At 35.4% G+C, this 72,089-nt stretch overlaps 1 long non-coding RNA gene across 1 annotated transcript; it reads left to right on the forward strand.

Moving 5' to 3' along the window:
• Window positions 1–6,019: 6,019 nt before the first annotated feature.
• LOC127169113 (uncharacterized) lies at window positions 6,020–55,271 on the forward strand. The gene is made up of 3 exons (XR_007828198.1): window positions 6,020–6,131; window positions 10,679–10,959; window positions 54,487–55,271. It is a non-coding gene; the product is annotated as an uncharacterized LOC127169113 (long non-coding RNA).
• Window positions 55,272–72,089: the final 16,818 nt, after the last annotated feature.

Raw genomic sequence — 72,089 nt, forward strand, 5'->3', positions numbered from 1 at the left:
CTCTAGTGGACATTTCTGCTGGAAACTGCAGTGATATGTACCTATTGGTAAGTATTTCGCGTCTCACGAAAACGTTCCCACTGGTACGTTTTCATCATGAGATTAGGTAGAATTTAGTTGCAGTTACTTCTAATGTAGTTGCATAAAATATTGTACAGACTTTAGAACAATTCTTTATAAAACATTTTTTTACATCAAAACTTAACATATAAGGTGAAATCTATTTTAAAGGGAACCCCAGGTATTAAGACTTTTATTGCTTAATATAACATAAATGTTGGTGCTTACTGAAAAATTTAGTAGAAAACCCTTGAAATTATTTTAAAAATCCACATCATTTTATACATATTTTGGACTATGGGGGCTCCATTATTTCGATGATGTGAAATGGTTGCTACTCCGTGAGTTACTGAAGCTACCTGTTGCAACTTGGAAAATAAAATACTGATACGATGAGCACAGCTACTGAAAGAGCTTACAGATGGTGATGGATATAAGCGTAGACTTAAACCAAATGCCATACCATTGATTTCCCCCACATGGAGTCTAAACGCTCCTGGATATCGAGTGAAATCCACGCTGATAAACTCCTTTAGTAGCTGCAGTGTCACAACAAGAGTTGGCATGTTTACATCCTGCCAGAATGGCATCTAGTGTTTCTTGTCTCTGCCATTTGTAAGCTCTTTCAGTAGCTGTGGTCTACTAAAAGCCTCAAAGGCATCAGGGCTAAAGCGAAGAGAACAAAGACGTGGGTCTTTAGGAAGTTTAATTCGTCCACAGGCATTCTTTTCTCCTCTTCTTATCGTTAGGAAAGCATTTGCATCGCTTCTGTTGTTGCCCTTCGACTAAAAATTACAACCGAAAGCCGCACAATGCGGTATCGTATCAGTATTTTATTTTCCAAATTGTGTTGCGGTAAAAATGGCAACAGCTAGCTCCAGTAGTCCACCATTTGTAGCGCAAGTGGTCCAACCATTTCATGTGTGTAAAACGATGCAGATTTTTTAAATAGCGTAAATCTTTCATGCGTTTTCTTCTACATATTTCAGTAAGAGACATAAAAATCTTAATACCTGGGGTTCCTTTTTATGTAACCGTCAGTTCAACAATAATTTATTATTTTTTTATTATTTATTAGAAAGAATTAAAAGAGCAGTTTCATGTCTGTTCTTGTATTGTTTAACTGGTTGAGGGCGATACATAATTTAGAAAGTAACTAATGCAATGTTTTAGAGAGAGTAATTAGTATAGTAATCTAATTACATTGTTAAAGATGCAATTATTAGGTAGTAAGTAATTACTTTTTTTAGAGTAACTTACCCGACACTGATTAAAAGTTACCTAAAATATTTTTTTGCTGCAGTATAATCCATCAGAAGTTATTCCTAATTATAGTTTAGAAAAAGACTTAATTGGATCAACTGATTTATTCATAGTTTTATTTCTGTACATACCTACTTTCCCATCAGGAAAAACAACCAAAAACATACTTCACACAGTTAAAATATGAGACAAACATTTGCAGACATCTTTTTTACACAAATGATAAAATATTTTGATCCCTCCGGGTGATAAATGAGAGATTTCCCCATATTTGCTGGAAAAAATATATAAAATTTTGAAAAAAACAACTGGCAATAATTGAATCCTGGAGATGTAGTGCAGGTAGTGCAGCTTGTTGACTGTTCACTGTCCACTCAAATGTTCATCTATCACACAGGAGCAAACTGCGGAAATGCATAATATTTTTAAAATGTTGATTAGTGAACCTCGTGCCGCAGTTTATCAAGGTAATACATCACCAGTGATGAGATATTAATCTCAGGATGAGCCATAACCGTTTCTTCCCCTCTGACAGGTCTAGAGCTCACAGGACTTTAATATGACAACGGAGCTCCGAGAGCCATCTCGGAAAATTAATTAAAAACCGAATCAAACCTGGTAGAAAACACAACCAACACTTAATGAGGACTCGACGCCATGAATCAGCCAGCCACTGCAACAGGGGCTTTATATCCATGGCCACACTTTTAGATGTGCAGTGATGTATTAGCCCTGCATGTCATGTACAGATGTGCTCCGTGAGTTTTAATGTATTGATTATGCGTGCCAAAAAAAAAAAAAAAAAAAAGAAATGCACCTGGTCAAGTAAAACAATGAAAACAGCTGAAGACGACTCTTTATGTCTAAGTAAATGCAAAAAAATGAAACAATAGAGTGACACAAAGCAAATTTAGATTAGATGGGCCAGTAAGTCTCGGTGTTTGTGCCACTAATCATGTTAATTGATCTTTCTTTTGTGGCACAGGAGCCGGGCTCAGATTGCATTAGGCATAATGAGGATTTAATGTGGGGTCAAGAGCAGGCCGGGGTCCTACCTTGTCAGGACATTGAGGGAGACTGTGTTTGTTTACACCCCGCTAGGCTCACCGTTCCACACAACAACTGCACCAGGGGACGGCAAGGGGAGGGGCCCACATAGGGTAAATGCTCTTGCAAATATACTTGTATTTTTTAAAAAAAAAAACAAAGACAGTTTTTTGTTTTTATTATTATTTAATAATTATTTAATTGATTTACTTTTTTGGATATCTTTGGTTAAAAAACAACAACAAAAACAGTTTTTTATTTTAAAAATGTATTTAAGTTTAAGAAGATTTAATATATTAAATGCATATAGCAGAACAGGAGAAATACTCAAATGTATTTAAATGTCTTTATTTAACTACATTTTTAAATACATTTTGTGGATGAACAACTACAAACCTTACAAAAAAATACTTTAAATTTATATTTATTTAAAAAATCATTTTAATTGGTTCTAGAGCAGACCAGGAAACCATTTATTTATTTATTTATTTACTCATTGATTGACTGACTGATATATATATATTTATATATTTATATATATTTATTTTTTTCAACCATTAATGCAGCAAATTACATGAATAAATAAATAAATAAAAAATTTTTTTTTTTTTTTTTTTTACATTATATGTTTTATATTTTCTGGGGTCAAACATTTTTTTTTAAAAAAAGGTAATATGTTAAATACATATATAAATACATAAAAATGTAAAATTTTAATTAGTTCTATAGCAGAACCGAAAACCAAAAGCAATCAAATTTATATATTTTTTTTTTTTTTTTTATTTCTTAAAAAAATATTTATTTATTATTAAAAAACTATCTATCTATCTATCTATCTATCTATCTATATATCTGTCTGTCTATCTAATCTTTTGTGGCTCAGCAGCTAAATACCTTTTATTTTTCATGAATAATTTTCACAATATGAAATATTTTGAATTAACATTTTATATGATTTACTGCAGAGCAGAACACCAAGAACAGTCAGATGTTAAAATGTATTGTGATTTTAGGAAAACAAAACAAAACAAAACAAACAAACAAAAACGATTTATTCCTGTGTTTGTGTGTGTTTTTATGTGCACACAACTCCTGAGGTCATGCCACACTTTTCATGACAAAGGGCATAGTGAACCCGGCTTTCCCGTCTGGCGAACAATCCCAGCCCTGTCTGTCTTTCCTCTGCAGATCAGCCCACACAAAAGACCAGATTCAGCTGTTTATGAACCCCTCTGCCTCTCTATTCATCTAGTGCTGCCATTATTCCAAGGTCATGCCAAAGAGCTGGATTTAGAAAGCCCTAACTGAAGTCCAATTAGATTCACAGTCCTTTCCACACAGCCCAACACTAGCAGCTAACTCTTTTTTTTTTCCTCGCTGGACAGGTGACCTCTATCTAAGAGATACCCAGATGTGTAGTATTCTCTAGGAAGAGATGCATTGAAATGAAATGAAACTTATACAATAAAAGGAAAGAAGATCAGATTAGTTTCCCTTTCATGCTGTTTTTGTTTTTGCTTTAGACTAGGACAGAAAAGATTGCGAGTGCATTCGGAAATGAATTAGATATAGTTTTCTATCACAACCAGATCTCTCAGTTTGAAGTTAAGAGATTTGAAAGGGAAGAATAAAAATACTAAGTGATACTCCAGCTAACAAGGAATGTTCTCAGAACGTTCCTGCAAGGTTCTACTAAAATTCTTTCAGTAATATTAATAGAATGTTTAAAGTTATCTGATCTTTAAAAATGTTCTAAAAGCGTAAGAAAAAAAAAAAAAAAATTACTTGTACATTGTTAATGGAACTTTTTACGTTTTTAGTTGACCCTTCCAAACAAATCAGACAGGAGTGTATATTAACTTTGCGAAGGGTCAATGGACCTTTATCTCACTTCCTATATCCGGTAAGCGAAGCAGTGTATCCCCACTTCCGGTCCCATTGCAACGCAATGAAAACTAATGCGAGGATCCTCTCTTTCCTTTCTTTTGCCAGTGTACCTGGCTGCTTTTATTCTAAACAATGACACACTGCCTCAGTTTTCACGATTTCCTGACACAGCACGGATAAGATGCGTGGGATGAATTAAGGTCCTTCTAAGATATTACGCAGGAGCACGTTCACGTGGAGGATGCATTTCGAAACTGAGGATGTTTACGCCTACTCATATCACCTGCTGAAATGTTGCTATTAATATATTTCTCTTCCAAATGTGCATTCTGAATAATAAATAAATTTAACCTGCTGCAGGCAATTTTGTCTTAACAATGTTTTTCTCATCATATTTTATACCTGTTTACATTAAAATACATTTTGGATTTACTATAGTAAATGTAGTAACTATGTTATATTTTATTTTTTCCGCGGACTGATTTCCATTTGTATTGCCATAGTTTTACAACACATACCATGTTTATTTTCGTAAGAGCGGTATTAAAATAGATTAATGAATACACGGGCGTTGCCTTAAAGAAATAACAATGTTGAACATTTTAGCTAATTAATCTTAGACAGTATAATGTGCTGACAATGTGATTTGAGTATTAATTAAGAATTTTGGCATAAACGTGAATTACATACAGTGCAATGACTGTGAATAAAAATGACAGAATAAAGACTAAAATTTCATACAAATTAATAAATTTGTTGATTCTGATCTTATTCATCAGGTCTCACACACACTGCAGCATTGATGCGTGTGGTGAAATCACGCATGTTTATGAGCCATGGGTTTCTCAGATCGGTACGTTGGATTAAAACTACAAGTTCCGTTGCGTTTGGAAAATTCTGTGCACAGCAGTCATCAGAATATTTCTTCGCCTGTCTCTGAAAATGTCCGGATTTTGAAATTATCCTGCAGATGCTCTTTTTAACAGGTTTTTATTCAACCAGTGATTACAGCATATTGAAAAATATACATAACCGGAAGAATCGATACACTGCTTCGACAAGCGCTTCCGATGTTCAATTCCAGTGCGATAAAGGTCCATTGGATGTTCATTTTTTAAATGCTACTTGTTTCAGAATGTTCAGAGAACGATCAAACGTAACATTTTCATAATGTCTGAAAAATGAGAAAATAGAATGTTTTCTTAACATTCACGTAACTGGGGCCCTATGAAATTTGTTTTATGAAGTTTTCTTTTTCTGTTTCAGTTTTTCTGGTTTCTGTTTTTTTCTGTTTACATTTTTTTTACACAATTTAACAGATATTTATTAAAAGTTTAACAAAAATTACGTTCTTGATGCCCTATGAAATATGTTTTATTTTTTCCTGCTCAGATTCAGTTTTATTTATTTATTTATTTTACCAAATTCTGTTTTCCATTAATTTTCTGGGTTTAATTTTAATGATTCTATGAAATCGTAATTATTGAAAGCATATCTACTTTTTTCAGAATTGCTTGTGTATTTGCATTTTCCTGCTAAATACATTCTGATAAATATTTTTCTATTTATCTGTTTATTTGCTATTTATTTATCTGGTGAATATATCTTAAAAATAATGTTTAATAATAACTTAATTAGTAGTAGTAGGCCTAATACTATCATTACATTATGTTTGTCACAGTTCCAAGTTAAACCGAACTTTTATTTTGACGGGTTGCTGTGAAGACCTTTAAGTTTCTGTTTGTGCATGATATGACAGTTTCTTCTCACAAGAAATGGTAAAATGCTCATGAAGTGAATTTCATTTCTAAAGATTGGTTGTGTGTTCGTGTGCGACAGAGGCTGAAAACACCGCAAGCATCACGCGTGCTTCAGTATGTGGTTTGTAAACAAAACGTCTGCGCCAGTTACTCACACAGAGACACGTTGAACATGCAGGATTCATATTTAAATACGTTAGTGTTTTGCGGCTTAATAATCACAGACACTAGTCCATATCGCGTTTTGATTTAACTATATTTACCTGCTTTTGATTTATCCATCGAAAATTTAGCAAATTCTGTGACATTCTGCGTTATACTGTAAAATCTGTTTTTATGTCTGGATTTCGTGATTCCGTCCGCGTTTTCCGCATCGCGGAAATTATAGGGCCCTACATAACCAAAAAACAAGGCTACGTTTACACTAGTGCGTTTTCGTTTTAAAACGCATAACTTTTGATACGGTTACCCTGCAGAAACCGTTTTGAAAACTCTGGTGTTGTATTTTAGTGTAAATGGACCAAAATGGCGACTTTTGAAAAAGATGATGTGGCAGCCCACATTGGCTCTGCGTATCTTTGACGACCGTGTAAACAATAGGTGTGTTCGACTTGAAGGAGAAGTCCACTTCCAAAACAAAGATTCACATATAATGTACTCACCCCCTTGTCATCCAAAATCTCTCTTTGTTCAGTCGTAAAGAAATTGTTTTTTTTGAGGAAAACATTTCAGCATTTTTCTCCATATAATGGACTGATACGGTGCCACGATTTTGAACTTCCAACATGCAGTTTAAATGCAGCTTCAAACGATCCCCAGTGCGGTTGTAAAAGATCACCATTTACACTAAAGCTATGTTTACACTAGTGCGTGTTTAGTTTTAAAATGCATAACTTTTGCTACTTTTACTATCGTTTACACTGCTGCATTTTCGACCCGCGAAAACAGAGATTTTCAAAAACGCTGCAGACTCCTTTTTAGTTTGAAAACTCTGGGGTTGCTCTTCAGTGTAAACGGACTAAAATGGAGACTTTGGAAAACGATGGCATGGCTGCCCACATTGGCTCTGCATATCCTTGATGATTGTGTTAACATCATGTTCATTGTTGTACCCGTAGATATGTATAGACCATTTCGCTAGATGTAAACATACTGGTCCCGATACACTTCCTGTTTCTTTTTTTTTTTTACTTTACACAAACATTACAACAAAAAATTCCAACATAACATTTGACTGGATAAAAATGTTACATTAGCACCTTTAAGATGTATTTGTATATGTGAAATAAAAAAAAAAAAAAAAAACAGTTAGCGCTTCTGGACCAGTGTTGTTTACATCTAGCGAAATGGTCTATAGGTAGATTCCCCATTCAACCACTTCAGGCACGTAGACGTGTCCACCATCTAAATAAAAGAGCATCTACCTATAGACCATTTCGCTAGATGTAAACAACACTGGTCCAGAAGCTCTAACTGTTTTTTTTTTCACATATACAGATACATCTTAAAGGTGCTAAGGTAACATTTTCATTCAGTCAAATGTTATGTTGTATTTTTTTGTAATGTTTGTGTAAAGTAAAAAAAAAAAAGAAACAGGAAGTGTATCGGGACCAGTATGTTTACATGTAGCGAAATGGTCTATAGACCAATTTCGAGTAGACGTCACAGTGACGTCATTTGCAGCTGCGCGTGCATAGTGGTTGCAGAAAAACACTGGTAGCAAGTGGAGGTAAATGGGTAAACTCCATGGAATAAGAGAAATTGTTTTTTTTTTGTGCCTTTTGATGTCAAAATCAGAATGCAAATAATTTTTATACAATACTGCAGTCAAAGACGCCATTTGAAGCTAAACGCAGATGCTTAAACGGACATACTATGGATGAAAACTGCTATGATTACTCTACTTTTAAAGCATAAATTTGATTTAAACAATAGGTCTACATAATATTCACATATGCTGTTCATAGGGGATGTACTGTATTAGCCCTAAAGAGAGAATGACGAGTTGTTTCATGGGATATAATCTCGGAATTGCGAAAACAAAGTCAGAATTTTGAAACAGAAAATCAAATTTACCTTTTTTATTCTTTTATTCCATGGCTCCATAGACTGCCACTTGAACCACCCATAAAAAAACATCATCCCTGTTTCGGGTCTGTAAGACTATCCCACTATCTAACGTCAATTTCGTTGAATAACATTGCTTATTGCTGGGTGACAAGCTGTTGTAATATGCGAATAACATTTTGAAAATGACATCTGATCAATATAATCTATACTCTTTTTAAATCTAAATATTTTGTGCCGTATCCTTGTAATTCTCTAGTTGTAAAGGCGATCTCTCCGGGTTTTCTGCAACCATGCTGCCCGTGCATCCCGAATGTTTACAAACAGATAATTGGTCTATACATATCTATGATTGCATGAATGAATGGTCATGTGACATGTGTTTTCGGTTGTGTAATGTAGATGGAGATTGTTTCTGAAAAGCAGTAAAAACGCTAGTGTAGACGAGGATGAGGACAGGACCTAACTAAACTAAACTAAACTAAACCGGAATCTGCAGTGTTTTCGAAAGTCTCCATTTTCAAGGGTCGAAAACACTGGAGTAATGTAAATGACAGGCGTAACTGTAGGAAAAGTTATGTGTTTTAAAATGAAAATGCACTAAACAGGGCGTTAGCTGAACATTCTTATTTTTGTTAGCTGGGTTCATAACGACAATTTCATTTTGATATCACTGATGGAGAAATGTTTGAAATATATAATAAAGCTGTCATCCAATGAAGGGCAAAAACTCAGGGCAATGTTTACCCTTTTAGAAACGGTTCTCAAAATGTCAGGAGAGCCTTTGCCATCTTTGGCACTAACAGAGGAAAGGCCTCGGTCCCCAAGGGCATTTTCAACAAAGTGCATTGAAAGCACCTCTTTTCAAATATAACGGTAAAGACAGTCAGTTATAAGGTGAAACTAAATACATTTTGGCTTCAAGACTGAGCGGTTAAATCGAACACAGAATCTTAACACAGTTACCCTTTACTCGGGTTTAGCTGTGTAGCAAGTGATAGAGTAAAGCCAATCCTAATGTTTACTCATTAACTCAGAGGACAGACGGTAGACAGGGACTTGCAACTCCAAAGGGGACAGATCCTCTAACTGTGTCTCCTTGATAAGTTTGCATTTCAAAAGACCTTGGTCTAATCCATTAGGGGGGGCTAGGAAAACAAGATGTTCCTCTCCAGTTTGGCTAATTAGCTTTTTTTTTTCTCCTCGTCAGAGCAGTCCATATTCTTAAAGTGCTGTTGGGATCCAGATGTGTAACTAGGCTAATGACTGACTGACTAACAAAGAAAAATGGATGCCCATTCTTGAGCAGCGATGGAAGTCTCTGCTAGTCAGTGCCCATTTTAGGCCCACAGAGTTAATCACCCTGAGCGCTTTGCCAAATGCATCTTTACATCCATTTAGTGACATTTAGGTCTGGTAAGTCAGACAGATGTTTGTTTTAGTGGTGGTGTGGTAAGTATTGGACAACACGTATTTGTCTAGCCCTGATTTTGACTCATTGTAATCTGTTTAAAGAAGTCATTTGTAACTGAGTTACAAAAGAAAGAAAGAACAATCCAGCATGCCATTTAGGAAGTCAAGCAACATTATGTATTGCTCACCTGTTATTGACATCAATGTACCATTTTAAGATATTACTTAGCAGATTTTCCTATTCTTATGGATGGCGAGAATTTTATTGTAGTCCATTCAAAATGATTTCAAAGATGCAACATGTTTAAAGACAGTAAGATTTAAGACAATAAGATATAAGAGACAATAAGAAAAAAATCTTATGTTTACCAATGCTGCATTTATTTTATCACAAATATGCCTTACAGAAATATGTATGTAATTATGTATGTAATTTAATTTATTCCATTGTTGATTTGGTGCTTTATTATTATTATATTATATTATATTATATATGAATTAATAATAATAAAAATAATAACAGTTTTCTTCAGCACCAAATATATATTTAAATATATTAAATGTCTTAAATAAAAAAGTATCTTCATATGCTAATCAGCACATACTTTCAAGACCAAATGTAATATTTTCAAACAGTGAAGAAGCAGTGCATCAAATTATAGAAACAAAATGGCCTGTGCGTATTTGTGATTATTATGATCTCACGAAACATTGTATTGTACATACTTGTCAATTTTGAAGTAGCTTTATGAAATGTGGCAGTAATGAAGCTATATATAACAATGTGGTGCTAGAGTTTATTTTTAATGCTGCATGTTTGTTGTGATTGTTATCAAGTTATGTTAGGTCACCAGGTTATCTGTTCACTATAAACTCTAAAAGATAATGTGAAATTATTTGTGCATCACCCTAATTAATATTCATGAGGTAAGCTGTCATAATTATTGTGAGGTCACACCTAGCCAATCAATCACCTGAATCTAAACTCACTTATTTTTGGGCCACTTCATCCTTATAAACTAACAGATGTTGATTCAGATGGAATATTAACTACATTTAGAGGAAATTAATCTATGTGTTTAATGATTAAATGTATTTTACACTCTTTGAGTGTAAGAACATTATGCTAATGAACCTCTTTTCTGTGACACCATCTAAGTCCAGTCTCCGTGTGTTTGCAGGGATATCCCATGCCTAGCGTCGCCCACGGGGTGAGGGCAGGGAGATGGGTGGCTGACGCAGGCCGCAGCGACTGTGCTACCTATCTTACTTTTGAAGCAAAGCGGAGCTGACAGAGGCCACCTCAGGAGACGGCTCACTCTCCATCACAGCGCTGAGAGGAAGAGGCAGGGTCTGTCAGGGGTCCTCTAGCACTGCAGAGAGCTGCGTACCCCCATCCTGCTGCTGTCTCCACTGAACCCAGTCACTTCACGCACCATCCATACAATGAGGAAACATACAGGTACAGTACAGTCAGCAATATCCAAAGTTTCTTGCGAGTATAGGGTAGACCGGGGCGAGTTGTCACATGAAAAGTATTTAGTTTTTTGGGGCAGTTGTCCACCGTGCTAAAATGTGATCCTGCACATTAAGTAGCATGGGTATATGTGTAGCAATAGGCAACAATATTACATTGTATGGGTCAAAATGATTGATTTTTCTTTCATGCTAAAAATCATTAGGATATTGAGTAAAGACATGTTCCATGAAGACATTTTGTAAATTTACCGTAAATATATCAAAACGTAATTTTTGATTAGTTACATGGATTGCTAAGAACTTCATTTGGACAACTTTAAAGGTGATTTTCTGAATGTTTTGATTTTTTTGCACCCTCAGATTCCAGATTTTCAAATAGGTGTATCTCAGCCAAATATTGTCCTATCCTAACAAACCATACATCAGTGGAGAGCTTGTTTATCAGCTTTCAGATGATGTATGAATATACATCATCTGAATATATATATTAGGGATATATATATGTATATATATTAAGGATGTGACGAGATCTGATGTGTCTCGCGAGGTCTCATGACGATATCCTCGCAAAACATTTTGCAGTGTTTACATTAAAGCTGCACGATTAATCCTTAAATTATCGAGATCTCGATTCAAACACCCACGCGATCTTATTCATAAATGACAACGATTTAGTTATGTCTATTAGGACTGTTTCACATCGCGAGTGTCAGTGAGAAACACGTTTTGTCGCTGCTCATGTTAATGAATCAGAGGGTCGGGGTAAATGTGAACGCAGAAAAAGCAACACAAACAGTCTTTTCAACCACATCATAATCATTATTTCTGTGTTATAGACGTTTAAATAATTGAAGTATTGGGATAAAAGTTTAAAGTTTGTGTATAAACACTTATTGTCTACAGTAGCGATTAAAACAAAAGTATGTTAACACTTGTTTGTATAGTAACGCTTATCCTCTTCCGCCAGGAAGTGGCGACAACTGCCCTTTAAAAAAAAGTATGTCATTGAATCATTCATTCAGGAGATTTCAATAGTCAAACACGTCTTAATGAAGTAAGACACTGACTCCTTTACTGAATGTTTTTATTTTATTTTATTATTTTGTTTAAATGAATATGTATTTTTAAAAGACTTAAGCAATGAACAGTTTGTCAGAACCACTAGTAAATTGCGTTATTTTGTTTAGTTTTCGAATCTTTTGTCTTCGGAATCGTGAGAGAATCATGGTCTCCAATTTATTAATAAAATAACTTGGATTCTCAATTTATCCAGAATTGTGAAGCTCTTGTTTAAATGTTGTTTATTACTGCATATAATTCATTAAAATGGAATTTTAATTTCATAAAGTTAATAAAGTAATAATAATACAATAAAATAAAAATATATAAATAAATATATATATTTGTAAGATGCCTGTAATATTTTCTTATTTTATTTTATTTTATTTTATTTTATATTTTTAGGCTGTAAAGCCTTTAATAGCATGTTCCATTGTATCACCTTGGGGCACGCTGTCACAACAGCACAACATTGTTCAAATATTTTTTATTTTATTTTATTTTATTTTAATTTTATACTCTAGGTGTTAATATCTAAATGTCCAGTAGTTTTTTTGTAGCCAAGACTTTAAGGTATGTTACTTTACAAATAAACTTCTACTTTAAAAATAAACCAAGAAATATTTACTTGGGCAAAAAGTAATGTGACATCTTTCCTCTTAAAACTAAACCAAGAAATATTTACTTGGGCAAAAAATAATGTGACATCTTTCCCCAGTCTCCCCTACAGTACACAAGTTTTAGGCATGATAATTAATTCAATTTTTTTTCAATGAATCATTGCAACTTATAAGTACCTGTCTGAAGAAAGAAATGAGACTCGATCAGGAAAAATAAATAAATAAAAATACACTTGATATAAGTTTAGATTCGGTCAAATACATAAGATACGTCAATATATTGACAATAAATAAATAAAAAAAAATAACCATACCGCTTGCTGAAATCCTCCAACCATTACTGTATGTCAAATTGCACTCTGTACCATCGCAAACTGAGAGCTTGTCACCTATACCCTTTCATCCAGCGCCATCAGTTTTAAATCTGCGAACTTTCTTCTTCTGTCAAAATTGGTGTGGAAGAAGAGAAACGAGTAGAAAGAAAAAGGAGACAAAGGGAGAGCACCCTTCTAACTTTTATCTGTGCAGCAAAATGCTGTTATCCTCGAGTGGTGTCAAGAACTCTATCTCTCGTACGCTTTCCCCCCCCCTCTACCAGGTGACAAGCACAAGACGAGAGAGAGATAAGATTGGAAAAGAATCCCACTCCACTGAGTAAATAAATAATCAATACTCATCTAAATGTAAATGAGAAAGTAGCCCTCTTTGATAGCATCGTTTTTATCAACCAACCAATTTTCCTCAGACACTCACTGGGCCTCAACCAAATCACCATCATTCAGCGTCCGAGTAATGGAGAAGAAAAAAGAACTGTGAAAAAGAGAGAGAGGAGGGGGGAGTAAAGCAAGTGTGAATGGGTCACCTGAAACCTGAAGTTCAGTCAACCTTCACCAACACCATTTCACCAGAAATGGCATTTCGTTTCGTCGCACTCTTATTTTTTTCCATTGTGTTTCTGATACTCTTGTCAATTACCGTTTGCGCTGCGCTTTCAGCATATCAGTGTCTATATCAATTCTCTCCGCCAAATCGTCTTTTGTCCCTGCTTTGAGTCACTTTTTATCTTCATAACTTCTGCATGTCAGTCTGAGGTAGTAATTTTGAGTCATACTCACGTATCAGTGCCTTTTTAAAATACAAACCGTATTGATTTCACCTTCCCGGGTTTCGTGAGGGCAGGTTGCATGAGAGGGTTTTTCACTTCACTTGTCAGTGGCTGTCAAACTGCAGTGCGAAAGATAAAAATGTGTTGGCTTAGTGAAATAAAAAATAAGGGCAGGTTTTAAAATATAAATTACAGCAGGAGAATAGATTAGGGCTTGGGACATGCTGTTTGAAAAGTGTTAACAGAAGCTCCTTGACCCGGCCGAACACTTGCTGGTTTTGTGGAGAACATACGCATACAAAAAAAGACAGCGATGACAGCTCTACTGTAACTACACAACCGTAAAATCCTAGAAAAGAGATACACAACCACAAAATGAAACTTTTGACATCATTTACTTCACCGCAAGCTTGTTTTAAACCTGGAGATGTCCAAGCTTTTTGTCCATAGTTGTTTACATGAGCAAAAACCAATGTTGGTTGGTGTCAGCAATGTCAAACCTGCAATAGTGTGTCTAATTTGATATTTTTAATTACAATTTTAAAGTATATTATTTACATTTTGTAAACTCAAGTGAGAATGGCATTAAAGCAGTGGCGGGCAGGAAGATTTTTGGTGAATTATGGCTTAATATTCATTTTATAGAAGTATAAATCATAGCATTAATGAATTAATAAATTATAAATCAGGAAGAATAAATGATAGATGTGTTTTTGGCATGTAATATTCCTTTTTAGGGCCATATTTAGGCTAAAAAGAAAATCTTTTTATCCATGCTACCTTTTAAAGGTTTACTGTCAAACTTTTTTGAAAGAAAGTAATACTTTTTTTCAGCAAGGATGCTTTAAATTCCTCAGTCATTGTAGTTAGGGATGTGCACAATAGTATCCATATTCGGAAAGGCAAGGAAAACGAATAATGTGTTCGTCTGAGCCACTTAAGGGGCATGGTTAGCTGTTTGCTAGTGGTATCTTGTTACATTACAGTACATAAAATTTAATTTACTGCATAAACAGAGTAAAGTATGGAAGCCCGTTTCCACACTGGATAAAAAATAAAAAAGGTAATTGCGAATTTTATCTCACAATTCTAACTTTTTCCTTAGAATTGTGAGTTTATATCATTTTTATAATTTATAACATGCAACTGCGAGTTAAGTCAGAATTGTGAGAGATAAACATGCAATTCTGATCAGAATTCTGACTTTATTTTTCACAATTGTGAGTTTATATCATGCAGTTCTGAGAAAAAAGTCTGAACTGTGAGTTTATATCACGCAATTCTGACTTTATAACACAAATGCAAGTTCATATCTCACAATTTAGAGAACAAAAAAAGTCAGAATTGTGAGATATAAACTCGCAGTTCTGAGAACACCTCAGTCTTTTTCCCCCTCAAAACTTTATAACTCACAGTTGTGAGTTTATATCTTACAATTCTGAGGGAAAAAAGTCAGAATTACGAGATTAAAACTTGCAGCTGCAAGGAAAAAAAGTCAGAATTTCAAGGTTTTAATCTCACAATTCTGACATTTTCTCACATTTCCTAGTTTATATCTTTTTACAATTGTGAGTTTATATCACACAGTTCTGAGGGAAAAAAAGCCAAAATTGCGAGTTTAATTCACACAGTTCTAACTTTGTAACTTGCAATTATGAGTTTATATCTCATGATTCTGATTTAAAAAAAAACTAAATTGTGATGTCAGTCTTTTCCCCCCTCAAAATTAGACTCACAGTTGTGAGTTTATATCTCACAATTCAGAGGGAAAAAAGTCAGAATTGCAAGATATAAACTAGGAATTGCGAAAAATTTGCAAATGCGAATTGTGAGTTTTTATCTCACAATTCTGAGAAAAAAGCTAGAATTGCGAGTTCATACCACACAGTTCTGACTTTGTAACTTGCAATTTTGAGTTTATATCTCACAATTCTGAGAAAAAAGTCTGAATTGTGAGATATAAACTTGCAATTATGAGAAAAAAGTCAGAATTACGAGATAAAAACTTTATCTTGCAATTCTGCAAGTTTTTTGCAAGTTTTTATCTTGCAATTCTGACTTTATTTTTCGCAATTGTGTTCATATCACGTAATTCTAAGAAAAAGGTCAGAATTGCGCGTTTATATCACGCAATTCTGACTTTGTAACTCGCAATTTCGAGTTATCTCCCATTATGAGGAAAAAAGAATTGCGAGTTTGTATTTTTTTGTAAAATAAAAAAGTTGCAATAATGCTTTTTTTTTATTCAGTGGCGGAAATGGGCTTCCATATTAAGGATGACTAATAGGACAGTGGCAAATCATTTGCGGAACCTGAGCAAATTGTGGATCTTGTAAATTGTGTGGTAAGTACTGCCGCTTCGTAGTATGCACAGAGTATGTGCAATCGTGAATATGGAAATTGAAAAATGAGCGCACATTTAAAACTGATTTCAATGGCCTGCATATTAATAACGGCTCCCTGATGCCTGCAGTTTATATATAGTATAATTACCCAATGATATAATTGTGAGAGAAAGCATTTAAATATATTTTTTCCTCCCATCTCATATTTATTCCACATGTAATTTCCATTCTGAACACTGTTTTTGGATTTGGGCACATCAACACTAAAATATTACCATTTTTCCTGTATCGTTGATCAAATAAATGTAGCCTTGCTGAGCAAAAAAAAAACCCACCCACTCAAATCCTACCCACCTCAAACTTTTGAAAAATGAATTGACATGCGTGCATTTCTAAACGCTTGCATTTGACCCTCACCCGTTCCCTGACTGATCTAGTGGGAAGAGTTGAAAGTGGTTCTCTCCATCTTAACTCTGTCACACGCAGAGGTGCTAAACATGGCTGACAGGTCGAGGAGAGCGGGGAGCACGAGTCCCCTCTTACTCCGCCCTGATCCGAGACCTGTAAGGGCCATGTCCAGAGCGAGGGCAGGGGCCTAAACTCGCCCTGACAGCTCCTCGACAGATCTCACAGCCTTACTGACATCTGGACGTGCGCTGTAAAATCGGAGGAGTTCAAACCAATTTGGCAATGGAGCCCAGGTGACATGGGGGGACGGCTCGGTGGGATTAAGGAGGTCGGAGATACCTGTCCACTTGCAATTTGCAATCTCTGTGGAAGGGAAAGAAAGGAAATTCTGTATTAAAAGAGCTTGGAGCAATTCCCAGCCTAAGTTTAATCTTGATGCATGAAATCATCTGTCTGATTTAATTAAGTTCTGACTTGGCATTCACCGCCATGATTTTTCAACACAAATGCAAGGTACGTCATGTCAGAAATGAAATTATGTAAGAGGAAATGTGATTTTTAGAACACAAACGGCTGTTGCAAAGATCTGTAAATAAATAACCCGTATAAATGAATGAAAGTGAGGTCCGCGTATTCCTCAGAGTAACTAGGCTTTAGGTTTGTAAGATGAGGACGTGCCGTAGATGCTCAGTGGGCTTGCTGGAAAATGTCAACAAAGCTGCAAACATCTGCCAGGGACCTGTCAGTTAGATCAGATGGCCCTCTCTGATTCTCCTGTCGCGGCTCCTCGCCGATACCGTGCTCCAGAGGGGGGTGCGAGGGGGGAAAACAGGCGGGAGAGGGCTGAAACTGAAAAGGGAGGCCCTGAAAACCAAAACTGAGCCAACATCTGCCTGATTTGAGCTGTGGAGAAAAAAAGCATCGTTTTTTTTTTTTTTTTTTTGTGCCTTCGGTAGTGAGGAATCAGGGATGCATGTGGTAGAATAAGGAGACACCTGTTATTGCAGACAAAGCTGTCAAAAGCCTGAAACAGTGTGGAAAAGGAGTCAGGCTTTGTGTGAGATATGCAGAACACAATATGCCAGGTTGCTTGGCTGAGACGATTACAGGAATTGTAAAACAACAAGGCGATTATCGGGGTTAGTATGACTATGAGAGTCATGTGACATACTACCCAGTATATCTAGATACGTTCACACACAAAGTGTAAATATAACACTGGCTTATAACATACCACATGTGAAAGCCTGTTATGGATAATTTAGTGTCACTTAAATTCACACGGTGCAGAAAAAAAAATAATGGGTGGGTTAGACTACTTAGTATCTTAGTGAGATATAATGAAATTATGAGGAAAAAAGTCACAATTTCAACATATATAAATACATCTATTTATCTATCTACAAAATAATTTTGACTGAAAATACCCATACCCAATATTTTTTAAAGCTATTTTTGTGTTAAATAAGAAAGTATCAAGTAATATACACATAAACATTTAGGCTGCAATGACCTAACGTAAACTATGGAACATAAAAGAAGATCATTTGAGAAACATCTCAGTATTTTTTGTTTATGTAATGAAAGTCATGGTAACCAAAACAGCTTTGTTACAGTCTTCAAAATACGTTCTTTTGTGTTTCACAAAAGAAAGGTTTTAAACAACATGAGGATGAGTAAATGATGACAGAATTATTATTTTTTGGGGGGGTGAACTATCCTTTATTTTTTATTTTTTTTATGAAATGATACTCTAAATAGGTGGTGGAAAATGTCTTTATGAGTCATTCACTCGTTTGATTTGATTCGTTTAAATGGCTGATTCATTCAGGAATGAAGTAAATGGCTCTCTTTATGAATGGGCCTTTGAATCATTGATTCACACGATTCGTTCAAAACACAGATTCATTCAGAAACTAAACACTGCTGTGTTGCTCAGAGATGCGCAACCGTTCTGCTATGGCTTCAAACATGTTCTCTGCAAAATTAAGCAAAAACACAAAATACAATGTTTAAAATATAACACAATATCAACTTCTTATTTACTGAACTATTGTATAAAATCACATTTAAGCTCATGATAGATCGGGACAAAATCAGCACTAACAAAGTCATAACTGTGAGATATAACTCCAACTACAAGATATAAAGTCTAAATTTGAGAAAAAAAGTTACAAATGAAAGAAGTAAGGTATGTTCTGCTATAAAACATTAGTGGGAAATGAGAAACAAAGCCATATTTAAGATTTAAATTCTCATTTTAAGATATAAATATATGAAGTTCTTACATATTGAGATGTGAAGTTGCAATTATAAGACACAAAATCACAATCATAAGATATAAAGTCGAAATAATGAGGAAAAATAATCACAGTTGCAAGATGTATAAAAAAGTACATTTGATATATAAAATTGAAATTATGAGAAACAAAGTCCAAATTGTAAAATATGGTCACATTTTGATGAATTTGCAATTTTGAGAAAGTCACAGTTCACACTGCAGTGTATTTACAGACACATTTTGAGATATAAAGTTGCAAGTATGTCATATTGTGAGATATATAGATACGTTTTGAGATTTATAGACAAGTTTTAGATATAAAGTTGCAATTACACGAAGGTTAATATGACTGTGAGAAAGATTTGACCCTGAAAGTTTCAATTGCGAGATATGAAGTCACATTTTTATAAAGTTACATTTTTATAAAGTTGCATTTCTGAGAAATGAAGTCTTAACTGTGAGATATTGAATCTTTTATGAGAAGTAAAGTTGCAGCTAAAGTTTAACGTATACATTGGAAACAGGCTTTCCTTAAGGTCTGGCTTAAAGAAAAAGATTCAGCAAATAGCCCCAAAACATCTGCAGTCTTTGTGCTGTTACTGAGAATGACAGTGCAAAGGATTCCATGTGCACCATACCTTCCATTAACTTCATGCTTGCCCTCTGAGATGACCCTCTCGTCCCGTGGGAAGCCTTCCCATCTAGCTCAGCGTTCAACCAGACGGTCCGGCTGTGAGATGCTGGCCTGCTAGACAGGTTTGAAAACACTAAGGCAAATCACTGGTGAGAAAAGGCCAACATCCCATTTCATGATCACAACTCCCGATGAGTGTGAAACGTCAACCAGCTGTCCCCTGACTCCAACAGAAACAACGACTCGCACTCACGAAATATGGAACCCGTCAGCAAACGATATGTTTGCGTTTTCCACTAAACGATCAATTATGAGCATTATGTTAAATTGAGTAATTTCAAACACGTGGAGCTGGCACAGAAAGAGGACAGGAGAAGAAAGGAATAGGAGAGATGAAAAAAGCAGTGCGTTTTAAAGGTTTAAAATAATATTTATTCCTCTGACGCTCTCATATCTAAGCAATTTAGCCGTGGTTGGAAATTGTCTGGCTAAGTTCTTCCAGTCCCACAGTTTAATCCGCTCAAGGGAGATTTGCAGACGATTCCCAAAACCATTTTCAACTTAAACTTCTCACAACCCGGGGGAGCTAGGGAAAAAAAAAGCTGGAAAAAATAAGCAGAGAAATGTGAAATCTTGACAGGACGAAGCCAGCCTTAATGCTATTCGAGCACAGCTGTTTTCATTTAAATACAAGGTATTCGGCCTTCTTAAAAGCCTAGCATCATCCCTGTTTCCCTCCATAATCTCTCCCGCTCAAAACATTCAGGGAAAACACTGTATCAGAGTGTGCAGGCAATAGCGCTGGCAGTCTGCTTTGATAAATTCAAATTGTTTTTCACCACAAAATACACTGAAAGAAAAAAAACCTTATACGCAACCTAAAGAGCTCAAATACAACGCAGAACTTTTTCCTTTTGTATTAGTGGGTGACCTTAAAGGATATTAGAGAATATTATATTTTATATAATAGTTTAACATTTACTATACTAGCATATATAGAATAGATTACTTACAGACTGTAGTCTGTTGGTTACAGATTTCACATTACCTTTGGATTATGTTTTATCAAACTTGTTTTTAACTTAAATGTACCGCACAAACATTAAAAAAATCAACAATTACTCGTGGTCTCTGGATATAAGGAAGACAAGGTGTTTCACAGCTATACATCACCAGTGTTTTGTAATTATTTATCTCATACATGGTCTAATTGCTAGAGAGGTGCTATTTCCCCTCATATTCAGAGGCATATTTAAATATAGGCCATTCTACAGAATTGGTGCAAACTGCTGTACCACAACCAAAAAACACATTTAAAAAGCATTTAAGTATTCAAATCTTAGAGATGTACTAAGATCCTTCTATTATCTATTGAAGCCCACAATAATACTTAAAATATTAGTAAGCTTAATATATATAAAATCATCATTTATTGGGTACTTTCAATTGGAAAGTGGGCCTTTCCAGTAAGTAGGACCCACCCTAATCTTATGAAAATTATATTGAACAACAATATTTCCATTGTTGTTTTTAAAAGTACCTTTTTGATTCTTTTAACAAGTGAAGTTAAAAAAAAACAAAACGATGTTTTGTTTGTAAATTATGGAACTTTATTTAAAAAAAAAAAAAAAAAAAAATATATATATATATATATATATATCAAAATGTCCTGCATTTTCATGTCACAGTGTGTTTTAGTCCATGGCTGAGACTAATACGCCCCTACATTTATGATCAGGAAATATTCATGTCACTCTTTCTACTTTGTGAGTAGATACAGTGTAGATACAATAAATGTGTTCAAAAGTCTGAAAAATCTGTGTGTAACTTTAACGTCACTACCAAAAACTTTTTTTCTGCATTTAAGCGCACTTTTTTGAGAGTTATTCCATAACATTTAGTTTTTATATGTACCACTGTTACAGTCCCAGTGCCAGGACACACGACCTGGGGGGGCTTGTATGATTCTCAGTGGAGGCTAACAGGGGTTATCGGGGTATTATATGAGAATAAATATGTCGTCAGATTTTAATTGAAAGGATTATTGCTGCTTTCCTTACACACCAGTGCATTAACAAACTCACAAACAGCAATGTGTATTTAACAAATGTATTTTTTGCTAGTAATTAATTTAAATGTCTGAAACATTATTTTTATGTGGTCGAAAACACTGATTCGTTGTTATATAGGCTAAAAGCACTGAGCACGTCTGTTTGGCTCAGCGTCAGACAAGGCGCAAAAGCACGTTGGAATTTAGCAGTCAAAGTTTAAATACACCTGTGATTGTCCGCATCGAATGGTTAAAATCAATAAGTTTTGGGGGGTTGGAGTGGGTCAAATAGAATCTGAGGTGGTACAAATCAGATTAGAGCGGTACCCCGCTATTTAAAAATCGCATTCGTTTTAGCTTTTTGCATTTAAAATCATATCCCCCCCCCACCCCCAAACAAACAAACAAAAAAAAAAAAACGATCAAAACATGTCATCATTGTTTCGGTAGTGACAAAAGGGAACACATAATCCTCATATTTGGGGGAAATAAACAAAATTTTAGTACAATTGTGCAAATGTGTAGCATTTTAGTGTATTTAAAAATTTGTGATGTGATGTGGTTTGCTACCAAAGCATTACTGTCACCACCGAAACATGGATTTTTATTTATTTATTTTTTTAAATGTAGTATATGGAAATTATCAGATAAGATTTTATCATAGTTTTTGGTTCAATGTATATTCAAACTAATGAATCCTCAACTTTGAAATCAGTATGATCAACCTTTTGCTTTTCACAAAGAAAATTTGGATTCAAATATAACAAATCTTATAAATTACACATGAAATACTGTTAAAAATGTAATTGTTATTGATTTATCGCTGAAAAATCGTAATGAAATAGTAAAAACTATATTTAGAATTTAGATGTAAGCAGAATCTTAATAGATCAATATAACTCTTCTAATTAAATTATATATTACTATGTTTTAGTAGTGACAAATTTGGGGAGAGGACAAATATTCCAAAACTTTATGAAAAAAACAATATGAAACTTAACTGCTACAGATGTGTTCCTTAGATGTAGAATCTGTAGAATGGCCCATATACAACATTTGTGAATATAGTCAAAGCTAAGTGGTATGACACAGTAGGAAAGTGGAAAGGAAAATTTTAAATATTATAAATCAACAAAAGATTATTAATATACAGCCATTGTGTAAATATGTAATCATGTAATCCATAAATATATGTAACTCTAATCTGATTATGAGCATTTTCAAATGTACCAATTACTTTTCATAATTTACATGTTATCAGTTACTACAATTTTTGATTGTTTTGATGTTGATGATAACTATTAATATTACAAATATTTGGGTAACACTTTACAATAAGTTCTCATTATTTATTTATTTATTTAATTAGTTAACTACTTTACTTAACATAAACTAAGAATGAAAAATACTTCTACAACATTTATTAATCTTAGTTCATATTAATTTCAGCATTATTAAAATCAATTAATTAATGCGCTGTGAATTAACATGAACTAAAGTGAACAAAGATGAATAAATACTGTAATAAATGTATTGTTAACATTAACTAATGGAATCTATTGTAAAGTGTTACCATAAAATTCAATTTGTAATTGTTTGTGTTAGTTCAAAGTGCATTAAATAATATTAATAGATAATAATATTAATAGATACAATTTTAGTGTATTAGTAAATGTAGAAATGAACATTAACTGTAGAAAATGTGGTCATTGTTAGTTCAAGTTAACTAATGTAGTTAACTAATCTTAACAAATTATTATTGTAGTGTTACCATTATAATAATATACCATTATTATATTATTCTTACTTTTAATAGCATTATTAGTAGAAGTAGTCTCTTGTATTATTATTATTAGGGGCCAAGCACCGAAGGTGCGGTGGCACCTATTGTATCCGTTAGCGTATTCTTCTTCTTCCGCCGCAAGTCTATGGCAGCCCATAGAACCGCTTGCGGGAAAGTTGTATAATTTTGCACACTGATAGAGGACAGTCCCAACATTAACCATAGCAAGTTTGGAGTCTCTAACTCAAACTCTCTAGCGCCACCACCTGTCCAAACTTTCAAAAGATTTATGCTAATAACGTTTGAACCGTAAGCCACACAACAAAAATTCTTTTTTCCTCTGATTCCTTGGCTTATGCCGAGTCGAATGGACACCAAAATTCAAAAATCGTAAGGTTTAGTTTTTTCGCTATTCTCAATTGTTCGTAAAACCTACTTTTTCGAACTCGTCCTAGGCCGTTGCACCGATTGTCACAAAAATTGATCCAGATCATCTTCAGACCACGCTGGCAAAAAGTTATGGAATTCAAGTCGATTCGTCCAGCCGTTCACGAATAACATGCGAAAGAATTCTACGAAAAGCTAGCAAAAATCAATGTGAGGCTATATCTCCGTAACAGTTTGGCATATTGACACCAAACTTGGTGTGTGTTATAACAAGCATGACCTGAGGCTGACTGCAGTGTTTCGGTGCAGTGCCCCCCTAGTGGTCAGGAGATACGAAAAATGGCTATTTTTCTTTATAACGTCTGAATGATTTGTCCAAAAATCACAAAACTGGTCTCTTTAGATTCGGTGTGTCATACCGAGTCGAACCATATCCAATTTTCCCATGTCAGCCATTTTGGGTGTCGGCCATTTTGAATTTAGCTTTAAAATGCTGTATCTTGAGAACAGATTAGCGTATCGTTTCGACATTAATTACAAAAATGTTCGGCACCATGCCCTGAATGTACATAAAAATTTTTGGGCCAGCGCCACCTTGTGGTCAAAAGTTATAAAGAAATTTACATAAATGCTAATAACTTCAGCTTACATTAGCCTGTTGTAATGAAAGTGATCTCAATAGATTCCTTGGGTCAAGCCAAAAACATTGATACCCATTATTACAATATTGGCCAAACATCCTGTCCGCCATTTTAATTAATATTGAAAACCTACTTTTTCGAACTCCTCCTAGACCGTTAGTCCGATTTTCACCAAATTTGACTCAGATCATCTTCAGACCTTGCTGACAAAAAGTTATGGATTTCGTGTCGATATACGAAACGGTTTTCGTTAAGCACATCAACGAATTTGCTGGAAAGATGCCAAACTACTTCTGAGGCTGTATCTCTGCAAATCTTTGAATTATTGACACCAAATTTTATATGTGCCATTGTCACATCACACTGACCACGCCACATCAATTTGGTAACAGTACCACCTATTGGTCAGAAGTAATACATTCATTAAACATTAACAATAAAAATTTCCAAAAATGCTAATAATTTCTGTTTGCATTAGCCTATAGTAATAAAACTGGTCTCAAAATATTCCTTGTGACATGCCGACAACATACATATCAATTATACCACACTTCGCTTAGCTTTCTTTTCCGCCATTTTGATTAATGTACAAAACCTACTTTTTCGAACTCCTCCTAGACTGTTAGTCCGATCTTCACCAAATTTGACTCAGATCATCTTCAGACTATGCGGGCAAAAAGATATGAATTTCGTGTCGATACACAAAACGGTTTTCGTTTAGCGCATCAACGAATTTGCTGGAAAGATGCCAAACTACATCTGAGGCTGTATCTCTGCAAAGCCTTGACATATTGACACCAAAATTTTATATGTGCTATTGTCACCACACCCTGACCACGCCACAGCAATTCGGTAACAGCGCCACCTGCTGGTCAGAAGTAATAAACCATTCATTAAACATTAACAATGAAATTTTCAAAAATGCTAATAAGTTGTGATTGCATTAGCCTACTGTATTAAAACTGGTCTCAAAATATTCCTTGGGTCATGCTGACAAAATAGATACCAATTATATCACACTTCGTTGAACTTTCTTTTCCGCCATTTTGATTAATGTACAAAACATACTTTTTCAAACTCCTCCTAGACCGTTGGTCTGATTTTCACCAAATTTGATTCAAATCATCTTCAGACTGTGCTTACTAAAAGTTATGGATTTCGTGTCGATAGACAAAACCATTTTCGTACAGCGCCACTACAGATTTTAGGCTTGATGCCAAGATGATTCTGAGGCTGTATCTCTGTAAAGCTTTGGCATAATGACACCAAAATTTGTTTGTGTGTCATTGTCACCTCACACAGAACGCATCACATCAATTTGAAAACAGCACCACCTATTGGTCAAAAGTGATAAGCCATTCAATTATATTATTGGTTGTATTTATGATTTTTCAGCCATTTCAACTGATATCATCCTAAAATGACTTTAGTTACTCATTGTTACAGTCGGTCTGTTGCTCCTTGCCGTGCTTAACTCCTCATTCTGCCTCTTTTGTGCTTGGCCCCGCAATTGCTGCTTGCAGCTATATTTATTATTATTATTATTATTATTGGTTACACTTTATTTGAAGATGTCCTTGTTACAGTCAAATTATACATTTAAGTACTGAGTAATAAAAATACATGTATTTACTATATGGTTAGGATTTGGGTTTGGTTTAGGGTTACGTGCTTGTAATTATGCATAATGAAATGTTATTATAATAGTGAAGACATGTAACGTGTAACAAGGACACCTTAAAATAAAGTGTTACCTTATTATTTTATTACAGAAACCCCTTCTATTAGTAATAATGTTGGTATTATTATTATAGTATTATAGTAGTATTATTAGTATTATATTAAAAATATTTATTTTGTGTTCCACACAAGAAAGAAAGTCACACAGGTTAGGAACAACACGCAGGTGGGCAAATGATGACAGAGTTTTCATTTTTCTGTAAACTGTCCCTTTAACATTTATCTCTGAGCCACCACCGATCTCCAGTGTCCCTGTTGTTTTCATTCTTTTTCTTTTTTTGTGTGCGTATTACAGCGGGCAAAATTGAGCTTTGCCTTTCTGACCTTACTCTCCCCACATCTGAAAAGAGATGAAGGACAGCTCATAGATGCTGTATCTCTCAACATGTATATTCACCCCTATTCCCACTTGGTCATGGTTCTGCCGCTCAGATCGGCCAACTCTGAATTGCATTGCTCAACAACTGGGCCGCAAACCATTTAAAGACCAATTTCCAGCGACCATAACGCCTTTATCGCTGGTGTTGTCAACTCAATTTTCGAATTTTGCCATACACCCTGGCTCCCCCCTATTGAAGTGTCATCTGATTTGCTGTGATTCTGACAAGGCTCCAGTCATCACCGTAATCTCTACGCTGCTCTCCCACTTTTCCTTCTCCGGTAACAACCTTCCATGCCTATCTTACGTCAGAATACCAGATAACGTGGTTTGCTGTGGCATGCTGGATGTTTATATTGGAAGTCGGACCTCTTTGCTTGTCCTAGTAAAAATGATCTCCCGTCTTTTCGGTTGTCTGTCTGTGGTGACTTGGTCAGACGTTTGGTCACTACAGACTGCGTGGGACTGTAAAGAGAAGGTCATCCATTGCAGCAATGACAGGTTTTATTGAGATTAGAGAGCAGTAAATAAACTTTACAGTCATTGGAACTCTTAGCATTCGCTTGCTGTAAAAGACGCTCCTCCGATTGTTTGTGGCAAACTCACCTTCTCAGCTGAATTAGGTGGAGTGAAAAGGGTAACTCCTAAAACTTTTAGTGATCCCTCACTTGAAATGAAGGTCTGTTTCACGCCGCCTTCAGACAAAAGAGTATTTTGGGTGTTATAAATACAGTGCTGTTTTATATATTATTATAGTATTTATTAATATTTTGAATCTACATTTATTTTATATTGTCAGGTTTCAGTGTAATTAAGTAAAATAATATTATATTATATTTATTTATTTATTTATTGCTTTTGTAATTGTTAAAAATTATTTCTATTTTTCTATTTCTACTCTAAGTTTTAGTTTAAGTACAGTACTTTAACTTATTTTGCTTTATTTTGCAAAGACATTTCACACATTTTTAAAAAAAAAAATGTTTTTTTATTTTTCAGTTTATTTATTGTATTTATTAATATTTTGAAGTAGCTTTTATTTTTACATTTTCATTTTTCAATTTAATTGAAGTTTCATTCATTTTAGTTTTTTTAATATTTCTATTTAGCTTTAATTTATTTTTATTTTAGACTTATTTTATTTCGGTTGGTAGCATTTTCTGTTGTAGGTTTAAATTATAGTATTTTAAATTAGCTTTTATTTTTATGTTTTCAGTTTTCGTTTTATTTCAAATTGTAGTATTTTTTGTGTTTGTTTGTCTTTTTATTAGTATTTTAATATTTTATATAGCTTTTTCTTTAACTTCAGATGTTTTTTGTTTCAGCTTTAATTTGAATTAAGTTTATGACTCATATTCAACTTGTTTTATTTTAGTTAGGTGCCAAGCCAACATTTCTAATTTTTGTTTCTTTTTATTTCCGTTATAGTATTTATTATTATTTTGAACTCACTTTTATTTTTATATTTTCATTTGTCATTTTAATTAAAAAAAAAATAATAATTTTGTTTTGTGATTTTGTTCATTTTTTAAATATTTCTATATAGTATTTAGTATTAGCTTTTATTTTTATATTTTTAGTATTTTAATATTTTATATAGCTTTTTGTTAACTTTAGCTGTTTTTATTTCAGGTTTAGTTTTAATAAATGTTATGTTTAATAAATGTAAACTTATTTTATTTTAGTTAGTTGCAAAGACATTTCTAATTTTTCAAATTTTTGTTTCTTTTTATTTCTGTTATAGTTTTTAATAATATTTTGAATAGCTTTTATTTTTATATTTTCATTTTTCAATTTACTTGAAGTTTTACTCTTTTTTTTGTGATTTTATTAGTTTTTTTATATTTCTATTTAGCTTTAATTTATTTTTTTAGACTTCAACTTCAAATTTATTTTATTTCAGTATTTTTGTTTTATTTAACTATTTTAATAGTTTCCGTATTTTAAGTTTAGCTGGTTTTTTTTTTTTTTTCAGTTTTAGTTTTAATAAATTTTACTACTTTAACTTATTTTATTAATTGTAATAATTAATTTAGTTGCCTTTTTTATAGGTTTTTAAGTTATGTTATAGTATTTTGAATTTGCTTTTATTTGTATATTTTCAGTTTTCCTTTTAGTTTATTTATAGTATATTTTTACTTTTATATTTAGTTATATATACAGGGTGGGCCATTTATATGGATACACTTTAATAAAATGGCAATGGTTGGTGATATTAACGTCCTGTTTGTGGCACATTATAAGTGGTCAGAAACTTGTAAATAACTCATGAAAGAATAAAGTTACGTTAAAACCAAGCACACCATTGTTTTTCTTGTGAAATTCCCAATAAGTTTGATGTGTGATGTAACCATATAAATGGCCCACCCTGTATATATATATATATATATATATATAATAGTTTTATATTTAACTTTAGCTGATTTTTCTTTAATCTTTTTGAATTTTACTACTTCAACTTGCATTTTTGAGTTATTTTTTTTAAGTATAAGATTTGTGTTCAATATTTAGATTTCATTTCAAATTATTTCAAAACAACAAAAATGATTCTTAGTAGTTGTAGTTTTAGTTAATAGCAAAATGATAGCACTGTATAATTAAATATAGATTACCCACCCATATAGATTACCCCTCTTTTTCTTGTTTAGGGCTTAAAAATCCAGAAATTATACAAACCATAAATTTAATTTCAGTTGAATTATATTGCTAGCTTCTGTCTGAATAGTTCAGCAAAATTAAGCCCCATAAAAGCAAGTCCTGTTTTTTTCTTCCTTCCATCTGTAAATTCCCCCCCAAAAATCTTAATATATCATAGACATCATAAACTGAGCAACTATCTCCAATAAAAGGCCACAAATAACTGCACTCATCCCCCACTAAGTTGTCCTCACACAAAGTCAGTGGCAGAGTGCTGCTTGTGTTTTGAAGAAATTGAAAACACTGCCTGGGGCACTATCACATTACTGGTCATGAGGGAGCCATGGTAAGATCACTTTATGGAATAAGCCCCAAAAATAGGCCGGCTGTCTCCTCGTATTCTCTAACGCTGGATGGGCACGTAGCCAACCTGACTTTAGGTGCTCCATTCGAAAGTGTGACTGCTGATGGGTGATGATCGCAGTGATGCTTATCACGATGGTGTCATTATTTCTGAACCATAACCTCGACAGCCATATGTTTTGGCAGTAGATCTGGTTCAATTAGTTCTTTTGTAGAAAAATCTAGCTTTCTAGTTCAGACACTCTATGTAATGAGACTCATGGCTTAGAGAAAGGGCAAATGTATACTAACAAAATACAAAAATATGTTCTAAGAACTATAAAAATGTCGTTTCTGAATGTTCTTTAAATATACAGAATATCCACCTACATGTGAAAATACTAAATATTGAATATTAAATTAATGTCATATATAGGCTATAAAATCTTCAGTACATTTATGCATACAAAGAATAAGTACTTGAAATATATTTAATTAGTTAACGACATATAACGTAGCCTATGTTTGCTGAGGTCACTTCAGTTTTGTGAAAGAAAAAAAAACTCAAATGGCAGAAAGCGACATCCTATTTGTTTTTTGTTTAAGTTGATTTTGCTGGTATGAGGAAAGTTGAAGTAATCGCACCAGTGCACGCAAACACAAAACATATCAGTTCCAAGCTTCTGGAATTGCTAACTTGACAGTGCAGTTGGTACTTTATCAAAATAAAACACAGTGAACCAAACATCAGCGCGCCTTCCTCTGTTAGAACGTGAACTACAAAGTCTATAATTTACATAATAAATAATAGTTTAGCATTTGGATGCATTGCTAATATGGAAATATTATGGAATATTTGGATTTGTACTGAATGAGAGAGGTAGGATACACGAGCACAAAGCTCCATTTTGCAGACAGTTGAGTGTGCAAGCATTTAAAGTAACATTATACTCCTTTGTCAGTGAGAGACGCGTTCAGAATCAGCACATGGTCACTGTCTAGTGGTCTTTGTTTTCAAGTGCACAACTCCTGGCATTCACTGTTCTTCTGCCAGCGGTTATCAAACAGAGTTGCATTACTGCAGGTGCCCCCTTCTGGATTGAGAGTGAATTGCCTGTATTTGTTGTAAGGCCTCATGCACCGAACCAAGATGCCCGTACCGGGATGGTTCGGTACGAATACATGTATCGTTACACCCCTACTCAGTACATATCAAATGATCTGTAAAAGCAGACAACGCAATAGTGAGCACGTAATAAAAACAGTTACTCACACTTGTGTGGTGCAACTTTACTGTCGGATCTTTTGGTGTTAAAATAGCACTATCAGGGGTTACTAAAAAAATAAGGTGCTTGACCTTATTGAATATGCATTTGTAGGTGTTTCCCTTTCAAATGCAAAATGATGGGAGAGTATTAAAATAAATCACGTAACGCAGTTTACTACCGTTTGCGCTCGTCAAATTGTATTTGCACCATTGTTTAACACCCCAAAAAATGCCTGTCTTAAAGCAGGCGGTAATTTGCGCTGGTCATTATGGAAATGTTCTTTGGATGGATTCTTGGATTCTTTAATGTGAGCATTGCCAATAAATCACACACAGGATTTTCTCCTCCCATCGGCACTTTTATGGAATTGTGCTCTAACGCTAATTTACCCTGTTTAGTAAATCTGGCCCATAGTCAGTACAGCATCAGCTTTTAGTTTCAGTCTTTCTGAAAATCCTGTGTCGAATTGTTCCTTGTTTGTAAACTAATTAAAATTAAGTAAACAAAGGCCGAGTTCTTACTGACGTGGTCTGGTTCTACATTAAAAATAAAGTTCATCCATTCTTTCCTAATATTGGGATCAGAAGGAGGGCAATTCAGAAACTGTATATTTCCACAGCTTGACACTAAACAGCATCTTGTTGTCTTCTGAGCCATTTTTATTGTTTGATTTCTGCGTAGACCTGCATTGGCCTCTCTCATTATTTATGCTACATGTGTGAATCAGTGGGCGGGGCTAAACAGGCAGCGATGTAGAAGTAGGCGTCGCTCTTCTTCTGCGGAGGCAGTGCTTATCCACACTATTACATCATAAAGTGGCAAATTCCACAACCCGTTGTTTTGGCAGATTGGCTTTAATATAAGCTGTTTATAGACTAACAAGAAAGTTTTGAGCTGAAACTTACAGAATGTTTTTATAGCACAACAACCTCTTATATGACAAAAAAATAAGGGAATTTTGATTTCTCAGTTCATGACCCCTTTAAGGGAACATTCCATTTTATCATTTTGTAAACATTATATAGTAGGAATGTTACTATCCACCTGTTTCCGAGGGGCGTTACTGTAGAAAAGAACTTCCGGTGAGGCGGCAGTAGTATACCAATGCTATTTTGTGTGCTAATTAGCGAGAGACTAAGTGTTTTTCGGATCATTGTTTACTTTGTAAAGTTGCAAACCTTTATGAGAGATGTCATTACGGTGCTCAGGGACAACATGTGTTGTTCGAAGCTGTGCTCCCACAACGTTAGCAAGTTTGGATCGTTAAATCATGAATGACTGTTAACTAGTGATGTGACATTTGAACCGAGGCATCGGAGCTTGTGTTAAGGGGTGTGCCAGATGAAGCCTCGATTCAAGGCTTGTGTTGTTAACGTAGAAATCACTAAACCAGTGACAAACAAAGCCTCGCTTTCTCTCCAGTCCTGTGCGAGATTCACTGTGTGTCGGTTCTAACTCCCAGATCTTACTTATTCATTTATATTTTTAAATACCCAGTCATACAAGTAAAATGAAAAATACAAATTATTTCAGGAAAATTTAATATTTGCCATATGCACTTCATGTGTACATTATTCTTCTATTACATCATATTCGTACTAGGATTTAATGCCACAGTTTAATGGGTAAATGAATTGATCTGAGACAGAAATTTAACAAACTAACACACACACACACTGTTAGACTAATATTGGCAACATAACATGAGTCGATCTCTGGAATGTGTAGTGAATGTTTCGTCTGACTGTGTTTCTTTCACAGGCTTCTGGCTGCTTTATTTTTTAACCAGCAGATCATGCTGTTTTCGACACACTAGAAGCTTTAAATCTTTTCCCGAAACAGTCAGATGAAATGTCAGTGCATGAGGCTTCATTTGCCCATCACTACTGTCAGCTGTTGAATGAATGAGTGTTACGTCCCACTTGTTTACTTCGAACCGGAAGATGCTCCCACTTTTGACACAAGGTCTCATAGGGCGTAGGAAACTTGTGGATATAGTAGGAACATTACATTTGAATGTGAATCTGAACATTCTGAAACAAGTAACTTAGTAACATGTAAAAATGTTATGGACAAATGTCCAACTAAAACATTTCAGGAAAAAAAGGTCACATGACTGATGCATAACTAATGTTTTTGTCCTGAGAACATTTTTAAAGAGTGGATAACTTTAATGGCTATTCTGTTAAAGGGGTCATCGGATGCAAAGTTCACTTTTACATGTTGTTTGAACATTATTGTGTGTTGGCAGTGTATGTACAAATCTACCCTATAATGATAAAAATCCATGCAGTGGTTTTTAATTAATCTGTAAAAATAATATCCACTTTTTCAAATCAAGCCATTCTCAGATGCCTGTCTTGATCCAGATTCACCTACAGCAGAAGTGAGTATAATGGTTTTTTATGAATCTCTGCAATCACCTTTCCTAATAGATAAAGAATCATATCAACTTGTGGAAAATGGGCATCCGGTGACCCCTTTAACATTACTGGAAGAACATTTGTTCATAACTTTGAAAAAACCTTTTCAGAATGTTAGCTAAAATTCTGAGAATAATCCTCGTTCGCTGGGAAAGACCACCAGTTAAATAACCATTAGTAACTGATAACGTGACCCAATTAAAATTAAATTACATATTACAAAATTATATAGCAAAATAGCAAATATTTCATAATTTTACCTTGCATCCATCTATCTATCTGTCTATCTATCTGAAACTTTCTGATTATTTCCAGATGTACGTTTTATTTTTATTTTTTTTTTTAATTTAATGTCTTTTCAGACTCTTGGACCCCACTGTAAGTAGCTACTTTTCAGTTATTTAAACAACTTGATCTCATGACAAAAACGCACCTGTGGAAACTTTTTGGCAAGTACGTTTCATGACATATTTGATGTAAAATGTCCACTGAGTGGCGCTAAAAGAGTGTTCATTTTTTTCCCAGAAACAGATGAACATGCATATGGTACGTTTTATGTGACGTTGGTTTTTGTGTACGTGTCTCCACAGTTCTGACTTGAAATGTCTGTTGAGTGGCGCTATAACTCTAATGCTCCGTGATGTTTTAAAATACATACATACAAATACATTTAAAACATACCATCTGCACTACACCTAAACCTACCCGATAGTATCAACAAACGCGTATGTTACGTAAAAACGTAGTTGCGAGCATGCCGTTTTAGCTTGTTTTTTGAGCTTTCAGCTCTTTCATCATGAGTCATGTTTTTCACAAGATTCCTACCCAAGGATTCCGCATCCTAAGTCCAATCCTGTGCCGGATGAGCTACCGAGCAAGCTTGTTACATCCGAAAAAAAAAAAAAAACATATGAAGCTGTAATCATAACTGTGTATGAAAAGGATTACAAGTGCTCGCTGTTTTACCGCCTCTAGTGTTCATTTCTGTTGGAAACTGCAGTGCACTTTTTGATATGTATTTCACATCTTGCAAGAAAGTTCCCACAGGTACAGGTTCCCGTTTTCGTCATGAGATCAGGTAGCATTTAAATGTTTCTGACACAACAGCAACTACAACTTTAAACGTGGGAAAGATCAAAGTCAAACATGTGTACAGCGCAGTCCAATCTGTTTCCAAAATTTGTGATGATCATCATCTTCATCCTCACTGTAATAGTCATCTACACTACCAACAGTTAGTTATCAACATTACCTTCAACATCTCCTCACCAGCTCATCTATTCTCTCTCTCTCCCCTCCTTTTTCTCTGTGTGGTTCAGGTGAGTCCTGTAGAGGTTGCAGACCTTGTGCTGAACAGTGATGCACAGCCTCCATTACCGCTGTGCCTGCGTCCACATGGCCCGATCTGTTGTTTATGACGCTGACATGTGCAGTAATGGGGGTTTGTTTTGTTTTTTTTCCTGCATCTTAACATGGACCATACCATCACACCAAGCTTGTCTGCACTGTTGGCTACTGTATTTGTTAAGATAAATAACACAATTTAGATATATTTTATTTTGTTATTCATCATAACCGTGATAAACATTACAATTTAGTTAAAAAAATTATTACATTTATTTAATGTAAACAAAAAATGTTCTAAGGACTCCAGTCACATCAGTGGCTAAATAAAAGCTGTTTCTCTAAAAGAGGAAGGAGGCTGGAGGGGGGAAAAACACAAAGGAAAACATCAACTGTTAAATGCCATGAGAAATAGAGTGGTGTTTAAAGAATGAAAGGTGTCTAGTTTAATGATGAAGAGATATTATCAAACATACTGAGTGATGTGATTCCCAGCAGGATCTTGAGGGCTTCAGAGCCACAAGCCTGCGAGAATGTGACATTAAAACATGGCAGCTGTCACTAACAAGGAAAGTCAGAATCTGTGTGCTGTTTTTGAGCTCAATGCAAATATACGCTCTGCGAGCGTATGAGAAGTTAAATACAATTACCCCGTGTCAAATGCAATTTTTTTTTGCATTTCTGAGGGAAACAGTTCTGAGAAGCATCTTTCTTCACAAAATAAATATCGTTCTACTTTACAGAGCTGAAAGAGCTGTGCGCAGTTTCATTCAAATTTGATGCAGGTGGTACAGCGTCTGCTTTCGGTAGCCCGGGGCTACGCTGAAAATGCTCTTAAATTCTTTAAGAAGGCTTTTAAGTTCATCTAGATTGCAAATACAGGAGCCTCAGAGAATTGCCTGAACTTTTTAACTAGAAGACCCAGCGTAGCTTAGGAAAAAGGGAAAATATCCAAACACAGAAGGCCCTTGTAAGCAAACACAACAAAGGGTGCAGTTTAACAGACTGAACCTCTAAACATTCACGTTCCCTGTAGAGTTTCTCGCTGTAGTCTCGTATCATCACAGAACTCTGGGATTTCACTAGAACTCCCCTAAGACTCACGAGAAATAGTTTACCCAAATATGAAAATGCTCTCATTCTTTACTCATCCTCATCCCAACCCATGTTGCGTTCTTTCTTTTGAAGAACACATACAGAAAAAAATAAGATTCTTTTTACCCCCCTTGGGCAATTACAAAAAATAGGGACTGAAACTTTCTTTTTGTTGGTAGAAGTCATGATGTTTGATTTGTGATCACTGTTTTCAGTTGATCTGGTTGACAAAAAAGATCTGAATGATTCATTTATGGAATTTTATCAAGTTTGACTTTTCTTCTCTGTTTTTTTGCAGTGCAAACAAAAACAATAAGCATGTGCAAATACCAAAACATTTGCAATTTGAACAATTTTCTGAGAGAAGTGTAGCATTTTCTGATAGAATTGCAAGGGTGCCGATATTTTTGGCCATGACTGTATATAATAACCAGTAGGAGATCTATACAGGTGGAGCTAGGGAAGTGGAAGTTTTCAGAGTAACTCTGAGCTCTAAGCTCACTGGCTGTGTATGCAGCATGAACCAATCTTGTGACAAGTAGTTTAACGCTGTTAATATCATCAGTTTGCATTAACGACCCATCAGCCTGCACTGTAAAAAACAATTTGTTGAGTCAACTTAAAATAATTTGTAACCTGGCTGCCTTAAAATTTTAAGTTTAGTCAACTCAAAAAAAGTTTATTCAACTTGAAATGTTAAATTATACTAAGTGACAACTTAGATATTTAAGTTGAATCATCTTAAAATTTTAAGGCAGCTGGGTTACTTACCCATCTGTTAAGTTTAGCAAACACAAATATCTAAGTTGTTACTTAGTACAACTTAACATTTCAAGTTGACTAAACTTATTTTAGTTGACTGAACTTAAAATTTTAAGGCAGCAGGGTAACAAATTAATTTAAGATGACTCAACAAATTGTGTTTTTTATTTTTTACAGTGTGTGCCATCTAGACCAAGCAAGCATCGGATGTCACTACAACGTCAAGTTGACATTGCATTTTGGCTGAGAATGAAAACTGGCGTGAAAATTGACCTTAATTTGACATTGACTTAACTTTGGATTTTGTTTACACAACCTAAAAACAACAAAATATCAACGTCAGCTGACATCAGTATTGGACATCATATTAACGTTGACATTAGACATCGAATTGACATTGATTTTTGGTCACCCATCGTCGCAGCCGGAATTTAACCAAATATGAACGTCTTATAATGTTGTGTGCCTGCTGGGGATTTTATTTAGACCAATCTTTCAAATAATTTTTGAGTCACACTTTTTTGGGGGGGACCAATTTTCATTATTAACTAGCTATTTACTATGACTTTTTTTCAATACACTCCTAATTTGCTGCTTACTAATAGTAAGGTTAAGTTTAGGTATGGGGTAGAATTAAGGGATCTAAAATATGGTCATGCAGAGACATTAATATGTGCTTTATAAGTAATAATAAACAGCCAATATGCTAATAATGTGCATGGCAATAGGCAACTAGTTTCATAGTGAGAATTGGTCCCTAAACTAAAGTGTTACAAATTTTTGTTAACCGTCTCAATCCATTTGTTGAAATTATTTTTTGTATGGGCCATTATGTGGTGCTTTTGTGTTCTTTTTTTAAGATTGAATGCCACAGTATTAGTCATTTCTCAGTCAGTAAATTTTCCAAATGTGTTTAATTGAAGAGAGAAATTCATACAGGTTTGGAATGACATAAGGGTGAGTTTTGGGGGTGAAGTATTCCCACACGATCTCATGAACAAATGTAACTTTTATGAGGTGGCGTTTCATAAAAATTAATACAATGTGATTTGTACCGAAACTTACGATTTTTAGAAAAAGATAAGCATGAAGGTCCGTTCCAGACAACTTGAAGTTAGGATTTTTTCCACCTCCTACTTGGAAATAACGCTTGGAACACCACTTGAAATCAGATATCTGACCTGTGAACTCGGGGCAGATCGATCTCAACAGGATGGGTCATTTAACGTCACTGCTTCCAATGAGCATAGTGTGGAGTTACCTTATGCCAAACTTAAAAATATTAGACATTAAGTTTATAAAATGATACCTTAAGTTTAGCTTTCTGTTAGCTGTTTTTAAAACGAAAGGCAGCATTTTGTTATTGTGTTCTTCTGTTTTTGCCATAATTAACAGAAATATGTTAACGTGACGAGTGATTGACGGGAACTCAAGGAAGTGGGACATTTCAAATTATATACTTTTAACCACAAATGCTCGTCTTGCGCTAGCTCTGTGTCTATTACGTAGTCACGTTGAAAAGTTCATGCATGACGTAGGCAGAAGTACCGACCCTGTGTTTACAAAGCAAATATTCAAAGAAAGTCAAACACCCTTTACAAAATGCCGGACATTTTTGAAGTTGGAGGAGAAAATGAGATGAAGTTTTTCACCCTACCTTTTTAAACCATCGTACACAGACAAAGAACTAACCAAAAGTGACCTTTCCAACGTGATTACGTAATACGTGAAGCCGTGTACGCGCATAGCAGAGCTAGTGCGAGATGAACCTTTGTGATTAAAAAGTATATAAATCCGTATTATTTATTATTTTTTTTTAGAAAATGACAGATGTTTCATAAGACATAAGACCCTTATTCCTCAGCTGGGATCGTGTAGAGCCCTTTGAAGCTGCACTGAAACTGCAATTTGGACCTTCAACCTGCTGATCCGCATTGTAGTCCACTATATGGAGAATCCTGGAATGTTTTCCTCAAAAACCTTCATTTTCTATGAAATCTGTCAACTCAAAGCTGCAGATTGGCTCTGACATTTGGTAACTAGCGTTGACTTATTCAAAACTGCAAACTGGGGCAAAAGTCTTGCAGATCATATGAAAACCTATAAAGGAAATTGTATGAATTAGCCACCAATTTGCTAAACTCAAGCTAGTTGTTTAAAATTCGAAAGAACATCACAAAATGACTTTTCATATGGCATCGCATCAGGAGCTTCAGGGCGGAACAATCAGGCCTCTTTCTGTTTACTCTAATTTTTTCCAGCCCTGCTTAGTACATGCTGGGCACCTCGGAGGAGGGGGGAGGCTGGAGAGGTTACCCCCACATCTGGAGCAATGAGTTTGACCCCCTCGAAAGGGCGCAGAAGTTGCCCCCCCAAAAGCCGCAAACAAAAGCGTCGGCGAGAACGTCGGGGCCCTGCGCGCCATTCATCGCGCCTAATGACTTGTTCATTAAGAGTGATGATGGATAAAGACTTCTCACGCTGAGATGAAATCAAGATTTATACGCGCTGTTTCCGCACCCAACTCGTGGGAAGATCATCATCATTTAATTCTATCTCTGCGGCCGGTGATGGGCATCCAGAGAGCGGGTTATCAAACGGTGCAGTCAGCTGGCAAAACCTGCACGCAGACACACACACATACACACGCTCGCAAACACACGTGGGGAGAAAAAGAGAGAGAAAAAACACGCCTTTGGCACATCTGGAGCTCGCCGGCACAGCTGAGGGTGAGCTATAGATGCTGGCGGGAGGCCAAATCACAGAACGCGAATGAGAGGAACAGAGAGCAAGAGAGAGAGAGAGGGGGACACATACGTGTTAGGACACCGCCAGTGTTAATCTCATCAAGGAAATTACTAATGAAAACGCTCATTGACAAAGGGTTTTTTGATTTTATAACATTTGAAAACAGCAATGAAGACGTGACATAAACTCATAATGGCAATAACTAAATTATTTCAATTAAAATTAACATGAAGAGTTTTTGTTTTGTCTCTACAGTTTTGTTTTATGTATATTGTATTGTATTGCACAAATGTTTCTCCCAAAAAAAGTAAGAGAGATTTTTATGTGAGCATGCTGCTTTATGTTCTGTTATCCATTATCAAACCAAATAAAATGGTAATTATCCAAATAAATAAATGGATTCAATTAATCCTGTCAAATTATGGTGGCGATTGACTGCTTGAACACTGATAAACTAAACCATTTTGCTAGCAGATTAATAACCAACTAAAACTCATTAGTTAAAGCCTAAAATTTCAATGTGAGATGAATTTTCAGCTGAGCATTTCTAGTCAAAATGTGTAACGTTTTAAATATGCTGTTGCCATAATAACATTCTATACATAATGTAGTAAATAGTCTCTAAAACATGATAAATTAATACCAAAGCATGAAGAACTCACAACTCGGTAACATGCTATTTTTTGTTAATGCTGATAAATCTTTAATATGTTCAATACATGTTTAAATGTTTATACATTTATTAAAAATTTGTGAACATTTGATTAAAGGTTGATCTTTTGCTTTTGACACATATGATCAGCTAAAATGTTGTTTATACAAAATTATAAAATTAAATATTGTATATAAATTATTTATATTTTGTAAATAAAATTGATATAGTCAAACCAAAAATTATTCTGACTTTAGAATATAAATAGATTTTTTTTTTTTTTTACTAGTGAGTGCAGGACACTAGTTCATTTATGTAAGTGAGGATAGCAAAATAAAGTAAACTGTAATATATTTTACCCCAAAAGTCTTCATAACGTGGACTACACTCTTAAAAATAAAGGTTCCAATAGAAACTTTTTTGACTATAAAGAACCTTTTCTGCATTTGAAAGGTTCCATGGATGTTCAAGGTTCTCCATGGAACCACTGATGACAACAACCTTTATTTTTAAGAGTGTACCAGTAAAATTGATAAAAATTTGGGACCAAAAATTGAGTTATCAAGTGGAATTTGTTCTGTCATATTTTATTACCATTTTCTAAACGATAGCGAATAAACTGTGATAATGTGAGAAATGTGAAGGTGTCTGAATACATTAATAATCAATTAAAAATAACTAAAATTAAAGAAATTGTTTAAAAACACTGAAATTAAAAAACTCCTGACAAGCACCAGAGATTGTCAGGTTAGATCCTGATTGTTATTTTTATTTATGTATTTATTTCTTACACCATATGTGTATATAATATCTCCTCCACACTGAGATGCTGGAGAAAGAGAAAAAACACACACCCTGAACATTAGTGTGTGCACTCACATCTCTGGCCCTGCGACCCACCTTCCTCTCTCTCTTCAGCTCCTTATCTCGAGGTGGAAATAGGCCCCAAGACACTTCATCAGTGTCCTTCAGCCAGCTATCTACAGCTCCCAACTTTTATTAAAACTTCAGCTCTTATCAGCTCTCAGGTAATTCAGGCATGACAAATTGGGCACCAGATGCCACCTCTATTTGAGGCCGGCACTCCGATCGTGCTCCCGCCCAGAGCCAATGGAAAGGTGGCGAGCTGTTGCATTGTGGGACGCTCACCTTAAGGCCTGATACATCCGGCATTCACAGCCTGTCAGATTTTTTTTCAATGATTTAATCAGCATTGCAAGGACATCGAGAATAGTTCACCCACAAAAATGATAATTCTGTCATTTATTCACCCTCAGGTTGCTCCAAACAGATATGCTGTTGCTCTTTTTCTGTGGAACACAAAGTTGACATTTTTGAAGAATTGTTATGCAGGATTTGGCATATAACAAGAGTCAATAGTGACCACATCAGTCAAGATTCCGAAAGGACAAAAACATTTTGGATATTGAGGGTTTAAAATATTGTCTGTAAGCTCGCTAGAAAACTACACAATGAATGCAAACTATTATTAAAAGTGTTATTTTTTTCAGTGGACCCCAATTTAAACCCCTGTTCTGAATATATACCATAGCTTTATTAGAGCAACAGACCAAAATATAAGTCATTATTCACCTAATAATCTTGTTCTCCCCTGGAGCTACAGATTTAGCATCCAGATTTAAAAAAAAAATGGCAAGTCACGTTCGGCTACTACACACACAAGAGTCATCATCAGACTGGAGATCAGAGCGATACATTACAAGGCGGCCTTGTGTGTGAATTCAGCCGGCAGTCACGGCAAGCTCATATTTACTGTCCACTGTGGTACACATTTCACAACGGCCCATTCTAAAGATAGGACGCTGTTTATGGCGCCTTTAAAAAGGCTGAATATGGAGCAAGTTAGCTGAACCTTAGCGTACAAATGATGTGTGCGCTCACTTAAATAAAATCACGCCGGCCCCAGGAGACTGCACTGAAAATCAATCAACAGCCGGCCGTCCCACCATACAATATAACTACATATTACACTGATGTGATAGCGCAGCATTCGTATTGACTGTTAGACAGGCTCCAAACTCAAAACACACAGAACAGGGCCTTTGCTGACAGAGACTCTTCAGAAAAGTGCACAACATATATTCACTTTAAAAATAGCACCATAAAAAAAAAACTACATGTCACAGGACAGGGACAATAATTGAATATACCAGACTGGATTCAGCTGAAGCCCTGTCCAGCAGTGCATTGAGAAGCTGACAATAATGAGCTCTCTACACAGAACAGGAGAGAGGATGAACCCAGGGAGAGAGGAAGGGAGGGCCGCACTGGTCTGGACCCTTGACGGGAGATTGTATGAGGACCCTCGGTCGTAAATAAGAGCCCCTGATGGTGTGGGCTCAGCGGACGTGAAGCATGAGATTGAAAACCAAAGGCATGGGACACAGAGAGAGAGAGACTGCTGTACTGAGCACTGCATAACTCTGCTGACAATCACTGGCTTGTCACTGACTCTCACGCACAGATACAAAACCTGCACGCCGCCTCAAACTAAGGATTTCAAAATATATATATATATACATGCTTATTATGAGAGTAGTGTTAGAACAATAAAAAAAATCTAAGTTAATTAATCTGAAAAGTGCTGTTAACAATAAAAAAAGTTTTTTTTTTTTTTTTTTTTAAATGGAAACACACTATGAAAACATGGATGAATATTGTTTTACAACCTGCAAACTACATGTTCAAGTTGGAAAGAGAAAAATATATAACTCAATTTTTGATATATTTTTTAGTTTGATTTTCGTGCTGTTACAACAAATACAGTATACTGTATTAAAAAAATAAGAAATGTAAACCTCAAAACAGGTTTCTGAATAATACCTAAATTAAATAGCTAAGATAAAAGACATTTAAATGAACTATAAGAAAAAAAATATATATTATCTGTAAATACTTTGCATTAAATGTGGATCTGTCTAGTTACTAGTAAAGTTAGATTTATAAACCAGGGAAGTATTTTTAAATAAATACAATTCTTTCGAAGGGTGCTTTTCAAAATAAATACTCAAAGAGTAGCTTTTACAACTCAATTTTTTAAATCACAAACATCTAAATTAAATAGCTAAGATAATAGACATTTAAATAAATTAAAAGAAACACAACATTAAAATATTATCTTTAAATACTTTGCATTAAATGTGCCTCCTTTGTCTACTCACTAGTAGTGTTAGATTTATATACCAGGGAAGCATTTTTAAATAACTACAATTCTTTCGAAGGGTGCTTTTCACAATAAATACTCGAAAAGTAGCTTTTTACAACTTAATATTAATATACTAGTTTTTAGTTTTCATTTTTACTTTTACAATATAGATAGTTTGTAACAGTAAGAAAAAATGAAAACTACACAAACTACATTAACATAAACTCGCATTTGCGTTTTGTCATTAAATGCTAAATTTGCATCTTTGCATTATTTGCATTTTAGCCATTGCATGCTAAAACTGTTTATTATATATAATTTAATAATAAAATGTACTTTATATTAGTGCCTTTTTAGTCAGCTTGTCTGTGTATTCCAGACAAACTGTTAAGTCTGTGTATTGCTTGGCAACACGCTAGGCTTTTTGACTTTTCATTTGCAGGTATGCATTAAATTTGACCGTGGACCACAAAATCAGTCATAAGGGTCTTTTTATTTGAAAGCTGAGTAAATAAGCTTTCCATTGATGTATGGTTTGTTAGGATAGGGCAGTATTTGGCCGAGATAACGTATATTTGAAAATCTGGAATCTGAGGGTGCAGAAAAATCTAAATATTTAGAAAATCACCTTTAAAGTTGTCCAAATGGAGTTATTCCCAATTCATATTACTAATCAAAAATGAAGTTTTAATATATATACGGTAGTAAATTTACTAAATGTCTTCATGAAACATGATCTTTACTTAATATCCTAATGATTGAAATCAAATGAATTTTGACCCATACAATGTATTGTTAGCTATTGCTACAAATACACCCGGGCTGGTTTTGTGGTCCAGGGTCACAAATAACATAACTGTGTCTAAAAAGTAAGTTTCTCCATAAGCTCACAAACAATTTTTCACAGCGCAGGTCCTGTTAATGACCTTGTCTCTCATGTGTGTCCACCCACAAATGAAAGACAAAAAGAACAAGGAACATAACCAAATCATGTAAATTAAAAATATATTTCAAAACATGGCCTCTAAGTGAATCACAATTACATGAACAGACATAATCAGATTCATCTGCCGCTATCATTATTTCAGCCAGGCTTCGTGCGATTGGCTACCCCCACCCACACCCCTACCCCTCCCCGCTTTAGGTTCCTTTCCGTCACTTGAGACGAGTCTCTCGGCCAGGATGCCAGCTGTTAGCCTGGGCTAAAATGTGTTTTAAGTGCTGCTGCAGGCTGGTAATGCGCCGTGCAGCCTGCCAGGCCGCAGGCCTCTGAAGGCAAATGAGAGAATCAGTGGTTAAAAAGCAGGCCTTCACTTGGGCCCGGGCCAGAATTTAATCTACTGCATGGAGCCGTGGCATTGCCCGGGGGGTACGGGCTGAGATTTGTCTTTGCTCTCTGTCTCTTCCCTCCTTCCCTTCATCCTTCTGAAAATCTTTTCGCTGGAGCTCCATGTTGCCGAGTGCCTATGGGCCCTGGCACAGAGATGCATCCTACTTTGAGTCAATTAGCGATTCGAATTAAAGAGAAGCACAAAAAGCCTTCAAAGTGAATTAGCTAAAACAAGCAATTTGGGTTGGTCGCTGAGTAATGTAGGACTCTCACTCATTACAGTGTGCCACCAAATGGTGAAATCTTTTTTTCATCATGTGCTTTACATTAAATTTACATTTTTGTCTGTGCACCAATTAAAGGGTTAACAGCAAGCTGTTTACCCAAACTCCCTCAGGAGTTACTCAAGGACACAGGCAAACATCACCTGAGACCACATTCTGTCAAAACAATAGAGCAAAAACAACCAGCCAAATGCTTTCCATGCTTATTTAGAACAGAATGTAGGGTTAGGAACCCGAGAACCAGCTCTTATTCAGAACTATTTTGGAATCATATTTCGGAATCATTAATGTTCTTGTATGTGAACTCTTCTGCTAATGCAGGCTGGATGCTACACAAAAAAAGTGTTACATGTATCTCTATTATGGCAAAACAAAATTTCCTGATAATTTACTCACCCCAATGCCATCCAAGATGTTCATATCTTTCTTTGTTGAGTCGAAAAGAAATTAAGGTTTTTCCAGGATTTTTCTCCATATAGTGGACTTCAGTGGTTATCAATGTGTTGAGGGTCCAAATTGCAGTTTCAATGCAGCTTCAAAGGACTCAGCTGAGTAATAAGGGCCTTATCTAGGAAAACGAAGGTCATTTTCTAAAAAAAAAATTTAATTATATACATTTTAACCACAAATGTTCATTTTGCACTAGCTTGAATTCACACATTACATAGTCATGTTTGAAAGTTGCTTTTAGACTTTTGTTTACAAAGCAAATGTGCGAAGAAAGTCAAACGCCCTTCAAGGTAAAACAACGATGTTGGACAATTTTGAAGTTGGAGGAGAAAATGAGAACAACGTGATTATGTAATGCATGGAGTTGTAGATGTGCATCGCAGAGCTAGTGCAACACAAGTATTTGTGGTTGAGATGTACATCAATTATTTTGTTTTTGTTTTTTTGGAAAATGACAGATCGTTTCACTAGATAAGACCCTTGTTCCTCTTTGAGGAATAGAGATCTTTGAAGCTGCATTGAAACTGCAATTTGGACCTTCAACACATCGATCACCATTGAAGTCCACTATATAGAAAAAAATCCTGAAATGTTTTTTGACTGAAGAAAGGAAGACATGAACATCTTGAATGACATGGGGATGAGTAAATTATCAGGAAATTTTTATTCTGGAAATCAACTAATACTTTAAGGAACCAGAACCATCATTCGGAAGCAGATTTGTTAAATTCCTTACAATTCCCATCCGTGACAGATTTATATGGAGTTGTTGATAAATTATCAGAATCTAAACATCATTTTTTTTCTTAAATAATGAAACCCATCTTGACTCAATGTGTTTGCATGTGCACAAACCACAGTTTAACCTCAAAGACCTGAATCAGGGTCTGTGTTCCCGTGTTTTCCATTTCCTTACTTCTTTGAAAAATAAGCCAATTCCCTCAACAAAAATGCATTTGGTTTGGCAATTTGTTTTGTTCTTCAACTTTACTGGATAAACTGGACTTGGGTAGGATCAGTCGGTGATAAATCGTGTCCATTAAGCTTGGATCCTGTGCACCTTAAAGTAAAACACATAGCAAAAAAGAAGGAGATCATTAGGAAAATGAGGAGAGACCTGAACTGTGTTTGTGAGAGTCGGAGATAAATGATAGCATCTCACTCTGGTCCATTATGGATTCTATTTATACAGCCGTCCTCAGAGGAACAACGCTGGTCCACAGCCTCATGTAGAATTAGGTTACCAGCGTGTTGGGAGACTCTTCTCAGCAATAAATAAAAATGGATTGAAACAACGCAGTTGCAATGTTCATCATTTTGGTGACATTTTTACTTATGCCTTTAGCATTTACCTATTACGTTTACTATGCTATATAGTGGTATAGAAGTGGCTTAAGTTGTTGGAAATGTTTTTATAGAACAGGACAAATAGAAGAAACCATCTGAATTAAACACCTTCATAGCACAGAGCGATCATGTTTTAGAGGACACACCAGAGGTAGTACTGTTTCACTAGATACCCTAAATGAGAAAAGACAGTAGTAGTGAAGATTTTGAATAGAGTTTAAAATAATTTTTAAATAAAGCAAAAATGCATTTGAACTACAGACAGTGATCATACATTTGTAGAAAATTGCAGTTTTTGACAAAATAATTACACTGATAATTTTGCAATCAACTATCTCTTTTTTATCTTACAGTAATTTATCAATCAACTTATAGGAAAAAAAAGTCATACGAGTTGAGTGATGACAAACTGTTCAGTTTCAAGCAAATGATCTGCCAAAAGTGTCACTCATTTCAGACAAACGCTTAATTGTTGAAGCATGAAATGAAAATTCATCTTAACTATTTTCTAAATGCATCTTTTAAAGGGATAGTTGGCCCAAAAATGAAAATTCTGTCATTAATTACTCACCCTCATGTCGTTCCAAACCCGTAAGACCTTTGTTCATCTTCGGTACACAAATTAAGATATTTTTGATGAAGTCTGAGAGCTTTCTGACCCAGCAACGCAACTACCATGTTCAAGGCCCAGAAAGGTAGTAAGGACATTGTTAAAATGGTCCATTTGGTATCAGTGGTTCAATCGTAATTTTATGAAGCTACAAAGCTATGTAATGCTATGTACGAAGCTACATAATGTTACAAAACTGCCTTGTGTTGCTGTCTATGCAGGGTCAGAAAGCTCTCGAATTTTATCAAAAATATCTTAATTTGTGCTCCAAAGATGAACAAAGATCTTACGGGTTTGGAATGACTTAAGGGTGAGTAATTAATTACAGAATTTTCATTTTTTTGTGAATTATCTATTTAATATTGTATGGAGATTTTGACTTCTCTATCTGTACTTCTACCTTCAAGCAATTAATTAGATCCACCTCCATTCAGTCAACAACTGACTGATAGAATGAAGTAGGGACCTTACTTTTTTCTTCTCCAAAATTCTGTTGTACTCAGATACATCACATTACAGAAGATCTATCACTACTTCTGACTTTAAAGGGACAAAAAATAAAAATGCTTTTGTTCACCCAAAAAATGAAAATTCCATAATTATCATTTAATCCCAAATGACCTTCCACATGACTTTTTTTTTTTTTTTTTTTTTTTTTTTTTTTGTAAACTAAAAGCTAAGATGTTATGGAGGATGTAGTTTTCTATACAGTGAAAGTGTACAGAGACCAGGGGCTGTCAAGCTCTAAAAATGCCAATAAAGCAGTTCCATATGACCCCTACACAATATCCCAGTCTTCTGAGGTCATATGATAGCTTTGTGTAAGTAACAGACTAAAATTGCTGTTATTAACTTTAACATTTTCCCTCAACTGTAGTTCATTTGAAAATTTGCATATTCAAATGTGGTACATCTTGTTTGGTTGCAGCAGTGTTAATTTTGACAGCAAATTTTAATTTAGCCATAGTCTTTTGACTAAAACGCCATTTAGTTTTAGTCATCTGAATTGTTTTAGTTTTAGTCTAGCTTTCGTTGACTAAATATAAGATTTTAGTCGACTAAATCTACAGTAGATTTATGCTAAAATCTAATGGGTTTATTTACAGTGTAATGAATTTATTAGGCATTTCTCTAAAATGACCAAACTCATTGTAGGTTTGATATTAAGGTTTTATCATGAAAGACACAGATTTAACTGCTGACACTGACGTGCCTTTATATTGAAATTAAATGAAACCATGTCAGAAACATGGTCTTCTTTTCAAATGACTATAGTTATATTGACTAATTATGCATTCTTTATAACAACTTGTTTACCACATCCTTCATTCTTTCAAGCACACTGTAAAAAATAAAAAACACAATTTGTTGAGTCAGCTTAAAATAATTTGTTACCCTGCTGCCTTAAAATTTTAAGTTTAGTCAACTTGAAATGTTAAATTGTACTAAGTAACAACTTAGATATTTGTGTTTGCTAAACTTAACAGATGGGTAAGTAACCCAGCTGCCTTAAAGTTTTAAGTTGATTCAACTCAAATATCTATTCAAAATTTATTTGATTCAAATCAAGTAAAAGTTGTCACTTAGTATAATTTAACATTTCAGGTTGAATAAACTTTTTTTTGAGTTGACTGAACTTAACATTTTAAGGCAGCCAGGTTACAAATTATTCTAAGTTGACTCAACAAATTATTTTTTACAGTGCAGACAGATTTATTTATAGAAATAAATTTAGATTAATCTTTATTAGGGCTACTTAAGTGACTCAGTCAAGAGCAGTGAGTGATTTTCTGTCTGAACACTGTCCGATATTCTCCCAACTGTTTACGTTCACCTAAGACGTAACCGAGTGTGTTTACGTGAATACTCGTCAAAACGGACAATTCGACATAATTTTGTGTATATTTCTCTGTTCATGAGACATGAAAGAGTACTCGTGCGCTGTGCAATGAGAGGCGCTGCTTCAGAACACCGGACCGAATTGAGTTCTCTTTTGTGTCATCAAATTTATGTCTGACATTTTTTAATGTTTTATGAGACGTGCAGCAAATGTATGCCAGATTATGTCCCACCCAACAGATCAATTAGCTATGATACAGTTCAGCTGTACGTATCTAACCTCCTAACCACTAAGCAGATTCATTCAGAAGAAATCTCTTCCCAAATCGTCCCTCCCTAACATTTTCATCTAATTTTTATTTGTTGGCGAAAATGTCAGTAGATTTTTGGCATTGATTTTGTCATTTAAATCAAGTTTTTGTTGGGTTATCGTCTCATTTTCGTTGGTGAAAAAATGTTGTTGATGAAAATTATGATGAAAATTATTCGTCAACGAAATTGACACTGGGTTGTGGGACATAAGAACCAATGATGTTGGCATTTTAGGCTGCGTTCCACTTTTTTATGCTCCAGTGAGAAGTAACGAATGCAGATGTGCAGAGGAGAGAGCGAAACAAAACACCGGGCATGGATTAGAAGTATAAAAAATGAGGATTTGTAAAGAAAAATGTTGGTGGATTTTGATATAAGCCAAGAGGAGACCTTGTTTTTTCTTTGCTGTAAATAAAACTTGGTTATCACAAGACTAATGAATGCGAATGTGAACACAACAGTTAGCGGAAGCTATAGATTACGGTTTATAAAGTTTTAAATATGAATAATTTTCTTACACAAATGCATCGGCTTAAAAATGAGATTTCATAAAGCATCATAAAGGTCTGTCCATATAAACTTCCCTTGTCCACTTCTAAAGCATGTTTAAGACAAGGGTGCCTAAAAACAACCATAGATGTCAAACCTGGCCTGGTGATTTTTATGCATTTTATTTGAATAAACGTGAATGAGATTTCACATCCCGTCACCTCATGCACTCTAAAGTATGTTTAAGACAACAACCTTCCTTGTTCTTCCTTTCTGGATGACATAGTGATCCGGGCTCTGATAGGTCCCCTTGTCACAGTCCCGGTGCTCTGACGCAGGTTAACCTCGCTCGCTCTGCAAATGAGAATTTGACTGACAGTGCGGCGTAGGGGAGTGATGGTGAAAAGAGGATGGCTGGTGTTCCCCGGTTTGTCCAGGCAGCCGCTCCCCCACCTTCAGGAGGAAGAGGAAGCGAAGGAGCATAAAAGATTGCCCCCTGTATTTTTTCATTAGACTTTCCTTTTGTTACCGGATACATAAATCGGCACTGGCACAATGCAATATGTATGGTGCTGCTCCACCTGCGGACGCGAGGTAATGGCTGCCATGTCGCAGGAGTCAGGGATGATAAGTGAACCGCGGTGAATGTTAATGATAGTGATCATTCTGGTCTGCTCCACCTCTCCATCTTCCCTCTCAGGCCCCGTGTGTCACCACCCGTGTGGCAGGGTTCAAGGGAGTAAAACGAAAACAAACGCTCAAGGTAAAGAAAGAAAGGAGTATAGGAACCAGGGTTGGCATGGATGGATAGGAACAACTATGGCACGTAAGCAGAATGAGTCCTTTAAATAATAATAGTGACCTGTGAGTTTAGTGTTTAAAGCAATAAAAAAGAATCATATTTATTCATCAGGAGGTTTACATTTACTCTCTGACTTTTCTACGATAAACTCAACAGAAAAAAAAAGAATAAATAAATATAGCTGCAAGCAGCAATTATGGGGCCAAGCACTAGGCAAGCAAGGCAGCAAGCATCAGAGCAACTGAGGCAATGAGTAAATGAAGCACTCTTATCAAATCGATGTGGTATGTTCAGTGTGAGGTGACAATGACACACACAAAGTTTGGTGTCAGTATGTCAAAGCTTTGCAAAGATAAAGCCTTAGAGACATTTTGGCATAATGGCTCCCATTTGTTGCATTGCTATACAAAAATAGTTTTGTCTATAAACACAAGATCCATAACTTGTTGTCAGCACAGTCTGAAGATGATCTGACTCGATTTTGGTGAAAATCAGACAAACAGTCAAAAAGGAGTTCAAAAAAGGAGGTTTTCAACATAAATCAAAATGGCGAACAGGAAGTTCTACCAATTTTGGCATAGTTGGTTTCGTTGTTCTCTGCATGACCCAAGGAATATACTGAGACGAGTTTCGTTATAATAGGCCAATTTAATCAAATGTTATTAGTATTTTGGCCACAATTTGGCACTTCCTCCAAACTTTTTGAGTACTGTCAGGTAGTGTTGTCACAATACCAAAATTTTGACTTCGATACGATACCTGACTAAAATATCACGATGCTACTACTGAACCGATACTACGAAGAAACATAGAACAACAGGAAAAGTAATTGAATAATAGATGATCCAAATGGAGATCATAGTGTCACACCCCTGAACTCTTTGTATTGGTTTTTCCCTCTTGTGCCCATATATGGTCTTCCTGTTCCTGCCCTCGTTATGTCATTATTGGTTAACCTTGTATCACCTGTCTTAATTAAGTTCATTGTAATCACCTGTCTTTATAAGTTGGTTTCAGTTCAGTGTTTGTCGTCTGGTCTCGTCAATGTGAATGTGAGTTTTTCCCCCCCTCCTGCTGTGGAGTTACACTTTTTTTGGAATTACCTGTGGTTTTCCATTAATTTTCTGGATTCTATTTTAATAATTTCATTACATTTTAATAATCAAAAGCATGTCTAATGAATTTATAAAGGATAATTAGATTTAATAAAGAATTAATTTATTATAGGCTGTTTATTTCTTTTCTTTTCTTTTTTTTTCAGAAATACTTTTACTACAATTAGTGTAATATTTTTATTAGTAGTAGTAGTACTGTCTTTACATTAAGTAATATATTAATATATTTCTGACAGTCAATTTAAACCTTTTATTTTGATGGGTTTAGACCTTTAGGGTCTTCATTATAGAACGATAGTTTTCTGCAAAAGAAACAATAAAATGCTCATGAAGTGACTCTCGACATTATGTTCATGTGTTCATGTACTCATATATTGAGGCAGCAGAGGCTGAAAACTTTGCGAGCGTTACGGCTCTTATTAAAATGATTATAATATTTAAAGTGCTGGTACTAGTAAAATGCAGAATCATATCGTTTTTAAAAGCAGGGTATCGCGATACTTTTTAAGTATTGATATATAGTGCAACGCTACTGTCAGGGCATGGTGCTGAAGACACATACCAATGGCAATGACAATGTGTCCTTAAAATATAGCATTTAACGACAGTTCAAAAGGGCCAGCGACCAAAATGGCTGACGGGGGTATGGTTTGATTTGGCATGCTCCACCGAATCTAAAGAGACCTGTTTAGTGATTTTTGGCCAAACCATTCAGAAGTTATAAGGAAAAATAACCATTTTTCATATCTCCTGACCACTAGATGGCACTGTGCTGAAATACAGGTAACCTCAGGTCATGCTTATTATAATACACACCAAGTTTGGTCTCAATATGCCAAACTGTTGCGGAGATATAGCCTCACATCCATTTTTGCATTTTTTTGCTTTTCGTAGAATTCGTTCATGCATTATTTGAGATCGGTTTGACTAATCAAGTTAAATTCCATAACTTTTTGCCAGCATGGTCTGAAGATGAACTGAGGCAATTTTGGTGAAAATCAGACAAACCATCTAAGACGAGTTCGAAAATGTAGGTTTTACGAACTATTAAAAATAGCGAAAAAACTGAACTTTACGAATAAGTTATTTGCATAAAATGAATGAAACTTTGGACAAGTGGTGGCGCCAGACAGTTTAAGTTAGAGATTTCAAACTTGCTATGGTTAATGTTGAGACTGTCCTCTATCAGTGTGCCAAACTACACAACTTACCTGCAAACGGTTCTATGGGCAGCCATAGACTTAAGAGCGGAAGAAGAAGAAGAAGAACGGATACAATAAATAATTGATGGAACAGATAAAAAAAAATAATGGACAAACACTTGTAAACTGCTTGTCATGAATTAGCATATAAATGGAAATGTAGCTTCTGGACAAAGAATTAAACCAGTCATGTGACTTTGACTTAAAGTGTCCCTATTATGCCATTTTTCAGGTTCCTAATATTGTCTCCTACAATAGTTTTACATGCATGCAAGGGCAAACAACGTTTCTGTTTTCTCAAAACACACATTTAATTATCACCTCATTTTTCAGAGATTCTCAAATGATTCGTTTGAAGCAGTTCAAAGATTCAGTCTCTCTAAACCCCTTGTATCATGAGCCTACTCTGCTCTGATTGGTCAGATGGCCCAGTCTGTTGTGACTGGTCTACTGTGATACGCCCATTGCCATAATTCTGTATTTTGAATGATCGATAGAAAATATAAACATCTATTATTTACCATACATACAGGTTGTGATTCAGTAGAGTCAGCTGGTCCAGATAATCCGGGTACTGAGCCATCTTTTAAGAGCAAGCGTTTTTTTAATCCCGCACCGAACTACACGAGATAGAGAAGCAGTTGTGTTTGAGGCCGGGTCAAGTTGTGCGTGGCCAGCCAACGTAAAACATATAGGTGGGAATTATGCAAATGTGTTACCCTGTGATGTGTAGCTGTCAAAAAAGTAGGATTTTAATGACTCGATTAGGTTGTTCAGAGTCGATTCTTTCTTTTGGACGACAGTAACTTTATTTATTGTGCACTTTCGGCTTTACGACTTTGCAGAATATTTGCATTCACATACAGCTTTGAAATAGCGTAGATGTGCATGTTTGTGCCAAGTTTTAGACATTTATAGCTATCACATGAATTGCCTTTGCTGATGGAAAAGGTCCATAGGACATCTTATGAGATGTAATTTTGTTTAATTTTATTGTAAAGCCTAAAACATTTCCTTTTGAGAACATGCAAAAACAGCAGACGACAATTTGACTTTGTTCCCACTTGTTGTTTTTGTTATATCTGCTCAATGCGTTCTCGAACACAGACGCGCTACAATATGGTTAATTGCATTGCGAGACGCTTATCTTTTTTTTTTTTTTGATTAAGCACATGGGCGGAAGTTGAGAACAGGTGGATACAGACAGATGTTGTAATTTACATTGAGAAACATGCCTGGGGTTCATATCTGGCCATTGTTGTAAATGGCTCTGACAACCTGCACACAAGCTGTGCCTGCCACCAGTTCCAGACACACTAATGAAAGCTGACAATATTTGGACAAATGAAATGAGCTCATCCCTATTATGAAGTATGCACAGATTTGGTGAACATCTTTACTTATGACCCGATTTGGGGTGAGAACTTGCTTGTGGTAGATTCGACTTACAAAAGAAAATGAATGATAGAGGTGGGACGCTTTCCAAATTAATGTTAAGTCAAATGTTAAATAAAGTTTATGGAGCTGAGAGAGAGAGAAAAAAATAATAATGTAGATTATTAAAACACTTTCTTTTCCTCAAATTAACCAAAAATAATTGGATCAGAGTGGCATTGAATTTTAGAGAGGTCAATCACACACTTCCTTTTGAGTATTTCTAATGTTGCAATTAATCATTTTAGAATCATTAATAATGAATTATGTTTCAGTGCAATAACAAAAACAGCCAAAAGGAGTGGAAAAAAACATATCATTTCCTTCTAATTAGTATTTTTCTCAGAAACAGTAGTAGATGAACCTTTAATTAAGCCTTGATGCTTTTCTTCATGTTATTTTGCTCTTGTTTCCTACTTCCTTACAGGCAGTGAATGTGAATGTCGCTTCCATCTGGAGCTCGTGAGCCTTTTGTAGATGCACATCAAGCAGTCGAAATGTGACAGGACTTATAATGGACTCAGAGCAGCAGAATGCCTCCAAAAGCGGCCCACAACGGTGTCTCCGAATTACCCTGCCTCGCCGAAGATGACGATTAGATACGCCGAGGACACTGCAGGTGCTTTCTACCGGTGGCGTTTCCTTATTAGTCAGATGTCACTCAAGCCTGTTTACGATGCCAGGTAGCTGCTTTTGATTTGTTCTGACACAAAACGGCATTATAACATCTCACGAGTCTCCACACACACATGAATACTCAGCTGCGTACACGCACACACGTATAGACTCATCTTCAGCACTGTAACTCCATCCCTCAATTCCACACAGAGCTGGACCAATTATTTTCTGCTGTACCAGCATTTCCAAAGCAGTAAGAGAGAGGGGGAAAAAACAAACAATACACCTCTTGGCGACACACACACAGAAACACACGGCACCCATGTCCTCCCACCCTTCTCTATTACTCAGCCTTCTCCTTGTCTAACTTTGCCAAAGTCTTTGGAAGTAGCCAAATGCGGTCATGCCTGCTTAGCTTCCTGGACTGATTGTGCCAGAGAGGGAAATAAGACACAGATGTATACAAACACAGGGTGGTGCCAGTTGCGAGACAGTTAACAGCTTCATCTCCACCTTCTCTCCCCCTGCAGCCGGGCACAGGTGGGGTATAATTAGGTTCCTCTCTCCACAGTTCAAAGTCAAGCCTTTACCAGTTGTGACAACCGAAAGGAGGCTACATCCCTATGTACTCACCGCTATCCTGCAATTGCTCCCCCCAAAAACTGTTCGAAATGAAAATACGGTCCCAGCTGATGCTGATGGGCACGTCTTGCCTGGCGTCGGCAGCTAACAGTTTGAGTTGGCATGGGTGAGCGGTAAGGGCCAAGTTTTCCCAAACACTCCTTACCCTCGCATTCGCAACCGCCCTGCTGAAGACGGAGTCCCAGGCCTGAGCTTGAGCTGTCAGTTCGGACGTCCTTCACGAGTTGGGCTTTCATCTGGCATTGAGTAGGAGAAGGACCAGAGGGGTTTTTGGTGTAAATCTGAGATTTATTTCCATCAAGTCACATCACATCAGCCAAATGGGCAAACTCAGTGCTAAGAAGAGAAACAAAGAGAGAAATTATTTAGAATGCTTTTGATTGTGGGGACTGGAGCGAGAGGGAAAACAAGACAACACGGTATGCTTGACAACTTCAGACAGACACCAAAACCACAAAGAGGAAAAAAGACAGCCTCATTGCCAAATTCAACACTGCTCTTGTTCAGAATGTGTCCTAAAGCGTGAATGCTTAGAAACCAACACTACAAACCTCACATTGTAATCTGTGTTACCCCATACAACCCACTGTTTTAGTTTACATAGTTACAGAGATTGAAAACAAAAACCACAAAAACACACCAGCTGCGTTAAATTGTTTCTATGAAGTGTATGAACCATAAAAATGTGGCAGAAATTTCCACGTGCTGCAGAAATGTGTGTGCTGCTCTGTTCTGTTCTGTCTGTCTGTTAAATTGACTCTAGGATTGCAATTTGTAATGCCTAGCCAGACTAAAACATACAGTATGTATAAAAAAGTGTAACTGAATGTTTGCGTTAGATACTAGCAAGTAAAACTGGCTACCGATATGCTAAGCTACACTCTAAAAATGCTGGGTTAAAAACAACCCAACTTGGGTTATTTGGCAACCCAGCGCTGGGTTAAATATTGGACAGAACACATGCTGGATTTCTTTAACCCAGCTGGTTGGGTTAAATGTTTTTACCAAACATGCTGGGTTATTTGATTTAAGTCTATTGTTTAAAAATTATTCTGCTGGTTTAAAATGGACTGGAACTTATAAAAAACACACACAGAATTACTAGAGACAACAGCAATAATCAAAAGATAAACATTTATTATTAAGCAAGAACACATGGACAAAATACAAACAAGACAAATTTATTTGGGTGAATACAGCATAGTTTACAATATTACATACATTTAAACTCATTTAAGAAGCATTTTAGACATAAAAAAAATGTAACATTTAAAAGTAGCATTTTAATTTTAGTCTATTCAACAATTCTCTGTACTCACTTTTTACTGAAATAGTGCTATTTTTCATGCCGGTGTGTTGCCGAAACCTGAGCTGGTGAAAGGCTGCTGTTCACCAAGATAACTGCGAACTTCAGACCACTGCCTCGCATTTCACTTGTAGCTGAAAGATGCTGTGACTGACTCCAAAACCTGCCCATAAACAAACAGTACTGACATTAGAGAACATATTTTTTAATATCAAACTAAATTTAACTCTATACTATAACGAATAAAATCCATTTATTTTATGCAAGGTAATTGCCTTACGCAGCTGACTGACATCTTATCCTTACATTGCATTGCATAAAATAGTACAATTTACAGCACAGTAAAGACTTTCATTTTTTAAAATGTATACAAAACTTTATTTTACTGAAAAAGTGCGGCAAATCGGCGGCACTGAAAACCGCTCTTTCAAGTCAAGTCAAGTCAAGTCACCTTTATTTATATACCGCCTTTAACAATACAGAATTGTGACAAGGCGGCTGTACAGTATTAAATAGGAAACAGTACATCAACAATGCCAAAGGCAACAGTAAACACTCACTTTTTAGGTAAAGGTAGTTAATCAAAAACAATAAAATAAAATGCAATATTGTGTTAAGAGAAAGTGTCCCCAACTAAGAGAAAAAAACCTTGGGAGAAACCAGGCTCAGTCGGGAGGCCAGTTCTCCTCTGGCCAAAGTTCCCGTGGTCTTGTGCCGACAGCTGTCTAGGTGATGTGGTCTTCACTGTGGATCCGTCTCTGGGGCTCATCTAGTTGATGTGGACTCCGCTGACATTCAGGGCTGCTTAAAAATATTAAAAATAACCCAATAAAATGACCCAACGGGCTGAACCCAGCATTTTGTTTAAAAAAAACATAACCCAACATTTTTTAGAGTGTAGTATACTGAGCGGTTAGCTTGCAAAATGCATATATAGGCACCCTTGGTGAATATGAGCAAAGGTGTCTGTGAATATAAATCTACACTGTTTATCCTTTTGATCTTTCATTCAAAAAAATCACAAAAATATTTTGAAGTAAAACAGCGGAGAGTGGGGGGAGGGGGGGATCTCATTATGAAATAAATGTTTTTCTCTGTTCATGTTGGCCACAATTATTGGCACCCAATTATTGCAATGTCCTTTTTCCAAGATAACTGAGTTTTCCCCTTTAATGCCTGATGAGTTTGAAGAACACCTGACAAGAGATCAGAGATCATTCCTTCATACGGAATCTCTCCAGATTGCTTCAGATCTTCTCTTAAGTTCACCCCACTTATTTTCTGTAGGGTTCAGGTCAGGGAACTGGGATGGCCATGGCAGAAGCTTCAATTTTGTGCTCAGTGACAGGTTTTTGTGTTGATATTGATGTTTGTTTTGGATCATTGTCCTGATGGAAGATCCAACAGTTGCCCATTATAAGATTTCTATTTCTAAGATTGTCTGGTTTAGATTTTTTATCTGTTGGTATTTGACAGAATCCATGATGCCATGCAGAAAAATAAGCCCACGACATTAAAGGGATAGTTCACCCAAAAATGAAAATTCTGTCTTTAATCTCTCACCCTCATGTTGTTCCAAACCCATAAGACCTTCTTTAATCTTCAGAACACAATTTAAGATATGTTTTGATGTCCAAGAGCTCTTTAACTCATAGACAGCAAGGGTATCACCATGTTCAAGGCCCAGAAAAGTACCAAGATGATTAACAATGTAGTCCATGTGACATTAGTGGTTCAACTTTAATTTACAAAGCTACGAGAATAATTTTTTTTGTGCAAAGAAAACAAAAATAACGACTTTATTCCAGCTTTTCGTCTTGTGTAAACAAGGCATGGCGCATGTGTTCAACATCATAATGCCAGATCTGGGTCAGCACATGTATATGTCGTGGTACTCTCGTGAACACACGTCCACAAGTGATGCAACAGAGACGAAAAGGCCAGGTTTTCCCAAACACACCTTACGGAGTCCCAGTTTCAAGAGGATTTTTCTTGAAACCCTCCCAAATAACATTTGGTGATGTAGAGGCTGTTTGATATTTTTTTTTTCTAACCCCAACACTCAACTAATCTCTGCAATTCTCCAGCTGTGATCCTTCGAGAGTCTTTGGCCATTCAAACTATCCTTCTCACTGTGCATTAGGATGATATAGACATGTCCTCTTCCAGGCAAATTTGTGACATCTTTAGTTAATTTGAACTTCTTAATGCTTTAGCTGTTTTCTCACAGCCACTTTCTATTTTGTGAAGCTCAGCAATTTTGTTCTGCATATCAGAACTATATTCTTTGGTTTTACTCCTTGTGATAGATGATAAAGGAAATCTGGCCTTTGTGTTCCTCATATTTATAATCAGGAAGTCATGGCTGGTCAATTTCATGCTTCTAGTCACCCTGGCTGAGCTAAAAAATGTATTATGAATGAGAATATACTTCAGAGATATTTTTGAACAATTTCTAGGGATGCCCACTTTCAATCGTTTTACTCTACTGAAAGGTTAGAATTTTGTTAGTTTTTTAAATGAAAGATCAAAAAGATAAACAATGCAGATTTATTTTCACAGCCTCCTTTGCAAAGGGTGCCAATATTAGTGGAAGGCACTATATGGAATAGATGGCTTTTATGGACATCAAGTGTTTTAATAGACAATTTCTAAGTTCTGAATGTTTGCAGCACATTGCTACCTGCTTGCTAGGGCATTGCTTACGAGCCCAAACCTTTTTAAGATATTCTGGTTGCTAGATATTGCCTGCGTCCCTCCTTCTATTTAAGCGTATGGAATTTTTCATCTGTTTTATCGTGTGACAGATGTGAAAATGTAAGTCTGATCACTTAGAAATGCGAAAGAAAATTATCAGTGTGTCCAAAGTGTAAAGATACAGTACTGCTGAGGACTTAAAAGTGTTATCTTAACATTATGTGAGTGGCATGGAAAAGTGTGTGTGCATGTGCTGAGTAGCAGGGAGTCTTATTAAGGTATATTCACATGACACTGAGTGATTTGAGTATTCTCCCACTCTTCAGGCACGCTGGTATAAAACACATTAACCGTCTTTTGATCACACTTTACCTGACACTGTTCATCTGCAGTTATCTGCTCCACTCGCAATGCTGCCTTTGTCACCGCGTGGAGTCTCCTGTGAAAACAGAGGGTAGATTATGGAAAGCAGGGGAGAGAGAGATGGACTTACTAGACAGCATCCTTTGCCAGCAAGAAAATTGAGACAGAGTCTGAATGACAAAATTGCAGCTATGGGCCAAGAAATATATTTATGCTCAACAGACCCATGGCTCGGTATTGATCCGACATTGTCTGCTGACATATTAGTACCCATGAGAAAGTTTCATTATGTCACTGAGAGGAAACCAATATATTCATATATAAGATGTCATTGTATATATGTCATTGGTGGTAATTATTTTTGACCACAAGTTAAAGGCATTTTAATGCATCATAACACAAGTGCCAGGTGTGTTTCTTTAACTCTCAGAAGCAACAATGAAGTATTGTTCACTTCTCAAACAGTTCTGTTCCAAAAAAAAAACAAAAAAACCCAACACTGTTAACGCCCTTTCTGAGTTCAGCCCGTAATTTGAACTTCAAAGCTTTCTGGTATCCTCAAGTCACATGCAGGCCAATCACGTAAAGCTTTGAACTCTGAAAGAAGTTTCTGTGAAGACCTGGTTAAGAAGTAAAAATGAATGTAACACACGCACGTGCCCTTCAAGAAACACCAGGCGAACCACTGCCCAGTGATATGCCTTTTTAATGATCAGGTTTTCCAACTGTACCTCCGATGAGGATCAAAGGAAATTGAAATATGTCTTATGGTTCTCTCTGATTAGAGCAGAAAAACCCATACCACGCATGGTTGGGGACGGTCCTGCTGACGACGGGCTGATTCAAGGCCGGTTTAAAACACACAAACGCACCCGTACATGCAGGATTTCCATCAAAACTGATCTGAAGCGCAGCGGTGTTCATAGTAACTAAAAGTCAGGGGTGCAAAAATGAGGTTAAAAAAAAAAGTTTGAAGTCGGGCAGTTTTTTATATATAAAAATAATAAAATACAAAAAAAAATAATGAAAATTCCGTCATTAATTTCTTACCCTCATGTCGTTCCAAACCCATAAGACCTTTGTTCATTTTCAGAACACAAATTAAGATATTTTTGATGAAATCCAAGAGCTTTCTGACTCTGCATAGACAGCAACGCAACTACCAGGTTCAAGGCCCAAAAAGATAGTATAGACGTCGTTACAGGGTTACTCCATCCCAAAATTAAAATTTTGTCATTAATCACTTACCCCCATGTCGTTCCAAACCCGTAACAGCTTCGTTCGTCTTTGGAACACAATTTAAAATATTTTGGATGAAAACCGGGAGGATTTTGATTGTCCCACTGAATGCCAAGTAAATACCATTGTCAAGACCCAAAAAAGTAAGAAAGGCATCGTCAAAATAGTCCATCTGCCATCAGTGGTTCAATCTGAATTTTATGAAGTGACGAGAATACTTTTTGTATGTAAAGAAATTAAAAATAACGACTTTATTCAACGATTCGTAATCTGCATCACCGTAGCCCCATTTTGGATAGTATCCCCTGTACGCAAACAGCGTACACTGTTCTCTGTCAGCTGTGTCATGCGAATACGTTTTCTCTGTTTATTTACGCTTTGATTCGAACGAAAACAGCGTATCCGCGTGACGCAGCTGACAGAGAACAGCGTACGCTTTTTGTGTACAGGGGATACTAGGGACTTTAAGCAACAGCTTCCAATGGAACGGCTACGATGACCGGAAGTAGGCTGTAACCCCGCCGTAGCCGAGAACGTAAAAATCATTAAGCAACTAGGTACTGATGCCAACAGCAGACATATCTTTGTACAAATGGAAAACATCGTTAAAATTGGCTTAAGTTTAAAACATATCAACACAGATTAAATGAATGACTAATGGTAGAATCGTATACTGATGGGATTACAGTGGTATATACTATAAAATGTAACATTTATCTACCTAATCTGTGACGTTGTAAAGACTACGGCAAACCAGCTGTTCTCCCGTAGTAGACGGCTACAGTAGAACGTCAAGAAGTGGCAGTTAAAGTCGTGAACGCACAATATGACGTCGGAATGCCGTTGCCGTTTCATCCGTGGCTGCTGCTTAAAGTCCCTACTAACCAAAATGGCGCTACGGTGAGGCGGAGGAAAAAAAGTATTCTTTGCGTTCAAAAAGTATTCTCGTAGATTTGTAAAATTATCGTTGAACCACTGTTGGCAGATGGACTATTTTGACGACATCTTTTATACTTTTCTGGGTCTTGACAGTGGTATTTACCTGGCAGTCAATGGGACAGTTTCAAACATCACGGTTTTTATCCAGAATATCTTAAATTGTATTAAATTGAACGAAGCTTTTACGGGTTTGGAACGACGTGGGGGTAAGTGATTAATGATAAAATCTTCATTTTGGGGTGGAGTAACCACCCCAAAATAGTACATGTGACATCTATGAGCTATGAGAATGCTTTTGTGCGCAAAGAAAACAAAAATAATGACTTTATTCAGCAGTTTCTTTGTTCAGTAATTTGGTTTTGAGATCAAGATAATTATATGCAACTGATAAGTACAAAATAAATATCCAGATGTGTTAAAAGTGTGGGCCAATGTTTTAGCTAAAGATTGCGTGGTTTTGCCTCTATAACGAGTTGACTGCATCTTTTTCACACTGTTGAAGGTGTGGCTTCACACTTCGCAAGTGTCAAATGTATGAAAGATTAACAAGTAACCAGATTTTCCCAGTCCAACATTTCAACCTTCGACATCTAGATTCCCTTTGGCTCATCTCGTCAATGCACGCCACAGTCAAAGGTTCAACACTTACACCACTTTGAGCTAAAAATGGGAGAATTAAATAACATAAGTAGAATAATTATTTACTTGACAGTTTAATAGCGAGAACACACAAGTTTCCTTGGTGGGCCCAAAATATGAGCTCACAAAGAACTGCTGTTTCCATTCCAGCACTCAAAGATGAAGCGTTAAGACACTTGGCACTACCACTGAGGCAGACATCACATACAGTTCAGTGTATCAAAAAGTTCAAGACTTCTTGAGTTTTAGACAGTGTTGTTGTTGTTAACTACAACTGTTAAAATTCATTTCAGTAATTGGAATAAAGCTGAAATAAAATGCATGTAAAAATAGAAAGAAAAATTGCAAAAAAAACAAAAGGCCTGCAATTAATTAAATATGACAATAAGAGCTTGTTTAAAATATTAATAAATACTTAATATTTTATATAAAAAATGTTATATAAAAAAGTATATATATAAATCACAATAAATAACTAAAACAACACTGAAAGTATATAAATCAAATCTAAATAGTAATATTTAAACAATAACAACAACAAAAAATAGCCCCGCAATTAAAATGAAAACTAAAAATATGACAATAAGAGCTAATTCAAAATATTAATAAATATTTTAACAGTAAATAAATAAATAAGTTTTAAACTTTTAACCAACCAAATAAATAAATGGTAATACATTAGAATATATTTTTACAGCATTTGTTAATCTTTGTTAATGTTAGTTATTAAAAATGTTAATTCACAGTAAATTAACTAATGTTAACAGATACAACTTTAAATTTTAACAAATAAGTTTTGAACTTAATAGTAACTAACATTAATAAATGCTTTATAATGATTGTTCGTATTAACTAACAAATGAAACCATACTGTAAAGTGTTACCAAATAATAATAATAAATTAAAAACATTAAAGTAAAACCCAAAGAAAATCACAATAAATAACTGAAATAAAATTGAAAACTGAATATATATATATATATATATATATAAGTTACTTCAAAATATTCATAAATTCTGTAACACTATATAAATAATACTAAAAATTGGTTTTAGAACCTTTAAACCTTGTAAGAATATCGAAATGGAAGTAGTATGTAACTAACTAGTAACCAACTAACTTAATTAACTAATTAATTAATTGATTGATTAAACAACTAGTATGTATTACACACACACACACACACACAAATATATAGATAGATAGATGATCTCCATTAGTTTATGCACACTATTATTTAGGCTTTAGGAACGAATTTCAAACAGAATCATGCCTTCCGAAATTCTCCCCGAGGTTATTTCATCTGAATTCGACGCAATTCATTAAGTGAAATTTTTCAGCCTCTAAACTCTTGGTGATAAAGCTTTGATATGCATTTTGTTAATCTATGCTGATGTTTGACTTCAAAGTTAACCTAGAAACTTTTTAAAAGCATTTTTGTAAAGGCCACTTTGCTTTGCAAATTATCCTGAGTGTACTTTAACAAGGGCCCATTTTGTATATTTTTTCATCAGCGGAAAAGAGTCTGTCCACGCCTGTCAAATCTCTCTTCCTTTTAACACTGCGCGCATACCCTCTCCAGCCTCTCAACCTCTCTCCTAATTGCATTGCTTTTAGCACAGTAAATCTCTCTGTGTCACTGGCTGCACTCTCCGCACATAACGTATTGCCTCCGCGCCAGCACGCCTGGCACTTTCAAAAACTTGCTGCCTTCAAAAATCTCAGCTGTAATGACATGATTAATGGGCTTATTAATTAATCGCTAAATGTATGCTAATTGTTTAATTGGTCGCTTGATCTATTTAAGATCATTTATAAATTAAATGAGTTGATTTACCCTGTGTATTGATTGGATCTGACAATGAATTATTTGGCCAGCTACCTGATTTGCAATTTCTCCAATTAATTCTCAAAACGGACGTGCGAAGACCAGCAGGGTGAGGTTTAGCACCATCCAGGTGATCTACACAGGGCCTGACAAAAACTGCACTTATTTATGAAACCGAGCAGGTGAAAATAATCCATTAATATTAATGCAGAACTGTAAATTTTCATAAAAGCTGGCTTACGGAGAGCTAATCTTCCAGCATTTGTCATTGTAAATCTAAATGTGCTTCAAAAATTCAAGCTAAAAAAAAAAGGGAGCTTACCTTTGAAAATCCTCAAGGGGGATAAGAACTGATTTTCACAAAGCTTTTTAGCTTCAGTTTAACAAATCAACCAAAACACACACACTGAACACACAGTGTTTCAAAGTTTCTGTCTCAGCAGAAGTAGGTATTCATACATAAAGTATAATAAAACAAAACAGTTTTTTATTAAATGAATGTTAAAATAACTATTGAAAACGTGATATACTTATCACATTTTCAATACAGCTATTTATAACAGTTGAACAGTCTCATTTCATATAAAAAAAAAAAAATCAGCATATACTTCAACAATCACTTATATTCCACTTTCAGCAACTAATAAATGTATAAAAAATGTACAGTTGATGTCAAAAGTTTACATACACCTTGCAGAATCTGCAAAATGCATGTTATTTTTTATTTAGTACTGACCTGAATAAGATATTTTACATAAAAGACTTTTGCATATAGTCCACATGAGAAAATAGTAGTTGAATTTATAAAAATGACCGTGTTCAAAAGTTTACATACACTTGATTCTTAATACTGTGCTGTTACCTGAATATCATCATTTTGAGATCCATCTTTTCAGACTGAGGACAACTGAAGGACTCATATGCAACTATTGCAGAAGGTTCAAACACTCACTGATGCTTCAGAAGGAAACACAATGCATTAAGAGTTGCAGGGTGAAAACTTTTGAACAGAATGAAGATGTATACATTTTTCTTATTTTGCCTAAATATCTTTTTTTTTTTTCATTTAATTCTTCACTTTAGATGCTACTGAAGATACTTACATGTTCCCAGAAGACAAAATAAGTTAAACTTACCCTGATCTTTAAATTCAAAAAGTTTTCACCCCCTCTTAATGTATTACGTTTTTCTTCTGGAGCATCAGTGAGTGTTTGAACCTTCTGTAATAGTTGCACATCAGTTGTCCTCATTGTGCAAAGATGGATCTCAAAATCATACAGTCATTGCTGGAAAGGGTTTAAATACACAAAAATGCTGAAAAACCAAAGAATTTGTGGGACCTGAAGTATTTTTCCGAAGAATAGCAGGCGGTTTAACTGTTCAGGATAAAACAAGGGACTCAGTAACAACACAGTATCAAGAAGCAAGCGTATGTAAACTTTTGAACGGGGTCATTTTTATAAATTCAGCTATTATTTTCTCTTGTTGACTATATGTGAACATCTTTTATGTGAAATATCTTATTCAGGTCAGTACTAAATAAACAATAACATGCATTTTGTATGATCCCTCTTATTTTGTTAAAATAACATTTTACAGATTCTGAAAGGGGGGTGTAAACTTTTGACTTCAACTGTATGTGCACTTTACTTATGAACACTAGTGAGAACTCAAAAAATAGTCAACCGACAAAGTGCTCTGTTTCACCTTTAAAGGCTCAAAGCTGTGTGTGCATTAAGACCTATTTCAATATTAGTTTACAAGCCTTTGAGACGATAAGTCCAACAGGATTTTGCTGTTGCAGTTTCTCTGGCACTGATTTACGGTGGAGTTTAAAGACATTGTTTGGTGAAGCGTAGGGAACTGCTGGGGCCCTTGCTATAAACCTACTTTGAAACGAAGAAATAGAGGAACAGAGCTATAGAAAGCCATACAAGTTCTTCTACTACCTAAATGGAGAACAAAATACTCACCTGTAATGGAGGTCTTGTTGCCTTCAGACCAGATACTATATTTGCTGAAACTGCTAGGAAGGAGGAACCACAGCTCATCAGTGCAGTCTAAACACCACACAGCTCTTTCATAGAGGTCTTTTTAGCAAAGTAAGAGTAGTTTAAGCACAAAAATTATATTTTTCCATTTACGATTCATTTTCACATGTGCTTCTTGATCTGACACATATCTGTGCCGTGGCCATTCATTTATTTCTTTAACATCACACATTACTGCACAAGCTAAAATAGCTCCTGTCATCTTTCTGTGGTAGAAGTACCATTCTTGACAAGAATCAACTCATTTAAAGTCATTTTAGTAGAGCAACAGTGAGGGAATGAATGAAAAAATCTTTAGTGGAGAAGATTAAACTCATACAAATAGAAGGAAACAATATGCTGTATTAGCAAATTTGCTTCACAGTAAGCACAAGTCATGCAAAATGGGATTAAAGAGTGCCTTTTTATACCAGACTTGTAGAGATTTTTAGATTTCTTTTAGAAACACTTTAGACAGGCCCAGGCACTTAAATTTGCTTAACTTTTGATTATTTAAACAGAGACAATTAACAGAATGAAACTCAGGCTGCGTTTACACTAGTGCGTTTTCATTTTAAAAAGCATAACTTTTGCTACGGTTATTAAGTATTAATAAATACCCAATGTTAAGTTATGAATAGGCATGCTAATAAGCAACTACTTAATAATGAGAATTGTTCCCTATACTAAAGGCCTGTCGTTTATACTACTCCGGCGTTTTCAACCCTCGAAAACTGAAACTTTTGAAAACACTGCAGACCCCGTTTTAGTGTGAAAACTCCAGGGCTCCAGGGCATCTACACGCTAGTGTAGATGAGGATCATTTTAATTTCAAAACGCCGTTATTTCAGTGAAACAATCAAACTAGTAAAATGACAAAATTCATCAAATTCTTTGCTAATACATACATGCAAAAGCAAAGCAAAAATTGTCACTTTCTTTAAAATGATAATTTGACGATCAAATGGTCATTTGCTGTTGTTATTTAAAGCAATAATTCAAAAGATTTAATGCATGAGGGGTACTGAGGACACAAAAAAGGACTTTGAATTCTCGACTAATTACCACATTTCCAAAATTTCCAAGAAAACTTTTTATTTTATTTTATTTTATAAAATTAATTTCCAGTTTTATTTTTAAGATGTAGTAGGGCCAGGTCACATGGTGGTTATGTATAATAATTACATTTTGTAGCACTTTAGTATAGGGAACAATTCTCACTATTAAGTAGTTGTTTATTAGCATGCCTATTCATAACATATTGGCTATTTATTAATACTTATAAAGCACATATTCTGCATCACCATGTTCTATATCCCTAATTCTACCCAATACCTAAACTTAACAAATACCCTAATAACTACTACTAAGCAGCAAATTAATCGTTTATTGAAGCAAAATTCATTGTTAAAAGTTAGTTAATAGCGAGAATTGGACCTTAAAATAAAGTGTGACCAATATTTTTATATTTATTGTGTGTTTTTAAATAACTTACATATTTTAATTAATTATGTGTCCATATTGCCAAAAATCCATTTGCTCTCAGTATCTAGTTAGGACATTTAACACATTTCAGTCAGATAAATGCTAATGTTCTGAATTCAAAAGTATACAATTTTATCTCTATTTTTCTCTGTCCGTGTGTCTTGTTGTCTGATTATTTTTATCAGCTCTATTGCTGTTATGGCTCTATCACAAGTCTTGAGGCCAGCTGGATAACAGAACCCATTTTGGATTCAGGCTAATGGTTTGCTCATTGATACTGTGAAGAATGTACAGTATCTCTCTTGTCTCTTTCTCTCTCATTCTCTTTCTACAGAGGAACCTCAGGGGATCAGGCACCCCATTTCACTTTTGTAGACTTATTACCCTGCCTACAGACCTGTATGTGATCAGAGCTGAAGTTTCTTGACTGCCTAAACTTGCACATAAATGTTCTTCTAAAGTGCTATTCTGAGACTGTGAAATGGCATGTTGCCTCTAGTTGGTAAATGAATTTCACCATCACTAAGATTAGGCTATGTTTTAGTGACAGTTTGAATAATAGCAAGGTCTACAGAATGCAATTTACAGTAAGAAACTAACCCCGTTAACTCCTCCAGCAATCACTGGGGTCACACTGACCCTCAGGTTTACTTAAGAACTGTGGTTTTGACATGGTGTTAGTGATGCAGACACCAAGATAGATAGACAGATATATAGATAGGCTACAGTGTTACACTCTAATTTAAATAAATGTTATTCGTTTGGACTTTGTTTATCATATAATCCTGAATAATGTATCATGGTTTCCACAAAAATATTAAGCAACACAACTGTTTTCAACACTGAAAATAAAAAAAGCATATTTGAATGAATCTGAAGGATCTTGTGACAATGAAGTTTTATCATCACAAGAATAAATTATATTTTAAAACATATTTAAATACAAAATACCTATTATTATTGTAATAATATTGTCAGAATATTTCTGTTTTTGCTATATTTTAGTTAAATAATAATGCAGACTTTGTGAGTACAGGGCCCAAAACTTTTGAATGGTAGCGTATATTTATTTTATTGCTAGTAAAATAATAATTTAATAAGTGCATGCGTGTGTGTACACACTTTCACTACAACATGTATGTTGACATCTAAAGCTATTAGAATTTAAAACTGTTATATTATTTAAAATATTACAAGCATAACTCATAATTAAATGTAATAAGTAATAAAATAAAATCATTAACATATATTTATGCCTATATAAGAGCAATGTTCAGCAACCTCTGAGCTGAAATCGCTGATATATTATACTGTATTAGTCCTCAAAGTTTTTTTTTTTTTTTTATAATCAAATGAAAATTCATGTCCCAGTCACATTTTCTTGGTTAAATAAACATTACTAGTCTATTTTATATTTTTACATTAGCAATATAATCAATATTTTATTTATTGAAGCAAAGTATGAATCTCATCAAGTTATGTTTTTAAGCATTTTACATTTATTCCAAAATAATAACTCAAGGCAATAACAATTTAAACAATATATATATTTCTTACACAAATATATTTTGTGAGCTTACGTTCAGCTACTGTAGTCTTTTTAATAGTCTGTTTTTTTTTTGTTTTTTTTTTCATTTTTTGGATTGTCATTAACGCTCGGTAAATATCAGTCACAGACATTGAGATTTACATTAAATTTTACCAAAACTCCCACAGATCATGTTTTCAGTCTATTTTAAGTCGTATTTTGATGCAAAGGTGGTTAAATCTAAATGTGCGAGTTGTTTACTTACTTTTTAAAATTAGTCTTAACGTTAACGCCATTATATTGTTAATTCAGACTTATTTTGCGAACGCTGAACACCCACAAACACAAGAGGCGGGATTTATCGCATGAACCAATCACAGCCGACCATAGCTGGTCATATCAAATCATATCATGATGGAGGCATTGCCTCTCACATGACTTTCCCCCATTGATTCTCAGTCACCCCCCATCAGACTCTACGCATGCTTTTGGAGGACTGTTAAAACTCAATGGGTTGAGGGGAGGCAAGAGAGACGCGGATGGTGTCACTGTCGGACAATATTTCTGTAGAAAAAAAGAGTGATTTATAGACTTTCTAATGTTATATTTTGTAATATGTTGTTTTATTTTTGTACTACAATTTTTTTTCTCACCCAATATTTTGAAGAGAAACTGCTCTCAACTGCTCCATTGGTGTTGCTTTCTGAGCACGTCAAAGGAGTCGTTGACAGGGCGGCTGGATGAAATGCTCTCACGAGTGGGTGGCGAAGTCGTGGAGATGGTCTGCACTACTTCCTGTGGCCTTTAAGAGAGCAGGAAGGAAAGGAGGGAGGTGATGAATGGCGATGGGTAGTGCCAGCAGCGAGGACTGCAGGAGAAGCTCATTCAGGCCTGCCTGCCTGTCTGATTTATAGCGCAGAGAGGGCACTGTGTACACCTCACCATTTGCCATTTTGCCCTCTCGCTGTTCTCCTTCAGTCCGTCGTCGATGCAGAAAAGGTTAGGGGGCATCGAACTGACACAGGCGTTGCGCACATCTGGCTAAGTGTGGGAGTTCTTTACTTTGATGGGAAAAGCACTGGGGATGTGCCTTAGTAAATACACCCGGTGCCGGAACAACACCTGTCGTGGGTTTGATACGGCGCTCGGCACACTTCAGGCATCCTCAGCCATCCTCTTTGTTTTTTAACTCTATCAAACGCAGCGGATGAGTGACAGAAAGACGGACAGATGGTGTGATATTGTTATAAACAAGAGTTGAAAGGCGGCTGATGTTTGAAGGGCCTCTTCACAATAATCACAGTAAGGGCAGAGCGAGTGGCAAACATTGGCGCGTCTACCTGAGCCGTGTGATTACTCCACCCCTGAGTCGTGCCCTTCTCAGGCTAATTACCACCTGTCAGACAGCCGTGTCACCTCACATGCGTTCCTCAAACACTCCTCTTCTTTGATGAGGTTCAAAATATTATCTTTCCGATGAAGAAAAAGCAACGTGTGCACGTGTGTGACTGGTGGGGTAATTATCATGTTTGTGCTGTCAGTGGAGCTGATTAGCCTGACTCATAAAAACATGACCCTCCGGCCCAGCAAAAACAAGGCCACCCATATTTATAACAGGCAAAGGCAGAAAACACCTGAACGGACTATTAGTCTGTCACAACACACACACACTCTCACACACACGTGTTTAAACACTTCCACATGGAGCTCAAGTCAGCACTTTATGAGTTCTCGTTAAACGCACTTCGACAACTCAGCAGGCGAGCTTGTTGTCACTCATTTTGAGTTAGTTTAAATTTCGATGAAAAAGAAAAAAAAAAAAAAATATATATATATATATATATATTGTTTTACTTTTGTTGGTGTTGTCTCTTCTGGTTTTCTTACACAAATATATATATATATAGTGTTGCCAAGTCCTCTGTTTACTGTTGCTGTGGGTTGTTTTTAGTCCAGGGATAAAACTTGACATGGAACACGATTTTGATGGAGGGGTGAGTGAAAATTAATTAGTTTTGGACTGGTTTTGGTTTTGTTTTGCAGACCTGTATCAGGGTTGCCAGGTCTGTGAAACAAAACCATATAGCAAATGCAAAGTTTCTACAGAGTCTGTAAAAAATGTCTGGAATATTTTCCCCCTCTCAGTTTATTAATGTTATTTAGCTGTTGGGAAACCTTCTATAAATGTTCTCTTGAATAGTCATAATACTCATTTTCATTTTACAATGCTGAAACTGTAATTTTAAGAAGTGAATCCTAATAACTTTAAGCTGAATGAAGACAGAAGGAGAGAGGGAGGAAAAGAGAGGAAGGGAGGGAGAGAGAAAGAATAAAATTGGGAGTTTGTTGGCAGCTGAGTGACAGAAACAAACAGTCCAGGCTTGAATAGCGCTGCGTGTTGACTCTGACAGGTAACATGTCACCCAATCGAAGGCAAGCCGCTAATTAAGACTCTCAAACACACACACACACATACTCGCACACAATGAAGCCTGACACACCATTCTGCATATGGACTTGCACTGGTAGCAGCCGTCTACATTAAGACAAAGTCAGAGGAATGCAAACATGCTAACAAAAAGAGCAAATTCAAACTGTCATTATTAATTCACGTTCTTTGAGGAGGAATATATTTTGATATGTACGTACTCAAGGAATGACAGAATTACATAGAAGTTTCAGCAATACTTCATATGCTTAACAGAACATATTGTG

Source organism: Labeo rohita, chromosome 8 (assembly GCF_022985175.1).
Source record: "Labeo rohita strain BAU-BD-2019 chromosome 8, IGBB_LRoh.1.0, whole genome shotgun sequence".
NCBI lineage: Eukaryota > Metazoa > Chordata > Actinopteri > Cypriniformes > Cyprinidae > Labeo > Labeo rohita.